The 67,891-nt window shown below is 38.1% G+C and overlaps 1 protein-coding gene across 3 annotated transcripts; it reads left to right on the forward strand.

Moving 5' to 3' along the window:
* Positions 1–8,027: 8,027 nt before the first annotated feature.
* Positions 8,028–60,340, forward strand: TBCEL (tubulin folding cofactor E like). 3 transcript variants are annotated; one of them, XM_078146901.1, is made up of 8 exons: positions 8,028–8,235; positions 32,226–32,375; positions 34,357–34,496; positions 38,429–38,610; positions 39,812–40,068; positions 42,967–43,093; positions 44,685–44,801; positions 56,370–60,340. In XM_078146901.1, exons 2-8 carry the CDS (start codon positions 32,243–32,245, stop codon positions 56,686–56,688), a joined length of 1,275 nt encoding a protein of 424 aa, XP_078003027.1. In that variant the 5' UTR covers positions 8,028–8,235; positions 32,226–32,242; the 3' UTR covers positions 56,689–60,340. The 3 variants fall into 3 exon arrangements, with proteins under 3 accessions (XP_078003027.1, XP_020840529.1, XP_078003028.1); XM_020984870.2 differs by lacking the exon at positions 8,028–8,235 and adding an exon at positions 30,486–30,919; XM_078146902.1 differs by lacking the exon at positions 8,028–8,235 and adding an exon at positions 31,009–31,963.
* The last annotated feature ends 7,551 nt before the right edge of the window (positions 60,341–67,891 follow it).

Consider the following 67,891-nt stretch of genomic DNA (forward strand, 5'->3'; position numbering starts at 1 on the left):
GAGAGGACAGGGAAGGCATACCTTCTTTAGCATGTCCTAGGCCAGGAGGTGACACAAACCATATGCTATGGTACACACATTTGGCTTTTATTCTTTCTTTTTCTGCTACTTTTCACATTGTCATGTGGGTATCTATGGACAAGTGGCAAGCACCACTGGAATGAGACTGCCTAGCTTCTATGAGGTGGACTAGAGGAACCGGTATGTCATTGTGGCAGTCATTACTTTACCACAGCCCCAAAACTCTATTTGCTACTGACTAGGACTGCTGGAGACCAAAAATGAGTAGGAGATTATGATCCTGGAGCAGAAAGAGAGGCAGGAGCCTTGACAAGAGAAGATTCCCAAGTACTACCTCTTACAAATCTAGTCCAGACTAGTGAGCTAAGAAGAGAAGACTGTTTCCAATGTTTTTTCCCAAGTCATTCCATCACATTTACCCATGCTACAATCCATGATCTGAAGACAGGTTCCCAAATACACAGACACACACACACACACACACACACACACACATCCTTGTTTTACTCCTTTACATGACCTCTGTGTATCAATAGTTTGGGAATGTCCTCTTAACAATCCTGAAGATCTGGATGGGCAAGTAAAAAATGGTTTATGAGATGTTAGAAGGCAAAAGCCTCCATTTAGAAGGCCCATGTTCTTTCCTTTTTCTCTACATCAATAAATATATGATTACAGTATGTTAAGTATCAGGGGGAAGTTACAGAGTCAGTCGGGTAAGAAGTTGGGGAGTAATTCTGGCATCTGTAGGCTAAGCACCCTCTGGTGACCAGGAGAGATTCTTCAGCCCATTAGGAAGTCTATCTGTTCTACATAGACATTTGACTAGTAAGACTGAAGAGACCTTTGGCCTGGTTGCTTGTATAGAATACCACCTGGTGGGCAACAGAAATATTATATTCCCTCATTGGATAAGTAATACAGTGAGTTGCTGCTTTCTGTATGTTTAAGGAAAGCAGCACACAAGGCATTTACAATGCCACAATCATCATAGATATCACATTAGGAAGTTTTTCCTTAAATCAAGCCTTAATTTACCTCTTAGCAACTTCTTTACTCTTAAATTTATACTTGTTGGAGGGCAGCGAGGTGGCCCAGTGGATAAAGCACCAGCCCTGGAGTCAGGAGGACCTGAGTTCAAATCCGGCTTCAGCTGCTTAACACTTACTAGCTGTGTAACTCTGGGCAAGTCACTTAATCCCAACTGCCTCACCAAAAAAAAAAAATTATACCTGTTGGGATCAAATATAACAAATCTAATTCCTGTTTCACATGATCGTCCTTTAAATAAAGATACCCATCATATCCCTCCTAAGTCTTCTCCAATGTTTATCCAGCTACTTCCAGATGTTGTTCCTTCATTTTCGAAGAGGACAGATGACATCACAGGGTGATGTCTTGACTTGCAAGTGAATTGAATTTAAGTGAGGCAGAGTTGTGCAAAGTTGTCAGTCTCCCTCTCTCTTCCAGGGTCATTTAAGTCCAGTGGGACTGGCAATGGCCTGGGATACAGTGGATGACCTTGGCATCTTCAATGCCTGACCAAGCTTTAAGGGCTCCACAGTACCTGTTTCGGCTACCTTTGTGGCCATTGGAATAAATTGTTCTCATCTGCCCATTCCAAGTAGACATCCCCCTAAATAGCCAATGGGTTTGAGGCCTGTTGGTTACCTTCAATCTGGTTTAACTCCTCTGCCAAGGCAGTTTTACCAGGGTGTGGCTTCTTCGCATGGTACAGCTTTTTGGAGCCACAAGTGAGAGTTGGGTGACAAGTGGACACTAAAGGTGAGTAAGCAGCCCTGAAAAGTGCTTAGCAAGCTCTCACACCAGAAGTGCCAGTCCTCCCTGAACACCCCAAATACCCCAAGCAATTATCATATGGTATGATTTACAGGTAATTCACTATCATCATCAATCTTCTCGGACACTTTATAGTTTATCACCATCCTTTTAAAATGATGGCACACAGATTTAACACAACACTGCAGATATGACCTGACCAGGACAGAGTTATCACTTCCCTAGTCCTGGATTTTTTCTTTTTTGGTGTGCCTTTGTGCATGCCGTGTGCCCCACATGACAGGGCCTCTTCTATATTCCATTTAACATTCACTGGTCACTGGTATTTCTTAATGTATTAAGGCTTTTATTAGTTTCCATGTTACACTGTTGCACTTGAGCATGTCCTAGGACAGGAGGTGACACAAACCACAAGCTATGGCACATACATTTGGCTTTTATTCTTTCTTTTCCTGCTACCTTTCAGATTCAATTTTTCTGATCACCATGTGGGTGCCTGTAGGCAAGTGGCAAGCACCACTGGAATGGCACTGCCTACCTTCTATGAAATAGACTGGAGGAACTGGAACTGTCATTGTGGTACTCGCTACTTTACCACTCACACTGAGTTTGTGGTATGTTAAGACTCCCAGATCTTTTGTAGACAAATTACTATGTACCTATGCTTCCCTATTTTGTACTTTTGCAATTGATTCTTTGAACCCAATGTAAGATAATAATACATCCCCAAGTTTCAAGAGGCAGCATGGTATAGTGGAAAAAGAGAAGGTCTCAAATCCAGGAAGACCTGGTTTCAAGTCTCACCTCTGATGTACATGGACCTGTGTGATTAGGGGGTATGTTACTTAGGCAACTCTCCAGTTTCTAAATTGGAGAGAAAATGCCACCTGCATAGGCATAGTGAGTTACTTCACCCAGGAGTTCTCTATACTAATGAAATCACAGAAACAGTCCCTCTATCCAGAGGTAGAAGATTATGGGTATGAAACAGTGAATGGAATGTTGATGTGTTGGTTAGTTTTATTCAATTGGTTTTTTTTCCACTTTTTAATTTTTTGTTCTAAGTGTTGGCTCTCTCAGGGGGAAGAAGATGAAGTAGGGGATGTTAAAAAAAAGATGCTGAAATCAAAAGACAGTCTTTACTAGATTCACCCCTATATTTTAGCTCCTTAAGCTCATTCTGGACCCCTGACTATCTCCTCCAACATTAGCCTCCCTCTTAGGTTTGTCATCTTCAAATGTAATAACCATTCCATCTATGCCTTTATCCAAATTACTAACAAAATGTTAAACAGCACAAGGTCAAGTACAGATCTATGAGATTGAGCACTGGAAATTTCCTTCCAAGTTGACATAAAACTATTATTGGCAATTTTTTGAGTGCAGCTCGTTCTGAATCCATCTGATTATACTCATATCTACCTATAAGGAATATTTTTTTAAGAATGGGTCTCCTTTTTTCCTGACAGTAACATCATTAAGGTACAGTATTAGTAGTAAGATCATTGGATCAAAGTACATGATCAAATTTAACACACAGCAGTGTATAATTTCAAAGAGAATTCACATCTCTTATCTCACTGAACCATATGAAACCATGCAAGGAATAGATGCGCAATAACTTGTTTGTTGAATGAGTGAATTGAACCTTCATAATAGCATGGTTTTGCAGTTAAGAAGACTGAGTCAGATAGAACTTTATGATTTGCCCAAGAGAACACAGAAAGTAAGTAGTGGAAGCCAGACAAATTTAGGCTTGATGAAAGGGAAAACTTCTTGAAAACTAGATTAAAAATGTAATGGATTGTCTGGAGTGGTAAGTGGGTTCTTCCTCAACAGAAGTCTTCAAGCAAAGGCTTAGTGATCACTTGTTGGGCATCATATAAAGGGGATTCATGTTCAGGCGTGGACTAGACTAGATGGCCTTTCACTAAGATAGTCTTGACTCCTACCTCAATCCTTTTCACTCTATCACATGAAGCTACTGATATAGCATCAGTAGAGGGCATATATCTTGAATTGGATCTTATGATGGGAATGAAATGAATGGAATGATCCAGTTAGTCAGACAAGGCAGTTTTTTAGTAGGGTTTTGAATGTTAAATGGAATATAGAAGAGGCCCTGTCGTGTGGGGCACACAGCATGCACAAAGGCACACCAAAAAAGAAAAAATCCAGGACTGCTTGGGGCACCGCTTATAGGGCAAACCCAGCTATTTTACTGGAGTAGGGAGAACAAATCAGAGAACAGCAAATAAGATAAGAGTATTTAGTAAGGGGCCTTGAAACCTTGGTAGATGAGTAATTTGAGTTAATTATTATTGAAAAATACATTGGTGCTAGACTTTTTTTGGATTTAGTTAAAAAAATTCAAAATCCTTTCCAGTAATAATTCAAGAGAGATAACATAGGTGGCAATTTTGAGACTTTTCAAAATGTTTCATTTTTACCTTAATTCAATTACTTAAGGCTATTCTACTATGATTCTATTCCAGAAGCATGGTCTACTATACAGGACAAAAAGATAGCAATGTAGACTGAAAGAGCATTTCACTGGAAAACACTAGAAACCATAAATTCTACTTGCAATAAAATAATTATAGCACATGATTATGAAATTATTACATATAATTTTAATTAAATATAAAATGTCATTTTTCATTTTTAATTTAAAAAGTGGTAGGATATTAAGTACAGTTATCCTCTCTACATCCCAACTTTCCCCATCGCAGTTTTGATATATCATGGGTTGGCATAAGAAATTAAATGGGAATTTTTGGGGGAGTTTTGTGGAAGCCACAGACAACACAAAAACTTTAGAACTCAGAAACGTATAAAATATATGTGTAGTATTGTAAGATACCAATATAGTTTATCTTTTAATACCATAAATATACCCAAATTTTATAATAAGGTACTATAAACACCCCCTAAAAGAAAAAGAAAAAATTCAGACTTCTCTGGTACAAGGGGAGGGCCAAAAAATTTTATGTGGATTTTCCAGATTGTGGGGGTACATGCCTCTAATTACCCTCCCCCACTACCCCTCACCTCTCCACCCCAAAATGTGAAAGGGATAACTACATGCAAAGTTCTGACCAGATGAAGGACACAGTCACTTTGTTGGTTATCTGATATTCAAAGTTATTTTGTGGCATATTTAATATAAAATATGCAGATTGCTCAGGAGAGTTCTTGACATTAAGCACAGTGGCTGTTGTATCACATGCTAAATGTTACTTAGAAGTTCATAGGTTTAGAGACAGTGAAGGGAGAACATACAATCATTTATTTGTTCATTAAACAAATATTTAATGAATGCCTACTTTGTTAGAAAGTGGTTTGGCATAGTGCAAAGGCACAAGGATATCTAGGTTAGAGTTGTAACTCAGTTCTTTGCCAACTAACACTGGGGAAAACACAATTTCTGAGTCTCAGCTTACTCATCTGTAAAATGAGGATAATAATATTTGCATAACTTATTGCACAGCACTTTTGTGAGGCTCAAACAAGATACTGTATATAAGTACTCTATAAGTGTGAGCTATTATTATAATTCTTTTCAGAGCACTATTATAGCTGTTGTGAAAGATAAAAAGAGGTACAAAACACAATCTCTGTCCGACAGGTGCCCATAGTCTACTAGAAAAGACAAAGCGTGTATGCAAACAACTTCAAAAGGGATACTATTTGATGTGCCCCATATGTAATACAGACAAGGTCTATGGGAATTCAGTGGGTTGGAAAGCCATCACTTCTGATAGAGTGCTCAGGGAAAGTTACTTAAAGGAGATGGTATTTGGGTTCAACAGCAAGGCACACACTCACAATTATGTGCTTTAATTTCATATAAATGCATTGCATTCCTGCTTATATTTTACTACCTACTCATAAATGCCCTTCCTGGATTAAACTTTCTCTTATTTCCCTCAAAGTGTATGTGTATGTGACCTCCTATTGACCAGAGGAAAAGCAACTGAGTTCCACTAAGAGCAAGTACAACTATGATCAGCCTTGATATTGTGACACCACCATATAACAATATCTAACATTTTTTGGCACTTAGATATTTAAAAAGTACTTGACATAAATGGTTTCATTTTATTCCTCCAATTACCTCATGGGAATGTATATTATTTGTTGAAGACACAGAGGCTCAAAGTTACAACTCATTCATAGTCACCCAGCTAGCAAACACTAAAGCTGAGATTCAAACTTGAGTGTCTCCTAAATCCAGTCAACACTACATTATAGTGTGGGAGAGGGAGACATAGAGAATTAGAGAACCTTGAATTTAGAAAGGACTTCAGAAATCCTCTACTCCAAGCTCTCATACACTGCAAAAATTCCTTCTGTCATGTTCTTTATAGATAATCATTTGGCCTCTGCTTGAAGTTGTTCACTGAACTAGACCTCAGTACTTTTTGAAGAAGCCCATTACATTGTTGGACAGCTCTAATTGCTGGGAAGCTATTTTTTTTTTAAAATTAAACTTTCTCTCACTATCTCATACTGTCTTTTTTTACTTCTCAAGGAGACTACATTGGCACAATTAGCCATCTGTCCTAAGTGAGATCCCAATTAATACTGCCAATTTTGACCTGGTCCTCTCTTGATCCTCATTCATCTTATTTACTTACTTACTTACAACATCCTTCCCTCTCTCCTTTTGGTTATTCTTTCTTTTTGAAGAGGAATTTGTAAGACAGTATTCTTTAGAGGGAACAGAAATCTACTTTTCTTTAACTTCCATCCAACATGCATATTTCTGTAATTTGAGCAATCCAAAGTCAATCTACTTATGTTTCCACACACGGATGTCCCTGACCAAGTCACTTAACCTCTCTGGGACTCATTTTCCTCATTTGTAAAATGAAAGGGATGAACTTGAGTTAATGGTACAATAGTTAGAGTGCTGAACCTGGAATAAGGAAGACCTGAGGTTGTAGTCTACCCTGGACACTCAGGTAACTGTAGGACCCCAAAGCAAGTCACTTAACCCTTATCTACTTGAGTTTCCTCACTTTTAAAATGGAGATAATAATAGTATCTACTTTCCAGGGTTGTTGTGAGGATAAAATAATATTTGAAAGCAAAAGCACTATGTAATTGCTAGATATTAATATTATTAAGATTCCTTCCAGCTTTAAGCCTAAGACCCTGTGACAGTCCTTCAATATTTAAAGATAATTCTAATTATAATCTAATGGGGGGAGGAAGGCAGGGAGACACCACATAAGAAGACAGAAAAATAATGCAAGTACACTGACATACATAACACATTCCAAAATATAAACCAGTGGGTAAACTGATCCAAAACAGAAAACATATGTTGGGGAATGCTGTACTATCTGTGAACCACAACGTGATCCATCAGGGGATTTTTCTGACTTGTCAAGGCTCCCAGAAGTTACCTAGCACAATACCTTCAATTCAATAAACATTTATTAAGTGCCTACTATGTGCCAGGCACTGTGCTAAGCACTGAGGATACTAAAGAAGCAAAAGACAGTCCCTGCTCTCAAGGAGTTTACACTCTAACAGGGAAGACAATAGGCAAATATATGCAAAGCAAGTTATATACAAAACAGAAGATAATTAGAAGAGGGAAAGCACTGGAATGCTTGGTGGTGGGGGAAGGCTTCTGGCAGAGGGTGGTATTTTTAGTTGGGAATTAAATGAAACCAGGGAGGTCAGGAGGAGGAGAAGACTTGCCCAAAGGTCACAACACAAGTGGAAGGGACAGTATTTAAACACATTCTGAGCTCTGTCCCCTATCACTTGACTTTCGGTCCTTTCCGATTTTAAGATGCTATAAATTTTCACGAACCCCATCCCACTTGACGACGCCCTCACACAAAATTCAAAGGGTAGGTTGAGGTCCTTGACTCCTGGTTGGCTCAAGGCTTGGCTCTGGCTGAGACAAGTGCTTGTAAAGCTTCCCTGTCACCATGGCAACCGGAGGCGGTTACGTCACTCTCCCTCAACATTTCTCTACATTCCTAAGTCCTCCTTCCCTTTCCCTTCTCCTCCTTCCTCATCTCCCCACTTCCCTCCCGCCACGTCAAACTCTCCCTCAAACACCCCCTCCCTGCTTCCTTCCCTCCTGGAGTCCCTTCTCTTCACTCCTCCCTCTCCCCCCGTCCCTCGCTCACGCAGCGGACGTGACACGTGAGTTGAGGTCACGTGTTGTTGTCGGGCGGCGGAAGCTGCTTCCGGGTCAATGCAGGACAGTGGGCTCCGGCGGCCCGAGTGGGGGACTAGGTGAAGCGGAGCCTCTGTGGGGCCCGGCAGGGACCGGGCAGGAGGCCGAGCCTTGGCCGGGAGGAGGGCGGAGGTGGGGGGGAGGAGGAGGAGGAGGAGCGGCAGGAGGAGGAGCGGCAGCAGGAGCTCCTCCGCCTCCCGGGCTAAGGGGTGAGTGGAGGCCGGCGGGCCTGCAGGCAGACCTGGGCCCGGGGCGCCCCCCTCCGGGGCTGGGGGAGGGGTGAGGGATGAGGACTGTGGGGGAGAGAGGGAGGGCCTGCCCCGGGGGCCTCTGGGAGAATGGGAGTGGGGGCCTGCCTGAAGGAGAAGTATCTGGGTCTTGTGTTGGGACTGCTGGAAGAATGGGGGCCAGACGGTGGCGGGGGGGGGTGTCTGTACCAGGGGCTTCTGGGAAGTGGGGCTTCTGCCCCCCACCCCGGGACAGCTGAGAGTAGGGGGAGGGGGGCTTTTGTGCTGGAGCTTTCTCTTAGATTTGCAAGGCAAACTGGTACCCTTACGTTGGGGGGCAACTGGAAGGATAGGTTAGAGGCCCTCTCCAAAGACTGCTGGAATAAAGGGTCTTAGGTGTTACTATTTTTGAAATACAGCCTGTAAAAGAAGCTCCTATCGGGAATGGGAAATAATTTGTTTCGGGGTCATTTGTGAGCACGTTCTAGTGAAGATAAGGACTTTAATGTTGTCATCTTTTAGGAAACTGTGACTCCCTAGAAGCTTTAGTAAATAAAGTTGGGTAGAGGGGTTGTACAGTGAGTGTAGATGGGAGTGTCTCATAGTAAACATTGCTAAGTTGTTGGGAATGCGTTTGGCTTCCACAGAAGCTAGGAGCTTTCCTTTCAGGTTTAAATGTGAGAGCTCTGCTCAAGATTTGGAGACAACACCAGAGCTTGAATCCTGACTCTGCTAAATACCTGTATGACCCTGAGCAAGGCACCTCACATCCCTGGGCCTCAGTTTCCTTATCTGTGAAAAAAGGGGTTGGCATTAAATGGCCTTCTACCTTTTAGTAGATGATCATGTGTTCTCTAAGGACATGTCCTGTGTTGCTGTAAGCATGTTATATGGTTGTTGTTTTTTTTTATTGATTCCTATAGGTAGATTTGGATTGGACAGTGAAGATGAATTTTTACCTCAGGTATCCAAGTACAGAAAATGTGCTGGAATTAGTCCCCAAGGAAACTGAGTGCCTTTTGTACCATTTTAACTGAAAATCAAAGTAGGGTCCAACTCCAGCCTTTAGACCTTTGTTAATAATTAGCTCCTAGAAAAAAAAAAGGAGAAATCTAGTTGATTAATTCTGTACAACGTGCACAATTACATCTTAAAAGTGTTATAAAGATGTTGCATTTCATATTTAAAAACCCATATATTCATGTGCTGCCTTCTTGAAGCCTTTCCTGATTTAGCTGGTTGGCCACAATCTTCTTCTTCAAGATTTAGATAGCATTTTGTTAGAGAGGTAGCATGATAATAAAAGAAAGAGCCCCGGATTTGGTTCCAGGAGAGACCCAGGTTTTCATTCCACTCCACTGTGTGTGTTATTGTAAACAAGCAACCACTTTTGGCTTCACCTCCTTCATCTGTCAAATGGAGATAATAATACCCCCACCACCTACCTCACAGGGTTGTTGTGAGGATCAAATGAGATAATATATGTAAAGTATGTTACAAATCTTCAAGTTCTATCTATATGTATTATCTCTTGATACCATGTGATATCAAGTATTATATTCTAGATGGTTTGTGATCTTCACCAGTGGAAGGTGATAGTGCCACATGAATGAAATCATAGATCCATTGAACTATATTATTTGTGTTGGCCCCTTACTAGAGTGTAAGCTCCTTAAGGGCAGGGACCCTGTTCTAGCTACCTAAGCACTGTACCTGAATTTTAACCCCCAGGACCTAGCACAGTGCTGTATATGCAGAGTAGGTGTTGAATAAATGTTTGTCGTTTTTTGAGATCAATGGTACCATGCATTATATTTGATGTTTCTAAAGAACGTGCCTTTGTGTTTAATGTTTCAGTTGTTAACTTGGATTTTGTCTGTTGTTGAAATTCTTGAGACTCATCATGTGAAAAGTTTATGAATTAAATCTTTGGCCTTTACTGTTTCTGAGAAATGTGAGAGACCTTGTTCACTTACTGAATTTATTGGTACATTGTAATTTAAACAAGGTTTTTTCAGTGCTCCAGTATTACAATGATAGACTGATTTGATTTTCTGCTGTTTAAAAAATCTTGAGAACTAGTAACCAAATTCATTTTTATTCCAGTAATTATCACATGGCATATTTGTAAGCTAGGGATTAGGACGAGGGTCTGATATTTTCCACTTGTGATATGTGTTATTTGCTTGGTCACTGAATTAGTAGCACTTTGAGGAAGTCACTTAACATACTGTTTTCTTCCTGAACATGGATGGCACTACCTTTGTAAAGGTGGTCCTTAGATGAAAGATATTTTACTCTAAGGTATTATTACAAAAGCGAATCATGATAAAAAGGTAATGAGCGTTGGCAAGCAAAGGAAAACTTCATTCATGTTGCAATGTTTAAAGAACTTTTAAAAAGAAATAATGCAGCATATGTAGGTTTATTGTCTCAGGAAGTTATAGAGTCAAGTGACATTGCTGGATTTCAAAAGTGAGATATATTTATGGCTAATAATAATAGTACTGGTTTATGTCAAGCTATAGTTTCCTCTTTGGGGGAATAGATTTGATAGTCACAACAATTGGAAAGAATGCCACAAAACAAAACCAAAACTTTTACAATTTCAAAAACTTTTGGCCTGCAATTGTAGCTTTATTTTTTAGTCCTCGAAAATGTGTGTCTCTAAATGTTGAGACCATCACTACTCTGTTAGAACATGGGTAGCATGCTTCATTATTGATTCTCTGGAATTATGGTTGGCCAGTGCTATGTTCAGAGTTTTTAAATCTTTTAAAGTTCTTTTAAACAGTGTTGTTATTGTATAAAGTTGTTCTCCTGGTTTTGCTCACTTCAGTCTGCATCAGTATCATACAGGTGTTACCAAGATTCTCTGAATTTGTCTCTTTCATCATTTCTTATATCACAATAATATTACGTTCATATACCGTAATTTGTCCAGCTGTTCTTCAGTTAATAAATACTTCCCCCCTCTTTAATTTCCACTTCTTTGCTGGAACAAAATATGCTGTTATAATTTTTTTGTGCATTTATAGGTCCTTTTTCCTTTATCTCTTTAGAAGCCTAGTAGTGGTATCACTGGATCAAGGAGTATGCACAATTTATTGACTGTTTGGGTATATTCCTATTTGCTTTTCAGGATGACTGACCTATTCACAGCTTCGTAGCCTATCTTTATATTTCATTCATTCAAAAAGTTAACTCAAGTTAAAAGATAATACACTCAAAACTGAAAGGAACTTAAAGGTCATTTAGTCCAGTCAGCTTATTTGACAGATAAGGAAACTGAGGCCCTAAAGGGAAATAACTTGTTCAAGTTTGCCCAGTCAGTGGCAAAGCTGAGATTTAAACTCAGGCCTTTGATCACAAATTCAGCATTTTTTCTACTGTTTCACACTGGTTCTGTATGGTTTTGCTATCTGGCTCTTAAATAGTATGCTTTTATTACTCGGGCAGGTGAATATTTTAAACTTCAGACTCTAAAATGGCACTTTCGCTACCCACCCATCTCATGAGGTTAACATTAAACAATTAAACACAATGGATTAAACAATTCAGTAATCATTTATTAAGCACTCCATATGTACAAGGCATTATACATTGTGTCTAGCCAAAATGAACTCACCCTCTGACCTACTCTACCTCCACACAGGCTGCCTAGCCCCCTAGGGATGATTCCATTCTGTGGCCGACTCTGATTGGTGAGTGCCTACCTGGATTCTCCATATATATAACGATAATAGCTAGCATTTATATAGTGCCTACTATGTGCCAGGTACTATGCTAAAAACTTTAGAATTATCTCATTTGATCCTTATAGCACCCCTGGGAGATAGCTTCTATTGTTATCCTCATTTTACAGGTGGGGAAACTGAGGCAAACAGGTTAAGTGACTTGTCCAGGGTCACATGGCTAGTAAGTATCTGAGGCTGGATTTGAACTCAGGCTCAGTGTTCTATCCACTGCTCCACCTAACTGCCCCTGTGTGTCTAGATCATGAGAAGGCCCAGCCATACTCTCCACTTCAGGTTCAGTCTCCAGTCTGCTCCACCTTCAGTAGGTTTCCTCCTACTCCAGTACCCCTTTCCTATTTGTTTTGTCTTACACTTTTGGAATGTTAGCTCTTTGGGAGCAGAGGCCATTTCTTTTTCCTATTTTTGTATCTGCTGTGCCTAGCATAGTACCTGACACATAGAAAGGGCTTAATAAATATACTTTATCAGAGGATATAAAGATGAAAATGAAGTGGCTACCAACAAGGAGTTTATATTCTTCTGATAGGATGCAACACTGCCAATACAAAGCAGTTTCAAGAGGGAATTAATACTAACAACTGGGAAGATCAGTAAAGGTTGAGTTAAGACATGGTACCTGATCTGTTCTTTGAAGGAATTGCAAAAGGTTATGGTGAAGAGAGTACATTCTCCATATTGAGGGAGTGCAAACCCATGTAAAAAAGAGAGTATTGTGTATTTTTAATGTTGGGTTTAAAGCTATTTTTAAAAATAGCTTTTTTTAAAAAAGAATTTTCTCTCCTGCCCATCATAAAAATTAATGTTAAAAACATTTTTCACTTATTAAGAATTTCTGAATTATGGTAAAGCTCTGGTTATTCAGAAACCCTCAGGAAATAAAATATTCAAATAAAAGTTTAAATAACTGACTTTTAAAGTAATTTTAAGTGAAAGCCTTCCTAAAACTGTCTATCTCACACATAGTAGATAGTGATTCACTGTTAGTGCAGATCTTTAAACGAGGCTGAATTTCCACTTGTCAGGTATATTAACTACAGAAGTACTTTATCTTGAGCTATGGATTGAATTACATGATTTTAAGGTTGCTACCAACTATGAAATGCTGCGATTCTGTTTTGGTCTGATCCAAAACGTCTGGACCAGCAGTTCCCTTCAGCACCTCAGATTGGCAACCACACTGCAGTTTCTGATCTTTGAGATTGCATAAAGAACTGGAAGGTCAAGTAATTTGCTCAGGGTCATACAGATAGTATGAACTCTGACTCAAGTTAGAGGCAGCGCTTGAACCCAAAGCTTACTGAAGTTGAGGACAGCTCTCTGTTATACAGAGGTTTCTCTGTAAATAGAACAATTTAACTTTTCCTTGATGACTGAGGGTCTCTTGTCAAAATAACAGTTTCAAGTATATCTTTTCTCTTCCATGTTGCTTGAGTTATCAATACCAGGGAGTTTTGAGATGAAATGAGAACTTTAATTACTATTGCTGCCCCACATCAGCTCCCCTAATATGTCTGATCCCTCCTGCTGTCAGTTCTGGTATTAAACAAGGATATAAAGGAGTGAAAGGCATATCTTACAGATTTCTAGTACCATGAACATGTGGATATATTATGTACAACATGACTGCTTGACTAAGAGCCCATGCTATTTAGTTGGAGCTTTATTGAATGAAATGCATGACATGTCATTTTTATTAGTGAATGTCAAATTCAGCTTAGATTATACACTAACCTATAATATAAAAAGTTACTTTATAATGGATTTTTTCTGAATTTGATTTCCAATTTGTTGACAAACTTAGAAAAGTCTCATTTAAAAGAGCAACATTGTCAAATAGCGTAACATACACAAATGGTGAGAAAAGGCTATTATTTAAAGTAGAATTGCTCTTACAATGCTATTTTTGCTGTGACTTAAAAACCAGTGCCTCTTTTCCATCCTGGTATGCCCCCATTGGGAGACCGATTTTCTTTCTCTTCTCTTTAGATGACCTTTTACTTAGGAACTGACTAGAAGGTATAAGCCTAATGCTTATTCAGAGTTTATTTGGCCAAATCATGCAAATGAAAAAGCTTTAAATGGATTGACTCCTTTGAAATGTCTCATTGAAAATTTTGTTTGCTAAAACTATTGTAGGTCAAAAAAAGGTTGATTGTTCTAATGGAAGAAAGTGATCCTGGGGGAAGTCATGTTATATTCTTGAATATTGGCTTTTTTTCTTCCATTGTACCCATTTTCAAGGGATAGTGTTCAGGTACATGTTTACTTAGCTTTCTGTAGCTGTTAATCATGCCAACATTCATTAAGTACCTGTTATGGACCATCCATACATTGTTGGGCTCTAGAGAAACAAAGACAAACTGCAATAGGCGCTGCCCTCAAGGAGCTTAAATTCCACATGGAGACCACATGCACATATATCAGTATATAAAAAATAAATACAGAGTAATTTAGGGGGAGGTACTAATAGCTAGGGGAATCAATAGATTATGTAAGAGGATATGTAACAGTTGAGCTTTGAGGGAAGCTAGGAATTCTCACAGGAAAGAGGAGTGAATTCTAATCAGGGGACTTCCTGGAGGAAAGAATAGAAATAGGAGATGGAATGTGTGAGGGACAGCAAGCACACCAGTTTGACTATATTGAAGAGTATGTGGAAGGGACTAATGTATAATAAAGCTGGAAAGATATGTTGGAGTTATTCAGTACCCAGTAAGCATTTATTAAGCATGTCTTGTGTGCTAGGCAACGTGGTATGTTGAATATAAAAAGAACAGAAAAAGATAGTCCTTAGTCTCAAGTATTTCACAATCTACAGGACACAACATGTAAACAACTATGTTCAAACAGGATATCTACATGATAAATTAGAAGTAATCAGCAGAGAGGAAGTGCTAGCATTAAGGGGGCTTAGGAAAGGCTGGGATTTTAGCTGGAACTTGAATGGAGCCAGGAAAGCCAGGAGAAGGAGGTGAGGAGGAAAAGAAATCAAGGCATGGGAGTTGAGAGGTGGAGTATGTAGTGCCTGGAAAAGCATGGAGGCCAGTGTCACTTGATTACATAGTACATGGAGGTTAGTGAATAGAAGAAAACTGGAAAGGTAGGAAGGGTCCAGTATATGAAATATTTTAAAAACCAATTGGGAGATTTTATATTTGATCTTGGAGGTGACAAGGAGTTTATCGAAGAGAAGAGTGGCATGGTCAGACCTGTGCTTTAGGAATATCAACGTGACAACTGAGTAGAGGACTGGAGAGTTGAGGCAGGGAGACCAAGCAATAAGCTATTAAAAGTTGTCTAGGCATGAGAAGATGAGGGTCTGAACCATAGTGGTTGCAGTGTCAGAGGAGAGAAGGGGCATATAGGAGAGATGTTACAAAGACGGAAATAATAGGACCTGGAGACTGGATGTGGAGGTTGAGAAGAGAGGGAGTAGCGAGTAGCTCAGGATGATACTTAGGTTGGGAGCCTGGGTAACTAAAAGGATGGTACCCTTGACAGTAATAGAGTTAGGAAGAGGGGAGTATTTTGGGGAAAAGGTGATGAGTTCCATTTTTAGCATGGTGAGTTTAATATGTCTGGGACATCTAGTTCAAGATATTTAGTAAGCATTTAGAGACAGGAGGTTAGGAGAGATGTTAGGACTGGATAAGTAGATTTAAGAAATATCAATATAGAGATGATACTTGAATCAGTGGAGCTGATGAGATCACCAAAAGAGATAGTATGGAAGAAGAGAAGAAATCCCACAAAGGAGACTGAGGAATAAGAAAAACGTGGATAGAGTAGTGTCATAGAAACCTAGAGAAAAAGTATCAAGAAGAGCCTGACTACTAGTGTCAAAGGCTATAATAGGGTCAAGAAGAATGAGGACTGAAAAAAAATCATTTGGCAATTAAGAGATCACTGGAAACTAGAAAGGTTTCAGGTAAATGATGAGGTCAGAAGCCAGGCTTGTAGAGAATGAAGAAGAAAGTAAGAGGAGAGGAAGTGAGTGCGTGATAGTCTTCTCAGAGAGTTCAGCCTCAAAAAAAAAAAAACAAGTGATACAGGACAATAGCTAGTGGAATTAGATGGATCAATTGAGGGGTTCTGAGGGTGGGAGAGTCATGAGTGTGTTTGTTGGCAGTAGAGAACTTTTTTGTTTGGTCATTTCAGTTGTGTCCAACTCTTTGTGATTCTGTTTGCAGTTTTCTTGGCAAAGATAATGGTTTGCCATTTTCTTCTTCCCCTCATTTTACAGGTAAGGAGACAAGCAAACAGAGTTAAGTGACTTGCCCAGGGTCACACAACTAGTAAATGGGTGAGTCCAGATTTGAATTCAGGAAGATGAGTAGTCAATGAGAGATTAAAGATAAAAAGAGAAGGGTCAGCTAGGTGGTGCAATGGATAGAGCTCTGGCCATGGAGTCAGGAGGACCTGAGTTCAACTATGACCTCAGATACTTGACAATTACTAGGTGTGTAACCTGGACAAGTCACTTAACCCCGATTGCCTCACCAAAAAGCAAAAAAAAAAAAAAAAGATAAAAAGAGAGTATGGATGATAAAAGAGGCAGCCTGTTGGAAAAAACAGGATGGAATGAGATCATTTGCATGTAGAGGGATTAGCCTTAGCAAGGAGGGCTCTTTCTTTTCCATGAGACAGGTGTTGGAACAGATAATGGCAGAAGGCATCTGGGTGATGTGAGATGAGGAAAGAAGAAATTCATCAAAAGCCCTCAATTCTTCCAGTGCAGTGTGAGGCAAGATTCAGCTGAGAGGGTAAGAGATAGAGGAGGCATAACTCCCTTATGGGAGGCTTAAAGAGAGATGAAAAGGTTTAGAGAAGTAACTCTGATGAATGGGATAATGAGTCAATTGAGGACATGTAAAAGGTTGCTTTGCTATAGTGGGATTATTCAACAAATTTGTAGTGGATCCAGTTAGAGTGATGTTTCTCCAGTGTTTTCATTGAGTGGAATGAGAGTAGGAGCAAAGGCAGCAGATGATGGGAGGAATCCAATGCTGATGTTTGGCAGCACAAGATCTGTGATAGCCCAAGGAAGCAAAGGACTAGAAAGAAGAGGACAGTGATACAGAACTGGTTCACTAAGGGGTCAAGATGGGCAGGGGAGGAAAGAGCAGCCAGTGCTAGGATGATGGCCTTGGAAAAAACTAAAGGTTTGAGGGATTGGAGATCACAGTAAGGTAGGAGAACAGTTTTTAAGGTTGCAAGGCACAGGAGGGGTGGAATGATAGCAGATTCTGATCAAATAAGGGAATTTCAGATTTTTGAAACATAGAAGTAGTACTTTTGTGGGGAATGGCCAGATAAAAGTATGACTACCTTTGTGTGTAGTTGAGGTAGGGTGGAATAAGTCATAGGCCAAAAGGAAGTTGAGGATCTTAGGTTGTTTGAGGGAATATCTATCTATCTATATCTATATATCTATATATCTATATCTATATCTATATCTATATTTCTAAGTCCTCTAGTATAAAGGCAGGGATTGAGAAGGAAAGACTGTGAGCCAGGCATTGAACTTTAGAAAAAGAAAGTGACCTGGAGGTTGATTTAACAGCAGTTACCAGAATTTTAATTAGGTCAGAGATATGGATTGTGAGAACCTCAGAGGAGGAGAAGTGTTAGAGATGTTAGAGGGTGATCTTGAAAGTGACCAATGGAGAACAAAGAATATTTCAACTCCCCCACTTGACTGAGGAATGAGTACAAGTGCAGTACTGGAAAGGGTGACAAGGGAGGCTGTATGAACAGGAGGGAGCCAGGTCTCAGTGAGAGCCAGAAGATGGAAGGAGTGAGAAAGGAAAAAATTTAAGATGAAAACAAGTTTGTTATCTATGGAACAGGCATTCCAGAGATCACAGTGGAAGATTTGAGTAGCTTTAGAGTAGGACATGGGAGGAGGGAGGGTAAGAAGGATTGTGCTGAGAAGGGGTTGGGAATAAAGGAATAGCAGTGGGAGAGGGACAATGGAGTATGAATAATGACTGGGCATTAAGAATCCCAGGAATGAGGAGACGACAACCCAGTGGGAGTTAATATTTGACAAGTGAGTCCTGGTGGGTTATTAATATCCTTAGAAATTTGGCCAGAGTGGAGTCTTCCAAGGGTGTTAGGCAACTCAGGGAGGGGACTGGTGGATGGAGCCAGTGGAATGATATTTGTCTCCTTTCCCTGCTGGCAAGCCAGGCCAGGCAATCAATGGAAGGGATGTAATGGAATGCCATTTTCTGTCTAATCAGGCTGGGAGGAAGATAGGAGGGAACAGGGTAGAATAGTGTCTTTCTCCATCCCCTTCAGTCAGAAGAAAGAAGCCAGCCAAGGGAGCAAGCTAGTAAGATTATGTCTCTGTTCCCTGCAAGCAGGAAGAGGCCACCCTAAAAGACTAGCATGCAATGGAATGATGTCTCCCTCTATTCTCTGTAAACAGGAAGGGTCCCCTACAAGCAGGAAGATGAGCCAGGTCATGACAGAGTTTGTTTTTGATTCTAGAGAATTCAGAGTTACCAGAGTTTATTGAGCTGTGAAGTGACTTTAGAGGTGTTTTGGGATATCACTTTGGCAGTTGAGTGAAGGATGGTTTGGAAAAGGAAGAAGGGGGGAGATACAAATAGGAAACTATTGTAGTAGTCCAGACAAGAAATGATAGCCAGAACTAGGGTATCAGCTTCATGAGAAGAGAGAAGGCGACAGATGTAAGAAGTTTTGTGAGAATAGAATTCATCAAATTTGGCAAAATATTAGATACATGGAGAGAGGCAGAATGAGGAGTTAAAGATGACTGGTTTTAAACCTAGGCAACTGAAAGTATGGTAATATCTTTGATAGAAATGGGGAAATTTGGAATAAAGGGTTTTTTTTGTTGTTCAGTCATTCTTCAGTGGTGTCCAACTCTTCGTGACCCCATTTGAGAATTTCTTGGCAAAGATACTGAAGTGGTTTGCCATTTCCTTCTCCAGCTCATTTTACAGATGAGAAAACTGAGGCAAACAAGGTTAAGTGATGTGTCCAGAGTCACACAGCTAGTAAGTATCTAAGGCTGGATTTAGGGAAATAAGGTGTTGCTGGAATAAGGTTTAGGGAAAACAATAGTTTTAGACATTGTTGAGTTTGAGGTGCATATGGGATATTTAATTTCAAATGTTCAAAAGACAGTTGGTAAAGAACTGGATTGTGTGTGTGTGTATATGTATGTGTGTACACAGATAACTGGGAATCATCATGTGCATAGAGAGAGTAATTGTACCCTTGGATGCTGAAGAGTTTGCCAAGAAAGAAGAAAAGAGGGTCCAAGATCGAGCCAAAATCTAAATTGATTTGGTGGTTTAGAGATCTTTGTTAACTTTGTAGAGGGCAGTTTCCATTGATTGATGCTGGAAACTGGATTGCAAGAGGCTACATGAGTATGAGAAGAGGAGATTAATGAGTGTAGACAGGATTTCTAGCCTTTTGGATGGGAAAGGGAGGAGAGTGAAATAATAGAATCAAGTAAAGATTTTTTTGTTTTACAGATTAGGGACACCTGGATATGTTTATGGGGATGTAGGTATATTGTTATAAGAGTTGGTGGCTTTTTTTCAGGAATATCCATGTCAGGGGAAATTTGCTAGTCAAGTACTTTATCTGATTATTGTCATTTTACAAATAAGTTCATAAATGAGTTTACCCAGATTGGAAAGCTCCAAATTAAAATATAGTGGGTGATTTCTGAAAAGAATAGTATCAGTCATGAAAGTTGATGATGAGCTTTGGCAGTATACTTGAGTTGATCTATAGGCACATACATCCCTAGAGTTATGTATCCCAATTTTATGGCTACTTCATTGACATGTTTGATGTTGGACAGATTTTGTTCAAATTTTCTAACCTTAGGCTTTCCTCTTCTATGTGGAGAGAAGAAAGGAACCTTTTGTTGGCTAGCTAGCTTCTGCCACGATCTATGATATCTTAAGCAAGACATTTCAATCCTTTGGGTTTGTTCCTCATATATCACATGTGTGAAGGTTGGGGAGAGAGGAGAACCACATGATAACTAAAATAGTAGTTTCCAATTTTTATGAAATCCCTTCCTCTTACAAAAAGTTGTCCCCCACATACACACTTTTCATTTAGCTGTCTATATGATTCTCTTAGATCTTATTTTATTCAAATTTTAATTTTTATTAAAATTATAAACTACATAAACATCTTAAACACACAAAAAATGTGTAAAACAATGTAAATAATCATTGTTGTGTTCATTGTCATAAGATCTATAATTTAGAGATGGAAGGGAGCTTTGGGCTCATCTACTCAGAGCCCCCTCATTTTACAGTTGAAATAAGTGAAACCTAGAGAGGTTAAGTGATTTTCCTAGTGTGTAAGTGTTTTAGCTAGAAATTTGAAGCCAGAGGGCAGCTGAGTGGTGCAGTAGATAGAGCACTAGCCCTAAAGTCAGGAGGACCTGAGTACAAATCCAGCCTCAGACCAAACACTTAACACTTACTAGCAGTGTGACCTAGGGCAAGTCATTTAACCCCAATTGCCTTTAAAAAAAAATAGAATTTGAAGCCAGGTCTTCTGACCTCAACCTAGCACTTTTTTCCCTTGGGCCATGCTGCTTATTGGTTCATTAATAAAAAGAAAGATCTTATACAAACTAAAATACTTATAGCAGCACTTTTTGTAGTGACAAAGAACTGGAAATTTTAAAAGATCCTACTTTGAGAAGAATGCCTAAAGAAATTATAGAAGCCAGGTGCATTGAAATGATATCATACTTGTAAGAGACAGTGAATACAGAGAAACTTGGGAATAATCATATGAATTGATGCAAAATGAAGTAAGCAGATAACAGTATACACAGTGATTGCAATAATGTAACTGGAAAGAACAGCAAAACATTGAAACTGAATGCTAAGAAATTATAATGATCAAACTTGATTCCAAAGAAGAGTATAAGAATGAGGCTCCCTCCCTTTGAAGAGGTAGAAGACAGTAGGTGTGGAACATTATAAATAATGTTAGCCTTTTCCATGTAATTTTCCTGAGCTTTTTTTGTTGTTGTTGTTAAGGGATGGAGGAGAGTAGCTACGTTCCAAAATGTAGGTGCTATAAAACAAAGTTATCAACAAAAATTTGTCTTTAAAAAAAAGATAATTAGTAACTTTGGAGAGAGCACTTTCAACTGAATGATGAAGCTAGAAGCCACATTGTAAGGAGTTAAGAAGTTAGTGAGAGGAAAAAGTGAAGGCAAGGAGTATAATCAGCATTCTCTAAGGGGTTAGCTGAGAAAGGTTAAGATTTAACTTTAACAAATTAAGGGAGTTTAAATTGATAGGATCATAGAGCTTCTCCAAGGCTCAGCTCTTCAATGAAGCCTTCCCTGATAGCTGCAATTGAAGGTGTTTTCTTCCTCCTCAAATTTTCCTAAAGAACTTTGTCTGAATCTTTCCTTTGCCTCTATTATGTTATTACATATATTTTGTTTTCCTCCAGGAAAGTCTTTGTGCCTTTTTTCATCTTTTATTTGTCTGGCACATGGTAAGTTCTTAATAAATGTGTTGTAATCACAATATCTTCCATCTTACAAAACATATTTGTCAGTCCTAGACATAATAGCTTTTATTGTTTGACGATTGACAGATATATTTCCTCTTGAGTAAGTTATGGAAGGAGAAGCAATGTCGCATATAGTAGACAGAGAGCAGCCTTGAAGTTCAGAAAATGTGGGCTTCTCCCAGTACCCCAAGAAACTCTACAGCTCTTAAATGGCAGAGCAGGTGGTGAACGGTTTGGGTGGTGGGAGCTTCTTCCATGGGAGTTACCTACTACAACAATAAAATCATAGGACGAGTTCTCCCCTTGCTGCTCGATACACAAGAGTAATTACAGGAGTTTCAAACTTATACCTGAATGTTTCATTATTTTGGCATGTCATACATTCAACTGAGAGCTGCTTTTTGGTTCCACCCAGCCTCCAGTTTCTCAATTAAAAAAACTTAAAACTGGGCCTTTCTGAGGGTGTTTTGGCTGCTTGACCCCTGCTTTGGTGATATTAATCTTGCCCACCCACTCTTTAACTTCCCTCCACCATTGAATCTTATTTCTTCTAGAATTGAATTCGGGGATGCATCCTTGTAGAGAATAACAGGTTATCTCTAAGTCACTAAGATTTCTCCAAAATGCTTAGTATAGGTAATTCAACTCTTACTGGTAAGAAAGGAAGTTCCTGATAACTCTTTTTGTAAACCTCAGCTATATACTCTCCCTAACTGATTATTTTCATTGTCTCAGTAGAGTGACGGAGTAGCAAAAACATGGGGCTGGAAGTCAGAATACCTGGATTGTTTCTCTTCCTGGCTCTACATTAATGCCCTTTGCCATGTTATTTATTCTCTCTGAGTCTCACTTTCCCCCCTTGAAAAAATTAGATGATTGGAGTTCTCATATCCTTTGTAGCTCAAATATTCCACAGTGTTAGATACTATATAGGGATACGGCGAAGTGTAAGATGCTTTCATTGCTCATAAAAATTTTGTAATTTAGTTGTAGAATGAAAAAAAAAGGAGGGGGAAACAAATATTCTAAAACAATAAGAGAAGAGATGATTAATTGCCAAATGAATGGTTTGGACAGATCTGAGATTGTGAAGGAAAGAGAGAGAGAGCACCAGAGACTGGAATGGTCTGGGAATCCTTGGTGTACAGAGATGGACCTTGAGTTGGGGCAGGAAGAAATTGTAGGATTTGAATTGCTGAGGAGAAGATGAGTAAAAATCTTCCTAGAAAGGAAACGGAGGGCTTTTGATGACACGTTAGGCATATTATTGTGTTACTACTGTGCTAATTAGCAGAGTCCTAAAGCCTGAAAAAAAAAATGGACTGAAGCAATTGTAACCTCTTAGGAAATTCTGCTTAGGCCACCTGTATTCACAGATAACCAGGACATCATTGCTCTAACATTATTCAGGTTGAACAAGAGTGGTTTTGTTTTTAGGAGGTAAGTACTTTTTAAATACTCGTCTGTACAACTGCTGTAGTTTTAAAATTCTAGAAATGCTTCTTGATTTAACAGGAATAGTTGGTAAACTGCTGCTGTATGTAGAATGATGGCTAGTTGTTTGTCTCTAATGAGGCTTCACTTTAACATGGCAGCTTCTGGAGCTACTCCTGAACAGAGATAATCGAGATAATATGTTCTCCAGAGAGCTGAGTAATGACCTTAAACTTGTACATTCACAGCAGAGAGAAAAGATGCCTGTAAAATGTTCTGATGAGGTCTCATAACATCTGGTTGGGGGGTAGGGGTGGGGACCTCCCTTTATGGGATCAGCTGTTACAGAACCTTTTTCTCTCTAGTTAAGAGATCAATACCTCTATTTGGAAAAGTTCATTTGTTCAATTACTTTGATTTGGCTGCAATGTTTTCCTGTCATTTTAATAAGTTATGTGTCAGCAACCTAAGTATAATTCACGTACTGCTCATAAACAACTAGCTGGAGACATCAGATATTTCTTATTTAATAAAGGTAGCAGAACCCACCGGGCTGGTGAGATAGAAGATATATTTCGTTTTAGTGTGCAGTTTGTACCACAAAAACCTAAGCAAGTCACCTCAGATTCATGTCCTATAAAATAGAGACAAGTGTTAGCTTGTCTCAAAGGTTATTTTGGAAAATTACTAAGGAAAATAATTTTTACCCAGTATAGGAACACTTTGCTTGGTCTGTTGGTTCCAAGATTAAATAATTACTTTCAGAACTTAAATAAGAATAAGTTTAAATATTTGGAGCTTTCCTCAGAAGAGTCCAGGATAACTAGAAATGTAGGATAGATGTATATTCATTTGTGAAGAAGACAGTCTGTCCAGCTGCAGAGTGGAAAAGAGTCTCATTGGAAATTTGGAAAAAAGCGTAGCACATATTACATCTTTCTTTATGTCTGAGGACATATGGAAAGTAGCTTTGCTCTGTATTACAAGATGACCTGTTTATGGAAACGTTCATTTGGTCAAGTCCATTAAATTAATAAAGAATTATCAAGTGAATGAATGTTTTGGGTAAAGAGCCAGGGAAGTTGAGAAAGGAATGTTTACAAAACAAAGTGAAGAGATGTATTTCCATAGATTTTTAAAAATTATACTTTCAGCCTAACTAAAACTATATTCACATGTTAATTATTATGACTCTTATTATTTAACCTTCTTCTGAAAATTTTTAAACAGATTCAGAAGTCTTGGTATGATACATTTGAATTAGCAAATTAAAGTAATGTGTCATATTTTATAATAAAATGACAGGCATGGAGGAAAATCATATTTCCTGATGATTTGATTCTTGATTTGAGTATTTTGTCCTATTGAACTTTAGATATGAAATGAGATCGTTTTGAAGTTGCATTTTCCCCTTAAAATTTAGCTTTTGATTATAAATGTTGTGGCTTCAAAATGGTAAATTATTTAACATCTCCCTTTAGTTTGAAGTAGAAATGAAGAATCTGTTGTAAAGTAGAAAACTTTGTGAATAGCTTTTGTTTTTATTGTTTCCTTTAAGTAGCGTGGTAATTGTGAAATTATAAGAAATTAGAAAATCTTTTCTTAGTAAGAGGAATGAACTGAACATCTAGATTTCCATTTCATTTGACAGCATTATTATTTGTATTCTGGTTAAAAAAGTTGACATGCCACACTTCCAGACTTGGGTGCAGTGTTTTGTTGCTCAGAGATCTTGAAAAGTGAAAATACTTTACATAGGGTGGTATATATTACAGTGTGAAATCTTGGTGGCTGGTATGCTATGATAATTTATCAGCACCACTCAGGTTCATCAGTTGAAATGCTTTTAGCGAAAAATTAGTGAATTGGCTAACAATTCTTTAAGACAACTATAAGTGTTTTTTTTTACAATTTATTTCCTCTACTCCTCTTTCTCCAAAGTTGGCAACCTTTCTGTGTATATTATTTGAACAATATTCATGAGTATTAGAACTGAATTAGAATAAGTGCCCTCAGTACATGGAATAATAATTACCATACTCTGGTCAACTGTTGTTCCTTCTAACCCAGTTTTCTGACTAACTGAAAACAAGGGGATTCACAGAAAGACAGTATGGTGTAGTAGAAAAAGAACTGAAACAAAAATTGGGGTTTAGCTCCTAGCCCCACAAAGTGACTTAGTTCTCTTAGCCTATGTTCCATCATCTCTGAAAGGGGGACACTAATACTTGTACTACCTATTTCATAGTGTGGTGGTACTGGTGTAAAAGAAACATTTTTTACAAAGAGCTTTGTAAATGTGATTTGTTGGCCTCAATACGTCATTCAGAAATTTGTCTTAATTTTTTTTTCTTAAACTTAGCTATATAAACTTTTCTTGAAGGAGATAAAATACCTTATAAACCTAAATTAAATTTGTGTTGTGCATCTGGATCATCCAGCTTTCAAAAATAAATAAATAAATCTTACATTGCTAACTACAAATTCTGAGGGGCTCTCACAGAAAAGATGCTGTCTTTTCAAAAAATGGAAGAGATTGCTGAAGAATTAGGAAGTCCATAAGATGAACTTAGGCAAACCAAAAAAGTAATTTGAAGAGATCTTTACTAAGATTCTCTAAAACCACTAAGAATAAAAGATTCTTTAAAGGGAAAGAAAAGATGACTTGGAGAGCTAGTGGAATTATTTGCCAGTCACAGTAGAAAGGGGCCGGTTGTGGTTTGTCCGTTCTCGAAGAGGACCGTGACATCAAGAAGATGATGCCATAACTTGGAACTGAGTTGGATTACAGTGAGGGAGGGTTGTGCAAAGTCACCAGCCTCGCGTGGGTCCCGTGGCCAGATATAGGTCAGGGTGACTGGAGATGGCCTTTTTAAGCTATAATCTTTTAAGAGTTCTCACCTTGACTGAGGCAGTACCCACACTGGCTAGAAAGGGGCTAGCAGGAAGTTTAAATAAATGAATTGCTTTGTGAATATTTCTAGTCCAAGACTATTTTTTTTTTGTTTTTTGGTGAGGCAATCAGGATTAAGTGACTTGCCCAGGGTCTCACAGCTAGGAAGTGTCAAGTGTCTGAGGACAGATTTGAACTCAGGTCCTCCTGCCTCCTGGGCTGGTGCTCTATCCATTGCACCACCTTGCCGCCCCCCAGACTGTCTTTTGAAGGTGACATAGATAAAACATAGAATAGTGGTGAGAGCACAAGCTTTACTATATTTAATTAGATGAAGAAAATTGGTTTATTTCTCTGGAAATGAATGACATCTGGCCAAAAATTTTAAAAGTACTTTAAGGAAATATTGTGGAGCTGGTACTCAAATTTGTTAACTTCTCATTAAAAGTAGATAGCTAAAGAATTTGTTAAGCACTTACTATCTGCGAGGCACTGGTAATACAAATATAAACAAGCATGATAGTCCCTGCTGTTAAGGAGCTTACATTCTAATGATGAAGGAAAACAGTAAGGGGAGCTGGATACACTGGCAGAGATATGGTTAGGAAGTAGCTGAGAAATACCATAGGTGCCTGATTCCCTTCCAGGGGATCTAGGAGCAGAGTCCAGGGTTATGATGTGAGGGGACAGATGACAATGCTAGCTATAGTGGTCGCATAAGCGCTATTTCAAAGTGAATCTTGGAAACTTACAAGGGCTTCTTGTAATGGCACCTGGGTGCCATTAACTTCTTTTTGTTAATGTTTTGATAACTATTTCAATGCAGTTATTTTCCTTTGTAATCATGTATTTTATTTTAGGTATTTAAAAACATTCTAGTAAAATACATTCTGAAAAGGGGTCCATAGCCTTTGCCAGACTGCCAAAGGGATCAATGACACACACAAAAAAGGTGAACTCCTACTCTAGACCAATAAATGGTGATTTGCCTCCCAAACCAGACAAGTTATGAATGGGCATGACATTAAACTAGGATCCTAGAAAACTTGACTAATAGGCAAAATTTTGAATTGTATTCAGTAAACAGTGAAAATCCACTGAAGAAATTAGGGGGTCAAGGTTTGAATAGGAAAATAACAGCTGATATCCCTTGCTGTTATATTGGGTTTTATCCCTTTATGATAATTCATATGTTATTTATATTGTGGGTTATCTCTATTGGAAATGGTAACAAGAATTTGTATCTGATGTATCATACTATGAAATGTAAGAGTTCGTTAATGAAGTCAAAATTAATCTTGCAACTTGGATAGTAGACACTTTCTGGACTCACCCTCTGGTTGCAGGGCACTAATTATAAGTCGTTTGTTATTAGGGGATAATTTATTTGAAAGGCTGTGCTGTTTTGACATTATTCCTTTAACTGGCAGGTTTCCATGTTCTATACAAGCATTATATTATCTGTATTATGCACTGAGGAACTTGAGGCACAAAGGGCTTGTGATTTTCACAGGGATTACTCGATGATTTGGTAATGGAGCCGAAGAACAGTGCCCAGGATGCCTGGCTCCATCAACCACTAGCTCAGAACAACCTCTTACAGATGCATTAGCACTCTGCCAACATTAGATACTGTCAAAAGTTATTTGACACCTGTTATTTCCAGAAAGTCGTCAGGTTTTTAAAAAATCCTTTTAAAAGGCCTCACTGTAGGGTCTCTTGCCATCCTGTTTTTGCTCATTTTTCGATCTGTTTTAGGTGTGAGCCTTTTCTTCCCACCCCGTGTTCCTTCTTAAGCTATTACAGCTGATTTTAAATAGATCTATGTTACTGATCGATTCTACAATCTTAATTCAATTTAAAATTCCTATATTAATGTGTATGCCATCTGCATTCCTGGAAAGCAATTCTAGTACAGAACCCTGGAAAATGACCAATAAAGGCGCCTAGAATTGCTTTTCAAACAGGACTGGGGAGTCAGGGGGAAGGGCGTGGAATGGGACATGAGAACAAAAAATAATCTGGTGAAGTTGTTAGATTCCTTGGTTCCCAGGTCTATAAAGAATTTCAAATTGAATTTAACATTTAATTTTTGTGTCCCTGGCTTTGTCTGTTTCCAGAATGAGTGTAAGAATGTTGCCTCCAAATTGTAACTTTCCTCCAGCGTCTAGAGATTTCTGAAACCTCCAGACCAAAGAGGCTAACATAAACAGGACGTGAGTTGTCAGAAGCCATTTTAGCAGCTTTTCATCTTTCACTCTTCTCAACTATCAGTTTTATGGTAGGAGTCATGCTATCTTACCGCTTAAAAAACAGCAACAACAACGACTTTGTTGAGCTGTTCAGTATCTAGAAGCTTATAACTTAATGAGGGGTCACTATCTAGAGCCAATTGTAAAGCCATTGTTTTAGACCATCTACTGCCAGTAGGTGATAAGATATGGTGCACTTTGACCCAACTGCTCCCCAAAGCCCAGATGAACCAAATATAGATCAGTCTTTATATATAATCAGATATGGGATAGAGGGCAGGAGTTATGCAGAAAATATAAATTGTCTTAGGCTAAAGTAAGCCAAATCTTTGCACTTTTAAGATTATACTGAGCAGATGGTGGTTTCATCTTTTTCTGTTTACTTATGCAAGATCCATTAATGTTACTCTCTGTAATCTAAACTTTTATCGAAAATGAAATAGATTATCAACCAACATGGTAGTTGAGTACCCACTGTTTAGAGACCTGGCAAAATAAAATAAAAAATTAAAATAAAATAAAAAGAAGATATGGTCCCTAAACTCAAGGAGCATGAACTGAGGATTTAAAGAATCTTAGAATCATGGAATCATAGAGGTAGAAGAGAATTAAAGGTTATTTAGTTCAACACTTCTTTTAGCTTTTCCCCCTGCTGCTGGTTTAAGATTTTGTGCTTAGTTTTTTGATTCCTCCTTTTGACACAACTTAACTGGGATGTTTCTGAAAGTCATTAAATCACCCCAGAGGATAAGTCTGTCAGCTCAATGTTACCTATCATGTGTAGTGTCCTATACCAGAGTTATGAGTGGATATAAAATAGACTACATCGTCACATACTTCCATTTTGATTTAATGGAAGAGACGGCCGTCAAATCAGAAAAAGATCTCATGTAAAGTAAAACAAAATACAGAGGAGTATAAAGATAAGGAAATAATCAGTCGACCATGTATTAAGGACTTAAATTTGTTATAGCTAATATACGTTATAAACAAAATGTCCACTGGTATGAGCATACCTTTTACTTTCTGATTGTATCTTTATATATTTTGGGATTGACTTGGTATATTTGTGTATGCCATGGGCAAAAATTACTATGTAAGCTTAATTGTCATATAGTAAAAAATGTTTTGGAATGAGAAAATGGGTTTGAATCCTGGCTTTGCTATTTGAAAGCTATGTGACCTTGAGCAATTCAGTTCATCTAAAAATATTCCCTCTTCAACGAACTTGCATCCAACATGTAAACAGATAAAGGAGGTGAAAGGGAGCCATTGGAATTTACTAATTTGAGGGTAAGGGTGACATAGTCAGACCTGTACTTTAGGTAGAACAGTTTGACAGCTCTGTGGACGGTGGACTGGATTAGGGAGAGTTAAGGCAGGCAAATCAACCATCAGACTATTGGCAGTAGTCTAAGCATGAAGTGATAAGGGTCTGTACCAGGATAGTGGCAGTGACAGAGGAAGGACAGAGACATACAGGAGAGAAACTACAAAGAAAGAAACGACAACATGTGGAAAACTGCTTTGATGTTTAATTATGGCATGTAGATGATCCTGGATTATCAGCAGCTGTGTCAATCTGTTTTCCTGAGGAGCAGCCTAGCTAAGTTCAGAGTGGTTCACCACTGTGTTGGCCCCAAGGTGATGAATTTTTTTTTAGTCACAGCAACTATTAAAGACTATATATACTAAGACATAGAGGTATTGTGACTTGTATCCATGGAGGAAGTACTGACAAAATCACAGACCCTTGAAGAATTATTTTTCCTCTGCTTTGGGTTCAGAGGCATCATAACCTGGCTCCTTCCTGTCTTTCCAGTCTTTTTACCTCCATGTAATCTGTAATCAAGTGAAAATTGGCCACTTTCTTGTTCCTCACACAGGATACTCCAGCTCCTGAACTTTGGATAATTTTACTGGCTGTTCCCCATGCCTGGCTTCTCAGGGGTTCTGTTAAGTCTCGGATATAATCTCACCTTCTGCAAGAAGCCTTTCCCAGTTCTACTTAATCTTAGCACTTTGACTTTAAGATTATCTCCAATTTATCCTTTACATATCTTTTTTGCACCTAAGTGTTTGCAATATTTTCTTCCGTTAGACTGTGAGCTTACTGAGAGCAGGGAGTTTCTTATATCCTCAACACTTAGCATAGTGCCTTACACATAGTAGGCACTTAATAAATGTTTGTTAACTTCAATATACATGAAGCAGACTAGTTTGACTAGAATATACAATTCATAAAAAAAGAGAAGTGTCAAAGAAGTCTGGAAAGAGGCTGGGAGTTGGGGTGAAGTTGTTATATCGTGAAATAACTGACATAAAAATTAAAGACATCAGTAAAAACAGTTTTGTTTTTAAGATTGGCAGAAGTCAGATTGTAAAGGATTCACTTAACTTTTCTAAGTCTTTGTTTCCTTCCCTAAAAATTGAGGATAATGCTGCCTGCATTGGGGATTGTTATAATGACCAAATAAGACAAAAGGGTACAAAGTCTTGTAATAGTAGTATAAATACTAGAAAATCGACCTCGCACCAGATGGGTACAAATGAGAAGTTGGTGTTGTTTATGTTTTCTGTTAAATACTGAACATTACCAGCCCCTCTAACCAAGGTTTATTAATCAGCTAACGTCAAACAGTCTGTGCAACATTATCTGCTTTAACATGCACATAAGTGCTGAGGGTTTGCTATAGTTTTTGATGACTAAACTCTTTTGGGGTTATTTAGGGAAGGCCTTACCTAGGCTTGAAATGGAAAGGAATAGACTACTTTTCACTTAAACAGTAAGTCTGATTTCCCTTTCAAAAGAACTCTGTGTGTGTGTGTGTGTGTGTGTGTGTGTGTGTGTGTGTGTGTGTGCGCGCGTGCGCATTTAATGAATGTGTTTGTTTTTAAAGTGTCATGGTTCTTTAATTTTCTTTCTTCCTTTTTTTTTTTATTTTTTGGTAATCAACTTAATAGATGACCTCACAATGGATGGAGGAATGGATGGCAAAACAAAAACATCTTATACATTTTGTCTTTCCTGAGAGTAGTAATTATCTAAATCCAAACTTGAAGTTTGGTATTTGTGTTAATGGTATCTCATTCCTCCTTGTCATCCTAGTTGAAATTGAACCTCATAGGAATCTGACCATTTTTTCTTCTATACTTCACACATACAATCACCTGATTATGTGAATTTTTCCCTCACAGTGTCTGTACATTGTCTCCAGATTAATCTTCCTAGAAAACTGTTTTTGTGTCATGTTACTTAACTAACTGCTCAAGAACTTCATTGATTTCTTATTGCCTTTCAAAACATAGTCCAAACTGGAGGTCCTGGCAATGAAGGCCCTCTACAATGTGTGCTCTTTTGTCTGTTTTTCCAAGTTTTATCTACCACCACCCCTCTGCTTTAGCTATGTTCTGCTCACCAAATCCAAAACACACTTTGCACTATTCTGCCAACTCGCACCTTTGCTTACATTGTTCCCATCACCTGAAATGTCTTCTTTGCTTGTTGAAATCCTACTTATCCTTCAAGCTTTAGTTCAGATGCTACTTGTTGCATGAAACTGATCCCTCCAGCTAGAAATTATCTCTTTATCCTTTGAATTTTTATGGCACTTACTGTCTATGCCAATGAAACACACTGATCATAAATTACCTTGATTTGGTATTCATATTTATTTGGGTATAAAGCTTTCTTCCTTCCCTAAAATCCTACTCTGATGTTTCATTATGGCATATAGATGATCCTGGATTATCAACAACTATGCCAATCTGTTTTCCTGAGGAGCAGCCTAGCAAAGTTCAGAGTGGTTCACCACCATGTTGGCCCCAAGGTGATGAATTGTTTTTCAGCCACAGCAACTACTAAAGACTATAAATACTAAAATAGAGATGTTGTGACCTATATCCATGGAAGAAACACTGACAAAATCACAGATCCTTAAAGAATTGTTTTTCCCACTAGTTAATAAACTCTGGAAATGTTAGGCACTGCCATATATATATGTTGTGTCTAGTACAGTGCCTATTATACTATAGGTACTCAATAAATATTTGCTAAATTAATTAATTAGATTAATTTTATTTTGCTTATAGAATTCTAGGAAAGGAAGATGGACCAACCAAGTGGAAGAAGTTTCATGCAAGTGTTATGTGAAAAATACAGTCCTGAGAATTTTCCCTATCGCCGTGGTCCTGGGATGGGAGTTCATGTTCCGGCCACACCTCAGGGTTCTCCAATGAAAGGTAATTAGAAAATAGAACCAAAAGATTGCTTTGTTTTGCACATACTTTCCTCTGTGCCCAGTCACCTGAGCAAGATGATCTTTTGGAATTGCCAGTAAGTTTCCTCTTTAATGTGTTTCTACTCCCCTGTCTATCTGATAATAATATTTTCAAACTGAATATGAAATTAAGTGCCCTGAAGATGTTTAAGAAGTTATTGTTGCACAAGAATGACCCTTTGAGCCAAATTTTTCTCTTTACCCTGCCTTCCTCCTTTTAATCAACCCACAAATATTTACTCAGTGTTTACTAGGTAGAGCACTAGTACAGATAAGAAGTATAAGACACAGTCTCTGCCTGCAAGGGCCCCTTTCTAGTCAGGGAGAGAGAAAACCATACCTGCATAAAATAATTAGTATGGAAGGTCTCCATTAAAATGTAACCTCTCTGAAAGTAGGGATTTTTTTTTCATTCTTTATACTTGGATCCACAACACCTAGTATAGTGTCTGACATTAGCTAATTGACCACACAAGGAAGTACATGTTGATTGCCCAGCGAGTGGTGTAGTCATTGAGTACACTAGAGGAGTTCAGAAGAAAGCTGGATGATTGAGCTGCTCAGAGGCAGCTTCACACTGAAGGTGGGGGAGAATTCAAAAGAGTAGAGAGAAAAAAGAAAAAGTATGATGTGTGGAGAATGCCACAAACAAAGAAGGATGTCAAGTGAGTATGAACAAAACATATATACCTTTCAATAGGTATAAATAATGAACAATTCCAGAAAATATTTCTGCCTCCCTAGTAATGAAGAACAATATTACTAATGTTTTAAGTTCTCATGTCCAGATATTTAGTGGGTGTTTGGCTATGCATAATTAGAAATTTGGTTAATCTGCATTTCAACCAACCTAGCATTAAGTAGGAAAAAACATTATCTTGACTCCAGAGAAGGAATTTATTCAGATTACATGTTATCTTCTGGTATAGCAGTCTTAAGCCTTTGTGATCCTTCTTGTGACAGAGAAGGGTGGAATATTCTAGTTAGGGATTTCCCAGAAGCATTCCAATTGTGGTATTTTCTCTCACTCTTATCATTAAAAAGTACTAAATTGACAGTTGTGTATAATCTCTAGTCTATATCTATACCCCATCCCTGTGGAATACAGTGCTTAACCATATCCACATCTCTGCCTCCAAAAAGGAGAGGAGGAGTTGATTAAAGATGAGTAGTGAATGAGTGATGAACTTTGCAGATATGCAAAAAGAGATGCAGGAGTAAAAATGGGTCCATTTTTGTTTAAAAGGAGAAAGATGATTTAACTGATGGATTAATGGCATAGGTATAAGAGATGGCATCTCCAAAGGCAGCAATTAGAGAAGATAAAAATGAGATGGGGGAAAGATAATAGTTGGGAAAAATATATGACCCTTTGTAACTGTTTGACCCTGAGCAAGATACATATGCTGTTTGCCTCTGTTTCCTCAGTTGTAAAATGGGGATAATAAGTACTTACCTTGATTAAAGGAGATAATATTTGTAAAGCACTTAATACGTGTCTGACACATAGTGGGACTTAATAAATACTTATTCCTTTCCCCTTCTTCAAACTCTCCACTTCCCCCATAAAAGAAAAGTTTGAAGCTAATGAGGAGTCTGTAGTAATCTGGATATTAATTAGCATATATTTGCCTCTTCATGTGAACTAGCCATGAATTTTTTCTTTCTTGTAGTACATCTGAAATTTAGGGTCTTTCCAGAGGGTAAAGATCAAATAGCTTTTTAAATTGCTTCTGATCTTATACTTATAATTTCCTTCTGGGCCTGGCATATTCCCCTGGGGACCCAACACTTTTTTATCCTTTGACTTCTTGAAGCTTCCAGTACGTGTGTTAATTTCATGCAGTCCGATTTGTATTTGCTGAGGTCTCAGGGATGGGCACATGTAGACAGGAGTTAGGTTGATGTCAAAGGTGTTTTTTTTTTCTTTCCCTCTGATTCAGATCGGCTCAACCTCCCAAGTGTACTGGTGTTGAACAGCTGCGGAATTACCTGTGCAGGAGATGAAAATGAAATTGCTGCCTTCTGTGCCCATGTGTCTGAATTAGATCTTTCTGACAATAAACTTGAAGACTGGCATGAGGTAAAGTTATATAGCTGCATGTTGGTGAAATGCAGCTTGAACCATATTATCATTCTTTACAGTAATGTTTGTGATGTTTCTTTTGGTGACTTCAAAAGAGGTAAATATGTCTGTTTTATTGAATTCTTCTGAATTCTAATTTTCACTTGAGGTTTGTGTTTATTACTTTGTGTCCATCAGGAAAAATAACCACAAAGACTCAGACACGTTCAAACTTCATTTATCTGGCTGTGGTGATTCTTGAATTTTCCTTGTTACTTTCTCCTCTAGGTCAATTCAACTGTTATGTACATATTTTGTTGTTCCTTAATATTTTTGGGGGGGTAAGAAATTTCTAAGTTGTTTTTTGGATTTTTTGCCATTCACTGGTGAAAGCTGTTGATAGGTAATAGGAATAGCCATAGTGATAAAGACATCTCGTGTGCAAAGTGGGACAAATATCTCAAGTTCTATATGGCCATACTGAAAATGGTTTTTTGCATAGAACTATGAGGGGTTATATGAGATAATTTGCTTTTTCCTTTAGTGTGGTCTGCACTGAAATTTTTCTAAAGACCATATCAAAATGTGAAGTTCAAGTTTCACATATTGCGAATGTAAGCTGTATCTTCCTGAAGTTGTGGCCTCTATAAAGCCTAAGAGCAATGTATAATTAGTATTATGTTTAAGTATTATGTTTAATGGTATAGCCTATATTTGTCCTAGTAGAGTTCCTAGTTAGCTTCTATTCCTTCTGTAAGGCAGTTTTCAAATATGTATTTGTTACTGTTTCCCTTAAAGTTGTCATTTTCCAGTTTGTGCTGTTTTTTTCCTTTTATTTATTCTCTTTACTCTCCTATTATCATTTGCCCAAACCTCCTGACCTATTATAGTGCATGCACTAGTTTAGTACGTAGGCCGATGTGGAAGGGGGAATACACAGAGCCAGAAAATGATGACATAGGTTGACTAGAATTAATAGAATCCATTGCCAGGCTGTTGATGACCACTAGTTTACCGTTTCAAACCACTGTGGTTCAGATTTTGTTACAGTCAGACATCTCTGTATGCCAGAGATCTGTAGCCAGAGGTATTCAATAATGCCTTTATTTTAGGAAGCACTCAATATGACAAATTTATCTTAAAAGTAGTTTAGTATCTTACTATACTAAATAAATAGGGCCCTGACTTCATAATCTCAGTGGATTTAAGTAAATATGATCACCTTTCAAATTTAGTATTGCTAACTAGTGGCTGCTGACTGTCTTGAGGGTTAAGAGAATATGGCTGTGAGAGGAATTTTGAAATCCTGTGAAGATGGAAAGACTTCCGCCTCTTTTCTGACACTGCACTCCCCCCATGCCCCAAACAAGAACAGCCCCAAAGGCTGGGCACCACAGCTTAAAGAAATGCATATTCTTTAGTCTTCAACTAGAGGTTATGACCAAGTAGATTTTTGTCCAACCTTTCCCAAGGTGTCTCCTTTTTTTCTCTTTATCAAAACCATTTATGAAAGAAATTAAACCAGGCTGTTGAGGTAAGGGAGCAATTAACCATTCAGTCTGGATAGTGAATAGCTTGGGTATAAGTTACAGATATTATCTCACAAATGTTTCTTCCCACTTTTCTTAAAACTATAGTTTCTCCCTTTGCTGAAACAGAGTGGAGGGTCCCCTATTAAATCATAGAATCAGTGAGTCCTTGAAAGATGTCCTGGCCACCCTATGTGACCATATCTGAGTCATGCCAGGTGGAAGAGAGTCCTGTTTTTAAGTTCCTAGAGATGGAGAGGCCATGTAAAGTTCTAGGTACTTACTCTGGTGTCTGAGAAGGGAAGAGTTCCAGTCTTGGAGTCACAGGGTGTGAGGTGTAGGCCACGTTTTTCCAGTTACTTGGTCTGTGACCTCTGAGATGTCATTTACCTTCTCAGAACCTCACTTTCCTCAGCTCTGATATCCTATGGTTCTGTGCCAAGCTATCAGGAAATTCTTACACTTTCAAGCCCAAAATAATCAATACACTCTGGAAAATTGCATATCCTGAAATTTCTTGTTTACTGAAAATTTAATCAGAAAACCCTTTTTAACTTCAGCTTTTGTTGAGTTTTCCAAAATACATTAGTGTATAATATATAGTAAATGTAGTATTTTCCAAAATACGTTAGGATTAGTAGAATTTAGTAAACTCAGTTTAATATGATTTGGGTATGTTGCAGTACTTCAGGGTCATCATTCCTTAATTCTCATTAAACTTCAGCAGTATTATATAATGGAAGGTTGAGACTAAATTTGTCTGCCCTTAGGATACTACCTAAAAGTTTCTTTTCAGAAAGCAAGCCCCCTATGCAATCAAACTTCTTTATCATTTGCATTTCTCATAAAATAGAATGTAGGAAAATATTTTCATTAGGAGAGTTATTATTTATTTGATTCTTATTCATTGATGTTTTACCATAGCTAACAATTATCATGTTGTAGTTTAATTCAATTTCTTCTACTGTCCACAGCAGAGAGAGAAAGTACAACTGGTCATTACTTTCTCTTTGAAAATCCTTCATATACTTGACCATTACTGTTTATTTGGTTAAAGCTTGGGGCTAATGAAGCTAAAAGCATAGGCTTGATTTGTCTGTGGACCAGTTTGCTTTGCTGAACTTCATAACCATATACTGAACCAGATTTTTCACAGATGCGTGCTGCACATCACTATGGGGACTGCAGAATACAGACTAATAGTACAGTTCTGCCCCCATAGATAAAACAACTTAAATTCATACATTCATTGTTGATAGTAGGTTCACATTGGAATCTCCTTAGTTTTCTATTCTTCTTTTTCAGTAATTCCAATTTATTTGTGTTTTCTTGATGGGAGTCCCCTGTCCCAGTCACTTAAACATCTTTTTGCTCTCCTCTAAATACTCCAAAGTTGTCCACAGTTCTTAGGCCAAGGAGCCCATAACTGGACATTCATTATACTTCAGGTCTTGAATGGAAAGTGAAGATGACCTAATTTCTGGCATCCTATATTGTGTATATGTGTGGTACATGTTGTGTATGTGTGTGGTTGTATACGTGTCTATGTCTTTGTATGTTTGTGTATGTGTGTATTTGTGAATATGTCTGGATTATGGGTGTGTGCGCATGTGTGTAGACATCTGTCTGTGTATGTGTGTGTGGGTGCGTTTAGAAACTCGCACACCGTGATTCGTAGCACTCTCCATCACATTTTGCCAATGGCAGTACTTCTCATACTTTCCCTTTTCTAAGCATCTTGTTCTGTAGTTGTCTTCATTGAGGTGATTCCTTACCACTTCTCCAGTTTGCTTTGGCTATTTAAATCCTATCCCCCAAGTTGCTAGCTAAATTGCTAAATTGGTGAGCATGCTTTCTATGTCATTGTCTAGTGATGGATGGTTTTTTAAAAATGAGTTAATGTTTGGGACAATTTGGGACCTCTCTCTTTTAAAAAATCTTTCCAGATGACACTGAGTTATAAATAATTCCTGGCTTACCTGTCAGCCAGTTGTGATCTCACAAAGTGGTTGACAAAAAACCTTTAATAAACTTTTAATTTGACATTTTGTTTTTAAATATACAGAGAGAATTATATACACCTGCTTCTTGCCCTCTAGGAGCTTATTTAAATGTTCTAAATTAGAATGTTCCTTTCTGTTGATGAATATATTAAGCAGGAGAATAAAAAATTTTGCTAAAGGCAAAATAAATAATTCTTTTTGCTTCTCCTTGATGAGTTGTGTTACTCTGTAATAGAAAGAGATTAGCACCTTTTTGTGGGATTTAACAAAACTATACTTTGCATACTGTTAGGAAGCAGTATGAAATGAGACTCAATGGAGCAAATAGCCCTTGCTTGATAATACACTCCTAGAAGCTGACTTAAGTATTTATGGGTTTGATTACAATCTGATATGCTTCTCCTTTTTTCCTCCCTAGGTCAGTAAAATTGTGTCAAATGTTCCTCACTTGGAGTTTCTAAACCTGAGTTCCAACCCTCTGAATTTGTCAGTTTTAGAGAGAACATGTGCCGGGTCCTTTTCTGGGGTTAGAAAACTCGTCCTCAACAACAGCAAAGCTTCTTGGGAGACAGTCCACATGCTACTGCAGGAGTTACCAGAGTAAGCAAGAGCCCATGGCACAGAGGAGAGGGAGGCCGAGGGTCACCTGATGTCATCTTTGTTAGTGCTTCTAGCCTGTTGTTGCTCTCCTAGTTTCCACACTACCATTACTGCAGTTTGAGCGGAGAATGAGCTTAAAATAATGAACTTCCAAGATTGGTTGGTAGGGTTAGGATGATCCAGCAGTACTTGCTTTAGAATTCTTTATGGTATTTGGTGGTGCCAGGACATCAGAGAGATTATTGTTTGGATGGAATTTACAAAGACTTTTAAGAGGAGTGTTTCTCACTACTGAATCACCGATACCCACTGAATTTTTCTTGCAGGGTGAAGGTTGGGTGGTAAGAACAGGGACAGGGGAGGATCAAGAAGGAACCATAGTTCCTTTAAGGCATGTTAAGGTTATCTGGTGTAATGAAAATCTTTGTGCTGTTTCTAATGGAGGTGATGCTTTGAACAGTCCAAAGATGAACTTATTGATGCTGTTTATCAAAACTTGGCTAGTTAGTAAACTGTACATGAAAAATATGTATGTACAGCTGTTCAGACTCAAGTCTTTTTAAATGTTTATGAAACTGTGTTGTTTTAATTGTTTAAACACATCAAAATTATCATGTCCTTGTAATGTCCTCCCTGACACCCTGACGCTTACACAATTTTATTTCCTACTCTCCCGTTTTAATTTGTTTGGTTTTCTCTGTCCTTTGCATGCATTATTCCTTATGACCTTCTTCTTTGATTTTGCTCATGCTTACCAGATAATAGCCTCCCTCCTTGCCATTCCATCTCCAAATCCTATCTATTTCTTCAAGACAGCTCATGGCTCACCTTTCTGAATCTGCCCTTGACTACTGCTGTCCTCACTGATCTCATACTTTTCTAAACTGCTATTGCACTAACAGTTTGCATTGCACAATTTGCTTTTGAATTTTATGTTGTCTTATATTGTTTGCATGTATTTCACGTGAGTTAGGTTTGTCCTTTCAGATAGATTATGAGACATTAGGGTGGAGGAGCCATGCCTTATACATCTTGTGTCTTTTATAACTCTTGACGAGGTTCCTTTCTTAGAGTAGGCACTCAATCAATATTTGGTATAAATAAATAAATGGAAAAGTATGTGCCCTATCTCATCTATATATGGTTTATTAGACTTTCTTTTAAATGTGAAATGAGAACATCTCTATTTCTTTCTATGCAGGTTGGAGGAGCTCTTTCTGTGCCTTAATGACTATGAAACAGTGTCTTGTTCTTCTATTTGCTGTCAATCTCTTAAGCTACTCCATATCACAGATAATAACCTTCAGGACTGGACTGAAATTAGAAAGTTAGGAGTTATGTTTCCTTCACTGGATACCCTCATCCTGGCCAACAATCACCTGAATGCCATTGAGGAGCCTGATGATTCCTTGGCAAGGTTGTTTCCCAATCTGCGCTCCATCAGCCTTCACAAGTCAGGTGGGGACTAAAGCCACAAAATTCTTTCCATTCCCCATGCAAATTGATCTGAGCTTGTGCATGAATGAAAAAGAAAGTTTATGTTTTTCAGTCATATTCATCCCTTCTTTTGGTATTAATTTTCAGCTGTGATGATTCGTTCCCTGATGACATGTACTTATATTTAATGCATTCTTTTCTTTTCCAGAAGAGCTTTGATGTTATATAAATATTGAGAGGTATAACAATACATAGATATTAATTTATGATTTGTATTTAAAGTGATCATGATATGAAAATTCTCCACCAAAGTCCTCTTCTCATGCCTTATTATGGCATCCAGGGGACCACAGATTCTAGAAAACTGTTAACAGACCCTACCAGGATGGAAAAATTAAATACATGTCATTTGTCTGTGAACAAACCTAAGTTCCGGGAGGTTCACCACCAGGCAGCCACAGTGTGATGAATTTTTCAGCCACAATTACTTTTAAAAGACCATCTGTGAACTTGTAGAGGGCTTGTTAATTACATCAATAGCGGGAGGACCACCACTGATAAAATCACAGGTCATTGAAGAAGCTATGAAAATATGGAAACAAATGAATGAACTAAATAACAAAAGACAGAGATTAGTTAGAGCATAAGGATATATTAGCTGGAAAATTCCATTTGGACTTCAGTTTTCGAAACCTGCTGCTGACTTTCCTGCCCCCTTTTAATTCCTGTGGTTTTTTCCCTAGTATACATTACTATATAATTAGCTTCTTCTTAATCCCACCCTTCATTGGGTTAAAGATTTTTTAGCATATTTATTGAAACAACTTCACCAAAATTTTCGTTCATGCGTCGTTGTGGTGTGGAAGCGCCCATGGATTCTCAGTAGTTAGACCAATGGAATGTAAGGTCTAGAAAATCTTACCAAGCTAGAAAGGCATTAATTCTGTTTCTGATAATAGATTATATGCCTTCTATCTAAGAACCAACCAGCCTAAGGTCAGAGATGGTTGTCATCAGGTTGGTTTGCAGGGTGAAGATTTTGTTGGTCACAGCAACTTAGGAGTTATCTACTAAGTCATGGGAGGAATTGGAATCCGTATCCAAGGAGAAGTACCACAAAAATGTAACTATAGGTCCTTCATGTACTGAAATAACTACAAAACTAAAAATAGTATTCACTTAGAACTGAAAGTTATGGAAATGATTTACATGACAATAGAAATTATGGAGAGGGAGATAAATTAGAAAAGATAGTTTTCACCCTAGGGAAGCTGATTATTTCTTCAGATACACATCTTTTGAACTGTTTTCTTTTTCAGAAAATAGATTTCTGTTGATACCTTGATTTTCCATTGCCTAGATTTCCCCTTGTATTCATCCCCCTCTTCACTCAGAGAGCTATCCCTTAAAATCAGCAACTCTTTTGAAATATAAAAAGAGGAAGAAGAGAAAAAATACAGCAAAAATGATCAGTACATCCAAAAAAAGAAAAAGCCTGGCTGTGTGCCAATTTATGGGCTTAATTTACCTGACTGTACAGGTTTTGGGGTTGAGAGATGAATTACTAAAAAATATATGTATTTTTCACCTTAAGGAAGCTGATTACTTTTCAAATATGCATCCCTTGAGTTAACTGTTTTCTTCCTTCTCCTAGATACAGAGGCCATCCTGGAGCTAGGAGGACAGTTATGATTGGGTGTATTTATGAAGCAAATTACTTCCCTACCTTTAACCTTGCTGAAGGTTGACAGAAGCAGGAGGGGACTGAGGTCTTTGTCACATGGACCCTTGACTAGATCTGTTGTTATAGAGATGCTTTTCTGGCCTGAGCCAAATATTGACCAGGATGGTATATTTGCTGCTAACAAAAGGAGGGATTTCATCTTGGGACTGAAAAATCTATTCTTAACTTGCTGCAGTGTACTTAGGGATTTCAGTTTATATCTATCAGATCATTTATTTTGAAAATACCACATATCTTCTGTCCCCAAAGGTCATGGTTTTGTGGTGTTTATCGAAATTCTTTGATTGTTATTTAAATTTGTTTTTATCCGTCCCACCACAATAGCAACAATAAAATTCTGGTATGGGTAATGAGATATCTGTTGAATAAAGACTCAAATGATCCAAATTATTATTTTTCCAATAAACAAGAAAAATAATTGGTTTTGGCTGCATTGATCTCCCCGTATTTCAGAATTCATCACCTAGAGCTAGGTGAAAAATTGAATATGACTCAACACTTTTCAAAAATTGTATCCCTCTGTTTGGCTCAGTAGGTGAAAAGAGTCAGTGACACTTGCTGCAGAGTATAGTGGAGAAATGTCTCTGCTCCAAACTGCCAGTAGGTATCTAAGCAGCGTCAATGAAGAATCATTGGATAAATGAACATTGTAGAATGAAACTGCCCAGCCCTCCACCCCCAGCCTAACTGCTGACAACTTGTGGGTCAAAGTGTAACTGCTGTTGGGAGAATATAAGGAGGCTAATATTGTGACTTATTTCACTTTGTTGCCTCAATATAGCTTAAAGTTTGCAAAGCACTTTCCCCACAGCACTCCTGTGAAGGAGCTAATGTATATATATATATATGATCATACTCAATTAGAGCAGGAAACAGATGTTCTGAGCTGTGGCATGAGTTGCCGAAAGTCACCAAGCTCATGAGTGAGTGAGCCAGGATTCAAACTCAGGTCTCCTGATCCCAAGGCCAAAGCTGTTTCCATTACACCATGCTGGCTTTTTATCCTTGACTAATGAGATTTTAGGCTCCTTAGCTAGTGTACAGGCCTATGTTTCCATTTAAAAAATCATGTTACTTATTTTAATCAATTTAATCCACTTTTTACTTTTTCTTTTAATCTTGTAAATTCATTGTGTGCTCTTGTTTTTACTTAAAGAAAGCTTTTCTCAAAGCAGGTCTGCATTCCTGGGAAGATATTGACAAACTAAATTCATTCCCCAAACTTGAAGAAGTAAGATTGCTAGGGATACCTCTTCTGCAGCCATACACCACTGAAGAGCGCAGGAAATTGGTAATAGCCAGGTCTGTTTTTGTTGATTCTTCTCTCCTATCATGTGAGTGTGACTGGGCTTTCCTTAAGGCACAAGGCTACTGTTTGGGCATAGTGACGGGAAGAAACATACCAGTGAGTGTACCTATAGCAGTACCTATGTGCAGTAGCCACTTCTGGAAGTAGCTTCCTTCTGGAGCACTAAGATTTTGAAGGAAGGGAGAAGTAGTTGGGAAGAAAAAGCAAAAATTGTCAGCCCAATAAGAGCCACAGAATCAAAAGAATTTATTGTCTTGGGGGTGATGAGGAGGTAGGAGGGGAACATATAGATGGCACAGTGGATAGAGCCACTGGATCTGAAGTCAGGGATACCTGAGTTCAAATCCAACCTTAGACACTTCCCTGGCTTTGTGACCTTGGGCAAGTTACTTCACCTCTTTTTGCCTCAGTTTCTCAAATGTAAAATAGGGTTAATCACAACACTTAACATTCCAGAGATGTTGTGAGGATCAAAGGAGATAATAATTGTTAAGTGTTTAGTACAGTGCCTGGTACATAGCACTACAAAAATGTTATTATTATTTTATCTGTTAATAATTGGAAAATTTGGAATGCTATTTTAGGGCATATAGGAAAGTGAAATTTATTGAGAATTCTCTTCTGTTTAAATCAACCATATTTTCCATGCCAGTGTAAATGATCACTTGGAATATGTTATAATCAGTTTTTTTAAAAAAATTAAATCATAAATTGGTTTAGCTTATATTCCCAGCTTCCTCTTCCCAAGTTTCCTACATCCTCTGCCTCTGACAGGCCCTAAAGTAACTCATCACCGTGTAGTATGTTTCTTTAGCTGAAGATGAGATTCTGGAGGAGTCATGGAGAAAACTCTGGTTTTGATTTCTTTAGTAAAACATATAGTAAGTGGTTTTGGAAAGCTTTAGATATAATGTATGTCCTAAAAGGAACAGCCTCTCTAACAATGAATCAGTCTGAACTAAAATACCTAGGCAGCCACTTTGCTACTTCAATGTAGATTAATTTGGGGCAGCGAGAACCCTGGAGTCAGGAGGACCTGAGTTGAAATCCGGCCTCAGACACTTGACACTAGCTGTGTGACTCTGGGCAAGTCACTTAACCCCATTGCCTGGCAAAAACAAAACAAAAAAATAAAAATAAAGTAGATTAATTTGCATATAATATCTTACTCAAAAAATAAGTCTCTGTGTACTTTCAAAGGAAGCATTCTCTGCAGGTCATTTGATTTACATGGTTGTTTTGCCAGCATTATTATTTTCTAATGTCTGAACTCTCTAGCTTGTAAGTATTTATTCCTCTTCATAACTGTTTCTGCTGAAGGTAAGGTATGCCCCACAAAAGGATTCCCATAGCTAGAACGTCAGCTTCAGAATGCTCAACTTTTGCTTCTCTTTTCCTATCACATTATTTACCTCTTCTTTAAATCTTCATTTTATGTCAGTATCGCTCTTATTAGGATGACCCAGGATTTACTTTACTTGGAGATGTTAAGTCTCAATCCTAAACCAGAGGATCTTCCATTGGTCAGGCTGAATTAATACTTTCAGTTTTTCAAAGTGTCTTTATTTTGGCTTTAACTTACAGATTGCCATCGGTTTCCAAACTTAATGGCAGTGTTGTTACTGATGGAGAGCGAGAAGACTCTGAGAGGTTTTTCATTCGTTATTATGTGGATGTGCCCCAGGAGGAAGTACCATGCAGGTAAAAATTCCTGAACAGTTCATCAAGACTGTTTAGAAATCGATTTATCTGGATTAAAAAGTACTTATGTTTTAGGTCATCAACTTCAGTGATTTAGACAACTTGCTTTTTTAGAGTATTTAGCTTATTCAAAGCCCAGTTATGCCTTTCTGTGCAATTGTTGGTATTGTCTTAAGTTTAGAGATGAGAAGATTCAAAAGTTTTTCAAGACTGCCTGCACATTAGACAGAGAAAGATAGATAATAGGAGATATATATGAGACAAATACGAGAACCAGAGAGAACATGAGGATAGAAGTTAGCTACTTCCTCTACTCTAGGACAGCACACTTGCTCATACTTATCTTGTGTGAGAAGAAGCATGATAGAGAGAGCTGAACTTGAAGTTAGGAAACCTGGGTTTGCAGCCCAGTTCTGACTTAACCAGCTTTGTGACACCTGGCAAGTCACAAGTCTTTTGTCTATAAAATGGGAATAATAATTCTTCCCTGCCTGCCTCAAGGCTGTTGAGAGAAGAGTGCTTTGTAAGCCTTGAGTGGCCATGTACACGTATTTGTATCTGGCCATTTCTGTGCTCCTTATTCCCAGATTCATACCACTGATTCTTTTTGATCCTCTTCTTCAGTAGGTCATTTCTTTTTACACATACTCTACAAGTTAACCTATCATTTCATATTGTAGACTTGAACAGTAAAAATGATGAAGGGGATGGGAAATAGGTCTCTGAAGAATTGTTAGAGTTGGCATTTTTGAGGTTTCAAAGAAAGCCAAGGGGGGAATGATTAACAATTTTGGTTTCTAAAGAGTTGTTACAGAAATTTTGAGGTTCCTTTGAAATATCTCTGAAGCCTTAGAGCCTGAAAGGTTTAAACAGTGTATAGTTTAAAAACCTTTAAAATATTGGATTTTGTTTTTGCTTTTGAAGCTTGATGTACAAGAAACATAAGTTTTCAGGGTAGTGATTATCATTGCATTTTTTGGCATGACTCTGGTGTTTTCATGGGAGATGACAAGATTCTGACTTTGAAAATACCAGATGATACAGGTGTCATTCAGCAAACATTTATTAAGCACTTCTTATGCGCCAGGCATTGTGCTATGCACTGGGCTTACAAGGAAAGGCAAGAGATAATCCCTGCCTTCAAGGAGTTTACAATCTAATGAGGGAAACAACAAGCAAACACTATTTACAAAGAAGATAAATACAGGATAAATTAGAGATAAACAAAAGAGGGAAGCCACTAGAAAAAAGGGATCAGGAAATGCTTCCTGTAGAAGGTAGGATTTTAGCTGGAACTTGAGGAAAGCCAGAAGGCAGAAATGAGGAGGGAAAACATTCCAGGTATTGGGGGGAGGAGAGGCAGGGGTGGGAATAGGCAGATAAAATGCCCAGAGCTGAGAGATAGAGTATCTTGTGGGAGGAACAGCCAGGAGGCCAGTGTCACTAGATCACAAGGTACATAGGGGCTGACTTTCTGTCAGTGGGATAACAAAAGAAGATCATTCTCTGTCCCCTTATACAGTGGACCTTTCATTATAGAATATTTTAGCAGCATTGAAATTAGCTATGGTTTCACTTAAGTGGTGGCCAAATTTGGCCCTTTCGTTTTGGCATTACAAAGAGTGATAAATAAAAGAATAGAAAAGTGTAAGTGGCCTTAAGATGCACTGATCAGGTATTAGGAAGAGGGATGATAGCATGGTATCTTTCCTTTCCTTGCTATCCATGGATCTCCTTTACCAACTACTTACTCATTTCCTCTCTGAAACAAAAAACGTTATTGAGTAGGAAAATCATAGTAAATATCAGAGTGAACAGTTAGTATTCAGTAAGAAAATGTGTATTCAAGAGTGACATTTTATTGTTAATACCTTGAACTTGTTGGTTTTAAGACAACATTGTGCCTTAAAGAATGTTGAATTTTGAATTAGGTTCAAATCCCAGTTTTGATACCTCACTACCAGTATAACCTTTAGTAATGTCCTCTCTGGATGTCAGCTTCCTCACCTGTAAAATGAGGAATATAAGGTCCCTTCCAGCTCTTAAGTTTATAGTTCTATGATCTTTTTCATTTAGGCACAGAATTTGTCTTCTCTAAGCCTGAAGGATGAAAAGCTGAACTAATTTACCCATTAACTCTTACTTGGTTTAAAGATGCTGCATCTGCTTTCCGTTTGCTGTTTGGTTCCCTGAACTATTCATCTTCTTTCATTCTTCTTTACAGAAGGTCATTTCTGACCTGTAAAACACAATATGGTTCTTCCTATCTAAAGCATAACTTTTTTTAATTGTAAAGAAAATAAAAATAACTGATATTATGTAGCACTTTAAAGTTTGCATTAAGCCTCCCAACAACCCAGTGATGTAAGTACCAAAGGTACTGTTATCCCCATTTTACAGATGAAGAAATAGGCTTACAGAGGGTAAGTAACTTGCTCATGGTCTTAAGCATCAGAGACAAGATTTAACTCAGGCTTTCTTGATTCTAAGGCCAGCAGTTTATTCATTGTTATCTTGAGGGTATATACATGTTTTCGATCATTTGAATGTCTTTATGATAGCAAAATTTCTTTATAAACAAGCTAGATTATTTAGTGACATCTGTTTTCAAATATAGAGTTACTTAGTAACATATGAATTTACAGGTGATCCAGAGATTTTCATATAGTATTTTTCTGCCCCAGAAAGCTGTGCAGGTTCTGGCTACGTGTAGCCTTTGAATTCATGTGATGAACAGCATGAAATGTTTAATGGGATGAGGGACAAATGAAGCAACAAGGAGTTTTTGTAACTTCTTACAGGTGACCAGTTAATATTTTTTCTACTCTTTACTGGTCAGGAGAGTTGAAAGTTCAGTCTTTGTAACATAGCCAACTGGTAATAATGATCTTACACTCATAGTTTCAGGATAACTAAGCAATCTACCATCTGTTTTGTGTTGTCTGTTTACTGTGTAAGGCAACAGATGATGAGAAATCTCTATCCCCTGTTTCTTGGCCTTTCAACAGTGTGGAATCCACCTTCCCAATCAATGAGCTCTTTATTTAAATGCATTCAGCTGTGTGCTGTCTCTTAGAGACGGTGCAGCCATTAAAGTCTGTTTTTTCCAGTCCAGAGAACTGTTAATGTTGTTTCGGAATATGTTCAGCCTGTGCTGCAGGTGGCTGGAAAGGTGTTCCCTTTAGTCATATTTCAGTTCCTGACTCATATTTTCATTAGGAGAGCTTTCAGGAAATGTTAACTTTAGGCTCTAGTTGAGATTCAAAGGACAACTAACAGAACTGACATTCGTGTTGGAAACATTTTTTAAGTCTGCTGACACAATCTGATAAGGAGTTGTAGGTCTGTGAGGCAGCAAAAAGAGCATCTTCCTGATTTAGACTTCACTTCCCTAGCAGTTCGTAGAAGCTGTGCAAGGGGTTTGCTCTTGCAGGAGAGCTGTGAGGAATCCCATATGCCAAATACAATCTTGTTTTCTTTCAGGACTACTCATAATCTGCTGTAGTACATGGTATTAAATTATTTAGGAGATATTGGAATATGGGAACTTGTTTAGTTCTTTAATTACTTTTCATTTCAAAACTTTTTTCTTCTTTTTTTGTTTTGTTTTGGTTTTTTTGCTTCATCTAATCTTAAGTAAAATGTGGTGGCTAAGGTCCACCGTCTACCACTATGTTTTTCAGTTAATTACAGCAAATTGCTTTGGAACAGTTCTTAAGACTTTGAACTTGCTCCCTGCAGAGGTGTAGATCACAATTCACCCACAACTTCTTGTCCTGTGCAGCTCTTGTCCATGTCATAAGTTCTCTGCAGAGGGGACTTCCTCTATACCTCTTGGGTTGTACATCATTTATTCTTTATTCTCACTACCTGATCAGTCTACCTTAGTAAGAGCTTTAAAAAGAAGAATACAGTCCCTCTTCTTGATGATGTGGGTGGGGAAGATAACCCAGTCAGTAGCTAAGTTTCAAGATTCATTTGTAAACTTTTGGTAAATGCGGGAATATAAGTGGGAGTGGGACTTAATCTTCTAAAGCAATATTACAGAAAGGGATGGAAGGAATCAGGCAGACCTGGATTCAAGCCTGGCCTCAGAGATAGACTTGCTGTGAACTAGGCAAGTCCCTTTACTGCTTAGGGCCCATGCAGTTTTCTAATACTAGAAGTTGCAAAGCACTTTGCCAAACTACGTTGGTTAAAAGGAATTTACTAAATGAATGACAGACTAAAAAAAAACAAACTTTAAAAATTCAGGAACTGAAACATCACAGAATTTGAAGTAAAACAAGTTGTGAGGTTATCTCTTTTGATAGGACAGAATAGAACTTTTGGTCTCCCTAGGAGTATATAGTTTCTTTTGAGGAAAAATGATTCTGGCACGTGAATATGTATCATCTACATTTTTATTGTTTTGGTCCCCCTTCCTCAGTTGTCCATAACTTGGCCTATATCACATTGCCTATGGTGACTCACTTTTTGTTTTATTTTCTATTTTTCATCTCTCCTTATCCTTTGATAGACTGGATTGAGTACTTAATGAGTACATAATTCTCTTCTTTCATGCAATTAAAATGGGCTTTCCTTTGGGGAAATGATGTATCATGTATTGTGTGTTTTATGGGCTAATAGGTTTATTGACTTAAGGAGTCTTTAAAAGTTTTTCCAGACTTTACATCCCAGCAGGAATAAATAAAACCAAAAAAGATAGGATGCAGTTGACTGATAGGCAGAGGAAGAGAGAAGAGCATTATCAGTGAAGGATATAAGTGCCAGAACCAGGTTGCTTTGAAGGCTTTTCTTTTGCTACTATATACCCCTTAGCCTCTTTGTTTCTTTATGCCCCTCTAAGAAATCTTTAGATCCTGACTTGGGAAATCCCTGGGCCTGGAATCAAAGTAGGTTATGGTTTTTGAGACATGTTCATTTTAATTGCTGATGGTAAAACTCTGCAAATATGAAAAATATTTCTTCTCATAAAATAAATGGTCTTCTAAATAGACCTGATTGTATCTAATGTTACTGTGTAGGGCAGTGGCCTTTCTTTGGCCCCTCCTCTCTGAAAAAGGCTCATTTTGTCTAGGATGCTGGAGAAATCCTAATTCACTCTGTCCTTACCTCCTCCTCCTCCTTACAGACAGAGGACCTGCTGTTGTACAGGAGCATTCCTCCATTTGACGTGAGTCTCCTGGGCTTCTCCACATGGCCATGCTCTGTCATCCCCAGACAGGGGCAGTAACACAGCACTGCTCACATTAAGCTGTGAGTTGGATGAGAAACAAAAGGGGCATTCTCCAAAGTGTACAGTGGAGAGCTTCTGAAATGTTAGCTCTTCCCTGAAGCTTAGGGTCTTTGTCATTTCAATTACCTCGTGCTTTGTTTTGACTTCTTGCCACTTTCCCAGCCTAGCAAAAAATGTGCTACCTCCCCTCTCTTGATCGGAGATGTATACCTATGTCTGTATGTGCTGGTGAGGAAATCTCCAAGAGGACCAACCCTCCAGAATCATGATCTTGGGGTAATTATCTTTTGTGTCTGAACTTTTTAACTTGAAAATTTTGAAATGCATTGCTTTACTGCCCATCTGACTGATAGCACATACTCTGCCCTCTTTAATGGGAAGGGGAGAAAGAATCAGATATTTAGCCCCACAAGGAATATTTTATGGCCTTTTATCTAAAGGTCTAGGTATTCTTAATAACAATCTTGGGGGAAAAAAAAAGAGGAAAAAACTCTTTTACTCCTTAAAAAGTCTTTATTAGTCCATAAGCTAGCGTTCCTATATTCTTTGTCCAACTTTGGGTGTCAGTGGTATTCAATGATTCTGACCATCAGAAGCCTGAAGAGACATTAATGCCGTAAGACATATCCTCAATTTTTCTTAAAACTATGGCTTTCTCAGAACGATTATTCTTTAAATTTATTATAGATCCTGGGCCTGTAAGTTTGTGCTAATTTATATGGCTGGTGAATAGGGATTGTTTCATTCTTTGTTCTTTTGTCCCCAGTGCCAAACATAGTGTTTGGCACATAGTAGGTGCTTAATAAATGCTTGTTGGTTGATTGATTGGCTGACTTGTTTTTGGACTGATTGTTAGTCTTTGAGGAATTCTCTTGAACCTGTTAAATAGAAAGTCTTTTTAATAAGAACCTGTGATTTCCTCAGTGTGGTGACCTCCCAATGTGAAAACTCCCTGCACTGATGCAGCTTAACAACTCATCTGTAACTTCTAGTTAGAGAGAAGTGCCTCAGACCCTGAGAAAGTTAATGGCTTGCTCATAGTCACACAGCCAGTATATGTCAGAGGCAGGACTTGAACCCATGTCTTCTTGACTTTTAGTTTGGCCTTTGTCCATTACCCCATGCTGCCTGTCAAGTTGAGAGTGTTGCTCTAAATTTTACCAAGTAAAGAATCTGAGACACCAAGAGACTGTGATTGCCCAAGACCAATAGGAGTCTTTGCCGAAACTAGAAGTAAAATTCATACCTCCTAATTCCTAGTCTGTAATTTTATACTTGGATGTCAGACCATTACTTCAGTCTCAAATTGTCCAAAGCAAAACTTAACACTTTCCCTGCCACATCTCTCATAATTTACCTGCTTCTTTCAGTGGAACCACCATGTTTCTGATCATCCAAGCTTGATGAAATTTGAGTCACTTTTGCCTTTTCTAGTCAGTCACCAAATCCTGTTGATTTTTCTTTTAATTTTGTATCTGTCCCTTTCCTTCCACTTCAGCACCTTAGTCCTGACCCTAATCACTTTATTCCTGGATTATTTATTGCAGTGCATCCTATCTGACTTCCTGATACTACTCTTATCCATCCTCCCAACCCCTCCAACCCTGCCCCACCCCACCCACATACACATTAATCAATCTTATTGCTGCCAGTTTTTCTTAACATTTCATGTTACTTCTCTGTTAAAAAGTCTATAATGGTTCCCTGTTTCCTACTCCTTCAGAGTCTGGACTGGACCACTCTGTCTTAAGTTAGATGCCTTTTTCTCCAACAAATGCCTTGTTTTATAAGATTTCAGACCTTATTGTCCTTCAAAAATTAAGCCTATTTGGATCTCTGTGCTTTTGCTCCTGATGACCTGCCCTGTCTTCTCCCCCTCGACCTATCAAAAATCTACCCATCCTTTAAAAACCAGCTTCACTTTTTTTCATGAAGCCTTACCTGACTACTGCATTTTCATCAATATCACTTTCAGTCAATCCACTGGTAGATGTTTACAGGGTGACTGTTATATGCAAGGTAAGCATATAAGCTAAGAACTGAGTGGGGATATAAAAAAAAAAGTTGTAAGACAGAATTCCTCCCCTCAAGGAGTATTCAGTCTAATTGGAAAAATAAGGCTGTATGCACATGAACACATAACAAAGAAGATAAGGAAGAAAATAAGTATCACATTAGTGATACATATGGATAGTAGGTTTTATAGGAATTTAAGAGAAAGGAGAGTTTATTTTTGGCTTGGGTTGTCAAAAAAAAGCTTTTTAGGACACAGATGTGAAATGAGAGCAAGGGCATTTCAGTCATGGAGAATTGTATGAGAAAGATCAGGTGTGTTTAGGCAATGGTGAGCCCCTACATAAAAGAGAGTCATGATCACTTGCTTTGAAAAGCTGAAAGGTGATTTAAAATTGACACGGTTCTTTGCTTATGGTGTTTTAAGAAGATTGCCCAGAGAATAAAGTACTTTCCAAGTTATTTGTCTTAAGAATTATAGATCAGAATGAGGCAGCTGTAGTACAGTGGAAAAGGCCTAGAGTGAGTCATTTCTAGTCCCATCTTTTTGGGCTTCTGTTTCCTTATTGATAAAAATAAAGGATAGTACTGGATGATGGAAGAAGTGGGCAAAGCTCTGGTTCTGAAGGACCTGAATTCAAATCCCACCTCTGATATTTTGTGTGATCTTGGACAAGTCACAACCCCCCTGTACCTCAGTTTCCTCATTTGTATAATGAGAGAGTTAGTCTTAGATGGTCTCAGAGTTCCCTAGTAGCTCTAGACCTATGATCACTAAGGTTCATTCAAGCTGTAACATTTTATGACTGAGTTAACCTTTGGTTTCTCTGTGTGTTTACCTTTTGCTTTTATGTTTCATCCAAGATTCATCTTCAGATTAAAATGTATGAAAAGGGTAGTTAACATTTTCAGGTACTATGCCAAAGCTTCCTTCATTCAATATCCACGTGCTAAAAAGGCCTGTGTAAGTCCATTGGTAGAGAGGTAGTCAGATTGCTGGTACATGTTGTACAGGTCTCTGTACTGTATATACTGCTGAGGTAGGAGTTAGGTTAGATTACTTTGTGATCTCTTCCAAGCCTGAGATTCTTTGAGTATTAGAAGGGTGGAGCTAGACATCCAAGGAAAGGAAGATTTTTGTAATGCTGACTGCTGTACCTAACAATATGTGATAAGGAAGATAAGAGGACAGAATTTCTCCTGGGCATAGCTTCACTCTTCACATCCCTTTTTGGGGTAAGTCCCGCCTTCAGACCTGCTATACTCATTTCCACATATTTCAGCTGCTTATGATGAAAATATCTCGCAGAACTTAAATATGCTTTCCCCCCCACTGAGTGTCTTTATTTAATTAATTAAGGGAGTTTTCTTCACAAGGCTGCAGCTGGCTTGTGGTTTCCTTTTTCTAGTTTCTGTGCCCTTTTGCTCATGCTGACTTTAGAAGTGTGGGTAGCAGCTGTTGTTTCCCATTCCATGAAGTCAGTTACTACTGGAGGACCACAGTGGAAAGGGGCAAAAACTCTTAGACCACATTCTTCTGAATTATGTACAGCCAGTGCTAAATAATTCTACCTGATGTTTACCAAAAAGGCTATTTTTAGTAGTTCTTTCTTAGTATTATCCTCTGAACTCCACTTGTGATGTTATCCCCCATTTCTGAGGTCAGGCATTAGGTGCAGAGAGATTGACTGGATTGCCCATGGTTAGGTGACAAAGTTAGTGAGATGGATAAAATTGGAATTTAGATGACAGGTTTCTAAGTATTACTTCAGAGGACAGAATCATGTTACCCTTTCTGAGATATGGGGATTATTGATAAGATATTTATTTTGGAGATAAATGCAGTTCCATTTGAATTGAGCTTTAATTAAAAACAAAATATCTGAACTAAAAAACTAAGAGATTGATTCTAAAATTTCTTGTTTGTATTTCTGGACATCCTAGAAAATTTTGGTTTCATTTATGTAAAGGTATGTCCTGCTTTAAGAGAATCCAGTATGTAAAATTTTTAATTTGTGGAATAAGTAAAATGAGAATCACTGTCACAAAATTTTTTGCTATTTTAAAATTCCCTCTAAAATGACAATTGTTCATAAAGTGTTTATGTAACACTTTAATGTTTATAACAGCACTTTGCTCTCAAGAATCCTTTAAGGCAGGTAGTATAGTATTCTTAATCCCTTTCATAGGTGAGGACACTAAAAGTCACAAGATTAAGCACCTTGCCTACATTCACACATCTAATAAGTGCTGGAGCCACAGTTGGAAACCAGGTCTCTTCATTCTGCATCCAGGCCTTTTTGTTGTATTACATTGCCTCTTATAACAGGATTGTCTCTTGCATTTAAAACCTTTCACAATATGGATCCAGCCTACCTTTCCAGACTACCTTGACAACCTAGACAGACTGGCCTGTTTGCTGTCCCTTATTTCTGGAATGAACTCCTTCATCCTTCCTCACTTCTCCCTCTTAGATTACCTAGCTTCCTTCAAAATTCACCTTAGGCATTATCTGCTACATGAGGCCATTCTTGTTTCTTCCTTCCCCCTCCCCAATTACTAGCACCTACCTCCACCCTGAAATTACCTTAATTCTTTATATGTTTTATATGTTCTTATACATTCATGTTGCTTTTTCTGTTAGAATGTAAGCTGCTCCAGGGCACAGGCTGTTTCTGTTTTTGTATCTCCTAAGCATGCCACAGTGCCTGACAAGTAATAGGTATTTCGTAAATGCTCCTTCCTTGCTTGATTGATTAATAAAATGAATATGACTTTTGCATGCAGCTTTTCTTGGAACACATCTGTTGTGTAAATTGAGGCACAACTTTTTTTTTCTTTGCTAAAATATGTAATGAAGAATGACATGTGTTACAGCCCATAAGCTGAAACTAGCCCACATAAAGAGACTGGATTGCCTTTCCTGCACCTTAGTAGATGAGAAACTGTACAATGCCCTAGAAAGAGGTCTGGGCTGAGAATCCAAAGACTTGAGCTCTAAACTCAACTCTGCCGCTTAGGCAGGTGACTCAAACTTCCTGAGCCTCAGTTTCCTCTTCTATAAAATAGGGTCAATAGATACCTTCCTTAATGAAATTATGTATATGAAAATGTTGTGTAAAGTGAGTATTATAAGCAATGCTATAAATAAAAGGTCGCTATTATTTTGCTACTTAGTCCAAAGAAAAGTTTCATTTAGTTTACTGCAATTGAAAAATTATTGTTTAAATGTTTCTTAAGTTTTTAAAGCAGTAAGACTTAGTAACTTTTAAGAAACTATTTTTAAGAAGTCGTTTGTTAAAGTAGAGGATGATTGTAATATTGGAGGGTGGGTGCCACCTACGTTCTTGGTTCAAACAAATCCCAAGTACCAACTTGTTGGTGGTCTACTCTATTTATAAATAGGACCTTTCCTGCATGTAGTTGATGACACTGTGTATAATTCTGAATGGTTAGTTTACCCCAGTTCAGACCTTGGAGGGCCAGTTGACCTCTCTTGATTTCATAACCACAGACTGTATCCTTAATTCTGCCAGGCGTCTTTCATATGCATTGTTCACAAGGGGGCTAGAGTAAGACAGCATAGCTGAATCAGTACAAATTCATTCTTTACACTAGTCAAGTCAACAAATATTAAGTACCTACAATGTGTCCAACACTGTGCTAAATTCTCTTGGAAAAAAAAAGCTACTCAAACTGGACAACTTATACTTTTGTTGCGATGAAGTGATGCTAAATTCTGCATAGTAGTTGGGTCTGCCGTTAACCTCAGAGGCATGAGAACTTTGTGCATCTCCCCTGCATGTTGATCCTTCCCTGGAAGTATTCAGAACAGCCAGAATAAGAAACTGGCATCCAGCTAAGAGAAGTTGTGACTCTTGAGTCTTTTATGTAACTTTAAACTCCATTCCACACATATCAGGAGCTTATCTCCACTCTGATGCTCACACAACTCCCATTCTGCCATTTGGAAACAGCATTGGACCAGGAGTTAAGAAACTTGGGTTATTGTCCAGACATTGCTACTAGTTGGCTGTGTGAATTTGTTCAAGTTCTTCTACCTTTCTGGGCCTTATTGTCCTCATTTCTAAATTGAGAGACTTACATTAAATGGACTCCAAGGACCCTTCCAGACCCAACGCTGATTCTGTCATTTGAGTGACCACAACTGTTGAGGAAAAATTGCCCCTGCATGCTCAGTACCTTTAAGGAGTCTTAGAATAAAGACACAGGTACTACAGCACTGTTGAAGCAGATCCAAAGGATTCCTTAGGTACCATGGTATTAGTTTAAACTGTATATGTCTTTTCTTCTAGGTATCATGAACTGATTACAAAGTATGGGAAGCTGGAGCCCCTGGCTGAAGTGGACCTAAGACCCCAGAGCAGTGCAAGGGTAGAAGTCCATTTTAAAGATCAGGTGGAGGAAATGAGTATTCGTCTGGACCAAACAGTAGCAGAACTAAAGAAACAATTAAAAACTTTAGTACAATTACCAACAAGCAACATGCTTCTCTACCACTTTGACCATGAAGCTCCCTTTGGCCCAGAGGAAATGAAGTACAGCTCTCGAGCACTGCACTCCTTTGGCATTAGGGATGGAGACAAAATTTATGTGGAGCCCAAAACAAAATAGCCTCTGCTACCATTGTACAGACACACACACACACACACACACACACACACACAGACTTATTTTCCTTTGAGAGGGAAAGGCTTGATTTTTATTTTAAGGGTTGAATTGAGTGCGTGTGTAGAAGTGGGTGTGTGCGCGTGCCTATGTGCACGCGCGCGCATGTGTGTGTGTGTGTGTGTGTGTGTGTGTGTGTGTGTGTGTCTATGTGTATGTGTATGAGTGGGTGTCCCCTGGAACAGGTAGGGGGGACCATTTGGGGTTTTCTTTTCTACACAGGTATCTTTGGCTCAGACAACATAATTGGCCCTGATCTCCAGTCTATGTGCCCTCATGGAATAAGTAAAGAAGAGATCACTGGATTCCTTTTGTGTTCCTTGGAAGCTATGTGACCACTATGTACCACTACCACCATGCCAGTGTACTTGTGAGAATAGCACGAAGGGTTCATTGTTATCTCCCTTTCTTCTCTGCACTAAGGTTAAATCAGGAAACCAGGAGGCATGGCAGAAATGGCCAGCAGCTCGTCTCCTTGTTCCCTACCTCTCCTTTCTCTCCCCACCCCCCCCACCCCCATCCGTTTTCCTTTCATTTTTAATTCAGGTCAGTTCATTGACTTAATTTAACTCTGATTTTGTTTTGACTTGCCATTTCTTGACAAGTGATTTTTCTTGTTTTTAAAATAAATGGAAGGATTTTAATGCTTATTCTCACCTGATTTAGACCTCAGGTATTCCATAAGATTAAATGAGAGTATTTAAAACTCTGCTAGCAACACACGCTGCTGCTGCTACAGGCGTGCATGCAGTTTTTGAGGTAATCCATTACCAGGAACCTCCTAATATGTTACTCTTCCCATTTCAGCCATTGAAAGGGTTTGTTCTGGCACTTTGCATTGATGGTGGGGAAAAGTGATCCCATCCACCAACTTCATCATGAACAAGCCAAAGGGCAGCTCATTTTATTTTACATTTCAGTAAGTTACCTTAGTGAGAGTGGCAGCACAAGGATACTTCTGTCTAATCTGGGTTAGGTAGGAAAACTCTTTAAAATTGGCATAAAAGAGATTCTTGTCTGAACATTTTTTCTAAGCATAAAATGCGCTCTTTTTTTAAAAGCACTTTTCCTTCAAAGCTTGGTGTTTTACCTACTTTTAAATCTTTTTGTTTGTTCCCATCTTTCCCTCTTCTGTCAGATATTTTCCCTACGTAGTGAGCCTCTTTCCTTGTCCATCCTATTGACAGGTTGAAGACTTTGGAAACACTTAACTCTGGGATTAAAGACGTTCACGTGAAGTATTTCTCAAAGAATGTCATTGGGTATCTGGTTGTACCTGAACTTTTAACCTGGGATAGATGACTCCACACCACGTCACAAATAACTTTTGTTCCTGTGAAGCTTTTGGATGAGTCTTAGAATGTCTTATTTTGGGTGTTGGGTTTATTTTTTTTTCCATCTTTCTGTTTTTTCTATGCCATAAAGATGGGAGTTTCTTCTCTTGATGCACTTCAGGTTCAGTATCTGTTAAGCTTTTGACTCAGATTTGCTGAACTTCCAGATTCCCTGAAACATTAAAGGTAGAAACCAAAGGGTTCAAGAAAGATGAATGAAGTTCATTCTTCTTCTGCTGTTGCTGCAGGCTTTATCTTCCCAAAATCAGTGAGATGAAAATAGTGATCCAGGCTGTAGATAGAATACAATGATTATTTCACTATTGCCTTTTCCTGCAGTTCTTTGGAAGTGGGGAGAAAAAGCATGGTGGCCATGGCATCATGAAGATTAAAACACATGGTGCTCTGTGTGTGTGCATGTGTGCGCCTATGTGTGCATGTGCGTGGAGGTGAGAGACAAACAACAGAATTGAGAATGTCGTTTCTATCATCCCTTGGAACAAATATATTCTCACCCTTGAGACTATAAGAAAATCCCTTAGTAGAAGGCAGAGCAAGCACTTTACACTTTAACCATATGTGGAGTGGTCACATTTAATTAGATATTTTACTATAAGTCGAAGTTTCATGAAGAACATTTTTAATATTAAATAGCAACCCGTTTCTTTTATTGTAAAATGCACCATTCATCAGCTACAAGTTTATTCATTTTGTTGTGAAGTTGTAGATAAAGGGAAAATTTCTGGTTTACGGAAGAGCGATTTCACTTGGGAATGGTGCTGGTGTTATAACCAGTGGTATTAGTGCTGTGTGATTATTGACTATAACAACTTGAACAACACAATTACAGGTCTTTTAGAGTTGCAGAGCAGAAGCAAATGAAGAAAGATCATATGAGGACTCATGCTTCTAGATTCACCTAGGTGGTGGCCATGTGATATGTTGATTTTGAAACAAGATTGATTGGTGTGTTGAAAACAAAAATTATTTTTATCGTAGTCCCCAAATGTAGAACACTAGTAGGAGACAGTTAGCTTTTAAACGTACAAATTAGGCATATTTGATTTGCTTGCAGCTCTCTTGAATTACTTAGAAACTGACTTCTTCCAGGTTTACTGGCAGCACGTCCCAGACATTTGCAAGACAGAGAGCTCTCTTAGCCAGTAGGGCAAAACTGCACACTTCAAGTGCTGTGGGTAGAATATACTTTTTTCTAAAAGAGAAAAATTATTTTAGAATTCCTTATTATAAGAAGTTTAAAATTATTAAAAATTTAATTTTTAAGTTATTAAAAAAAAGACAAAAGCCACACCAAAAACCTGAGACAAACATTTATAAGTGTACATGCATCAACAGAGAGAAAGCAGTTTTGAGTGTTTGAATGTATTAAAAATTTCCAGTTTACTGAAGGGATTCAGAGCTGTGTATATTATAAGACTTGTACTAGCTTCTGCACCTTGTGTGTTCTCTTAACCAAGTGCTACTTCCATAAGGACTTGTTTGTTGTTATTGCCACTTAATGCCACCATCTGCCACAAATGCTTAACATGGCAGTGGATGTTTTAACCACCTAGTTTCTCAAGAGCTTTTGGTGGAAATTAAAACCAAAATGAAACAAACCTGTATGTAAAGAAGTTGAATGGTATGACATTATACTTTTTAATTTTATGTGTGTTTACTTTTTAAAAAATGTTTTTTCAAGGCTAACCAGATGTTACAACTGTGTTGCTAAAACAGCAGTGTTATGAGCATAGAACAGTTGTTTCACAGGCAGGAGGAGGAATTGTCACCTTTTGATTCACATTGGTAACTTACTACAGTATGTAGAAGTTAATGTGCTTGCTACATGGGAAGTGTTGGGTTATGCAGGGTAACTGAAATGTGGGTCTGGAGTGCTGGATTGTGATGAGCAAAGCCATTTCTTCTTGTAAATTAGATTCCCTCCCCGCCCCTCTTTCATGTTGAATTGGAAATGCTAGCAAAGTAGACTCTATGAAAACATCCAGAAGCTGTTCATGTTCTCTAATTGTGTTGTGAACACTCTACTGTTCTCCATGGGTGCTTCATCAGAATATGTCCATTGTTGTGATGGAGAGGACTGGACTCTCAGGCTCTTGACTCTGCCAGCTGTCTCCTGCAGTTAATGGAAATAGATATTTTATTTTAGAATATAATTTAAACATGAAGGTCTATTCTTTGCACTTTTTATTAATATATATAGAGAGATAATCTTTAAAAAAAATTAAAGATCCAAGTCCATTTTCTCTTTGTGTCTTGATTCTTTCTGGGGTTCTGGAGTTAGAATTTTGCATATGCTTCTTTCTATTGCCAATAATCAGCAGTGATTCTGTTGCCAAGTTCTATGGGGACCTACCTATGTCAAGTTAGCAAGTGACATGATTGACCATTGCAACAAACTTAGTTGAAACTGTGTCTCCCCCCCCCCCCGCATTCCCTGCCCTGCCAAAACACAAAATAATGTTACACTTAGGAGTTTTAGCGAAAGTCCAGTCTTGCTTCTTTTGACAAGCTCAGTTTGCTCCTAACATATTCAGCATTTTTCTTTGAATGAACTTGAAAGTTTCACCTTTTTGAATTTCTCATGCAAAGCTTATACTCTTTTCTGTGAGATACTTGTATGTATCAGCTCTAGAGGTTGTTTTGAACCATGTAAATGTGCCAGTAGTCTGCTGTATCAGTTGTTCACTTAGTGTCTAACCTTTTATCAGGATCCAAGAACTATACTTGATATTTCCAAAACTCCAGGATTAGTGCATGGAGTCTAAGTAAAATTGATGACTTTAATACCTCCCTTGACCATTTAGAAATGCAAAGGCAAAATTGTTTGACCATTTCTCGTTTAAATTGAAAATTGCCTCCTGTTCAGCTTTGAAAGCAGTGATAATATTTTCTATTTCCATACCACAATTACTAACATTGTTTATCTTGATCTCTAAGTACTCGCAAGGTAGACATGCATTGAGACACCCTGTGCTCAAGTCTGTAGTAGGGAAAGATGTGATACAGTATGGTGAATGGCCCAAAGCTAGTCATTAAGGTGAAGGAGAGAACAAGTTAAGGAACGGTATTTACTGTTCTGAACTATTTTGTCCTCTGGGCAATTTTTCTCTTCTTTATATATTCACTAGCTCCTGAGTTTAAAGTTTATTAGTCATGTCTCATTTATATAGCATTTAAATGAAAATAACCAATTTATATGTGTTAAGAAAGAAGTAGGCATCCAACCTGATTTTAAATAAGCCATTAAAGAAAGTGTAGCTTTCATGAGTTAATTCATGAGAAGATACATAAGATACATTAAGTATTCTTTAAAATATAATAAACATCTTATGTCACCATATCTTTAAAAAGTAAAATTAGAAACGACCTTTAAAATTGTTTGGGGAGGACTCCCAGGGGCAGAGCCAAGATGGCAGAGTTGAGAAAGCACTCAGCTGAGCTCTCCCAACATTTTCCTCCAAACGATTTTAAAATAACACTTCAAATTCTGGAGTGGCAGAGCCAACAAAAGGTCAGAATGAGCTATTCTTCCAGGCCAAGGCATAGGTGGGAAAGAGATCTATCACATGGGGGAGGACGTTGGCCTGGAGCCCACACGGATGAAACACCAGTGGTGAGGACGAGGTGGTGGTGACAGAAGCAGCAGCAGCATCAGCAGTTCTCAAGCCAGAGATAGGGGCCCTGGCAACTGGTCAGAAAGAGATTACAGGGCACCCTTGTGCAAGAACTGGATGCAGAAACAGATTCTGTTTGTACCCACTTCTGCATCCTACAAGGGGAGGGAAGAGCACTTTTGGTCAAGAGGCTGAGAGAGACCTGAGAGGCAATTTTGGCAGCTCCATTGCCTATACACACTACTAGGTCATAGTTCAAGGGCAGAGAGGAGCACTTTCAGTCAAGAGGGAATGGAAAACTTCAAGGATAGTATCACTTCCAGGCCCAAGGAAATGGGCCCTAAGTAGTATCAGTTGCAATCCCAAAGGACCAGGGGTCCTTCCTGGGTAAAGACCAGAGTGCAGAGTAGGAGAGCAGTGGTCACACTTCCCCAGATCATACCACCTTGAAAGCACTGAAAACTTCCAAACCCCTAGAACTAGCTCTGAAAATAGTAATGCAGAAAAAACTTGAAACAGTGCCCTCTCACCCATGCTGACAACAGAGCCCAACATTAACACAAAATTCCAAATCAAGAAATAGGTTGGGGAAAGGAGCAAACAATAAAAAAAGAACCTGACTGTAAAAAGTTACTATGGTGACAGGAAAGATCAAGACACAAACTCAAAGACAACCAAGTTAAAACAGCTACAAGCAAAGCCTGGGAGATGTGTGTGTGTGTGTGTGTATATATATGTATATGTATATGTATATGAACTGGACACAGTCCAACAAGAATTCCTGGAAGAATTAAATTAGTTTGAGAAGTAAGAGTGGTAGAGGAAAAATTAGATAAAGAAATAAAAGCAAAGGAAGAAAATTGTGAAAAAAGGCAATTAACAGCTTGGTTGAAAGAGGCACAAAAAATACTGAAGAAAATAACACCTTAAAAAACAGAATTAGCCAAATGGAAAAAAGAGGTACGAAAGCTCACTGAAGAAAGTAGTTCCCTAAAAATTAGAATTGGGCAAATGGAAGAGACACAAGACATCAAGAAACAAAAAGTTTTAAAATGAAAAAAATAGAAAATGTCAAATATCTAATTGGAAAAAAATGACCTGAAAAATAGGTAAGGAGAGAGAGTTTAAGAATTATTGGATTGCCTGAAAGTCATGATTAAAGAAAGAGCCCAGATATCGTATTTCAAGGAAAACTGCCCCAATACCCAAGAACCACAAGGTAAAATAGAAATTGAAAGAAGCCACCAATCACTGCCTAAAGGGATCCCAAAATGAAAACTCAGAGGAATATTATGGTCAAATACCAGAACTTCTAGGTCAAAGAGAAAATGCTTGAAGCAGCCTGAAAGAAATCAGTCAAATATCGTGCACCCAGTCAGAATCACACAAGATTTAGCAGCTTACTACATTTGAAGAGTGGAGGGCCTGAAATATGATATTCCAGATGGCAAAAGAGCTAGGATTACAACCAAGAATAACCTGTCCAGTAAAGTTGAATATAATCCTTCAAGGGAAAAAATTGATATTTAATAAAAGACTTTCAAGCATTCTTGATGCAAAGACTGGAGCTGAATAGAATATTTGACTTTGAAATACAAGACTTAAACATAAAAACGTGGCCTAGCCATACCACATCTCAAACTTCATTACAAAGGTGTAATCATCAAAATAATCTGGTACTGGCTAAGAAATAAAGTGATCAGTGTATACAATACACAGTAGTAAATGACTATAGTAATTTAGTGTTTGATAAACCCAGAGATCCAAGCTTTGGGGGTAATTACTCAACATTTGACAAAAATTGCTGGGAAAACTAGAAAGGAGTTTGCCAGAAACTAGGAATGGAACAACATCTCATACTATGTAGCTAGATGAGGTCCAAATGGATAAATGATTTAGACTAGGGATGGGGAACCTGTGGCCTCAAGGCCACAAGTACTCCTCTAGGTCCTCAAGTGTGGCCCTTTGACTGAATCCAAACTTCACAGAACAAATCTTTTTTGTTGTTGTTCTTATAGTTTTGTTCTATGAAATTCTATGATTTCTTCTGTGAAGTTTGGATTCAGTCAAAGGGCCACACTTGAGGACCTAGAGGAGTACTTGTGGCCTTGAGGCCACAGGTTCCCCATCCCTGATTTAGACATAAAGGGTGATATTATGAGTAAATTAAGGGAGCATTGAAAATGTGTCTGTCAGATCTATGGATAAGGGAAGAATTTATTACCAAGCAAGAGATAGACAGGATTGCAAGAAGTAAAATAGATAATTTTGATTACGTGAAATTAAAAATACTTTGTACAAATATAACTAATGCAGCCAAAATTAGAAGGAAAACTGGAAACTGGTGGGGAGTAAGGGAGAAGGAATTCATAGCCAGTTTCTCCGATAAAGGACTCATTTTTCAAATGTATAAGGAACTGAGCCAAATTTATAAGAAAGAAAGAAAGAAAGAAAGAAAGAAAGAAAGAAAGAAAGAAAGAAAGAAAGAAAGAAAGAAAGAAAGAAAGAAAGAAGAAAGAAAGAAAGAGAAAAAGAGAAAGAAAGAAAGGAAGGAAGAAAGAAAGAAAGAAAGAAAAAAAGAAAGAAAGAAAGAAAGAAAGAAAGAAAGAAAGAAAGAAAGAAAGAAAGAAAAGAGAGAAAGAGAAAAGAGAGAAAGAAAGAAAGAGAAAGAAAGAAAGAAAGGAAGAAAGAAAGAAAGGAAGGAAGGAAGAAGGAAGGAAGGAAGGAAGGAAGGAAGGAAGGAAGGAAGGAAGGAAGGAAGGAAGGAAGGAAGGAAGGAAGGAAGATTTTTTCCCCACTACATTAATGACCAAAGGATATAAACAGGCAGTTTTCAGCAGAAGAAATCAAAGCTATCAATAGTCACATAAAAATGCTCTAAATCACTATTGATTAGGAAAATGGAAATTAAAGCAACTCTGAGATACTACCTTACACCTACAGGATTGGCTGAAATGACAGAAGAGGAAAATTACAAATGCTGGAGGGGATGTGGAAAAATTGGGACATTGATGCACTGTTGGTGAAGTTGTGAACTAGTCCAACCATTCTGGAGAACAATTGGGAATAATGCCCAAAGTGCTATAAAACTGTTCATACCCTTTGATTCAGCAATACCACTACTAGGTCTATATCCCAAAGAGATCAAAGAAAAGAGAAAAGGATCTATTTGCACAAAAATACATAGTTTGTGGTGCCACAAAATTGGAAATTGAGGGGATGCCTATCAATTGGAGAACAGCTGAACAAGTTTTGGTAAATTACTGTGATGAAAACACTATTGTACTGTAAGAAATGAGGAACAGGATGGTTTCAAAGAAACCTGGGAAGACTTGTATTAACTCATGCAAAGCAAAATGAGCACAACCAAGAGAACATTGTACACAGTAACAGCAATATTTTAAAGATGATCAGCTATAAAAGACATTAGCTAACTCTGATCAAGACAATGATCCAAGACAATTCCAAAGGACCCATGATGAAAAATGCTGTCCACAGGGCAGGTAGGTGTCACAGTGGATGGCACACTGGCCCTGGAGTCAGGAGGATCTGAGCTCAAATCTGGCCGCAGACACACAACACTTACTAGCTGTGTAACTCTGGGCAAGTCACTTAACCCCAATTGCCTCACCAAAAAAAAAAAAATGCTATCCACCTCCAGGGAGAGAACTGATGAACTCTGTATGCAGATTGAAGCACACTTTTTAAATTTTAATTATTTTATATTGTTTCTGTTTTCTTTTGTACCATGGCTAATCTGGAAATATCTTTTGCATGACTTCATATGTGTAATTGATAGCAAATTTCTTTCATTCTCAAGTAGGGGAGAGGGACAAGAGGGAGAAAATTTGCAACTCAAGAAAATTTTAAGTGATTGTTAACATTTTTTACATGTAATTGGGAAATATTTAATGAAATAAATCAAATTAATTTTTAAAAATAAAAATAAATTATATATGAAGTTTCTGCTCAAGTACTGGAGTTGTTAACATGAACTGCATATTTTTGAGGAAGATGGTATGATGTCCTAGGCTCCTACCTCATGCTTAGTCTTCCCACACACATCCCCAACTTTACACACAGAATTGATATTCTATCAGTCATTTCTTATAAAGTTAATCAGCTGAGTCAAATAGATTCTTGAGAGTTCTTGACCCTTAAGCATTACTATAGAGCACTTAGAAACAGCCAATATTATTTACCTAGAGAAATTACCCTAAAAAGTAGGACAAATTTATGCATCCTTGTTTTTTTTTCCCCCATGGTATAATTTATTTGTTGTAATAATTATTGGGTGGTTTTTTTTTGCTTTTTTCTGAAGTTCTCTTGGGGCCCCTACTCTTTTCTGATTCATCCTGTTAATATGAAAACACTCCCTTTGTAGTATAAAGAACATTCTGATTAAAAACCTGGTCTAATCTGTGTCTAAAAATAAGTTGACTCTCTAAGCCTAGTGAATACAGGATGAATCTAAATTTAAAGAAAAGGTCTATAATACCAAGGCAAGGAAAATGTAAATACCTAGAATTGTTTGAGATTTTTGTTTTACTTTGGTTTAAGACACTTAAAGGGCAGAGCTTGAGCTACTTAACAATTTGCTTGAAAATCTATTTTGTAGCTTCCCTATGAAGAAGATCCCTGTCAAAATCCTCATTATTTAGATAGGATAAACACAACTGGATAGGTTACCTTCTCCTTGATTGTGAATGAAATTCTCAATTCTCAGGCTGCTCTTGGTGGCCTACATTCCCTCACCCCTTGTAACATCGGCCCTAGTCATAGTTAACAATCTATAATTGACACACTAGAACGATTTTCTGATTGACAGCAAACTCAATTGATTACCTGTATGGGAAAAAAAATCACGTGGTGTGCAGTGATGTCTGTGAGTCAAATATTGAGTAAACTGAGTTCATTACCCAAAGTCGTTAGAATTTCTCCCCCATGCCAAGTCCAGAGGTGTGAAATTGGCTGGTTTGCCTGTTAATTTTTCTTTTCTTGTTAGTTTTCTGAAATGGCCAAGTGGACACTGATGCAAGATGTTATATACAACTAAAAACCTGTGAGCTGATGCCATAAACCTAATATCAGCATGGTTTTTAACTGGTGGACATTGATGCTCCAAGACTTTCAGAAAACTTGGTTCTAATAGGTAGTCAAAAAAAAGTAAGAATTTGATCAGTTCCCACTTAGTTTTTGTGGGGTTTTGTTGTTGTTGTTATTCTTGTTTTTAATCACAGGCACACCAGTATTCCAAATGAACTTAAAAGTGGTCTTTGTAGAAAGGGGAAATAAGTTTATAATCCAATGCAGCTTCTATCAGGAGTTCTGTTATGGGAAAGGATGAGGCTGTCACTGATCTTGTTCCTTTTAAAATTCAACAAAGAGCTTTGTGAAGAATATAAATATTGCTCACAAAACAGAGGAGACAGGCTATCTATTATGGACTGTAAGATCTAAATTTGCCAAAAAGTTACAATGTAATTTCAGTTTGTTGAGTCTTTCATAGACACTGCATTTCTGAATGCTTTGGTATTGCTATAAGTAACACAATTATGACATTAAATAGCAAATAATGGGATAAAGGGAGGAAGGTGTTAATGAATACAGACTCAGGAGTACACATTTCCAGGAGGAAATCATAACCTTTGAATGCAGAGGGCTTATGAAAATCTGTATACTTTGCTCTGCTGCCTAAGGGATTCAACTTTTACAACTTGAATTAAGCTTCTTGAAAATTCCATATGACTTGTTTTTCAAATTGTTTATGAAATAACATTGACTCCCTCCACATCCACCCACCTGCCCCCAACCACTGTCACCACTCTCCTCTTCACAACCTGTCACCTACTCTGTAAAGTAGGACTAGCACCTCTGGTGTGAGGGCTTGCTTAGCCCTCCTGCTCATCCACCTTTGATGTCTACTTGGTACTCATCTCTTATTTGTAGCTCCAAAAAGCTGTAGCATGTGCAGCAGCATGTGCTGCTTACCCCAGTCAAAACCATCTCAGCATACAAGCTAAACCAGGTAGAGAGTAATTGATGGGCCTCAAACTCATCGGTGAGTTAGAGAGATGTCTACCCCAAGCATATGAAGACTTCCTCCGATGTAATGAGTAGATGAGAACACTTTGTTCCAATGGCCACTAAGGCAGCTAAAGCTGGCTCTATGGAGTGTTT

The sequence above is a fragment of the Phascolarctos cinereus genome, unplaced genomic scaffold (assembly GCF_003287225.1).
Source record: "Phascolarctos cinereus isolate Bilbo 61053 unplaced genomic scaffold, phaCin_HiC Scaffold_726;HRSCAF=1367, whole genome shotgun sequence".
In the NCBI taxonomy this organism is placed as follows: Eukaryota; Metazoa; Chordata; class Mammalia; order Diprotodontia; family Phascolarctidae; genus Phascolarctos; species Phascolarctos cinereus.

What these genes read in the sequence shown, in the direction of transcription:
- TBCEL (XM_078146901.1), top strand. Translation starts at nt 32,243, where the DNA reads ATGGACCAACCAAGTGGAAGAAGTTTCATGCAAGTGTTATGTGAAAAA. An exon ending in TCAGGGTTCTCCAATGAAAG is followed by an intron (nt 32,376 to 34,356) that starts GTAATTAGAAAA and finishes CCTCTGATTCAG; the next exon opens with ATCGGCTCAACCTCCCAAGT. An exon ending in CAGGAGGAAGTACCATGCAG is followed by an intron (nt 44,802 to 56,369) that starts GTAAAAATTCCT and finishes CTTTTCTTCTAG; the next exon opens with GTATCATGAACTGATTACAA.